Source organism: Drosophila mojavensis, unplaced genomic scaffold, assembly GCF_018153725.1.
Source record: "Drosophila mojavensis isolate 15081-1352.22 unplaced genomic scaffold, ASM1815372v1 contig_80, whole genome shotgun sequence".
NCBI lineage: Eukaryota > Metazoa > Arthropoda > Insecta > Diptera > Drosophilidae > Drosophila > Drosophila mojavensis.
Window position 1 is genome coordinate 12,193,157 of NW_025318906.1, and position 72,089 is coordinate 12,265,245.

The 72,089-nt window shown below is 38.8% G+C and overlaps 1 protein-coding gene and 1 long non-coding RNA gene across 9 annotated transcripts; one reads left to right on the forward strand and one right to left on the reverse strand.

The window, feature by feature from the left end:
- Positions 1 to 18,812: 18,812 nt before the first annotated feature.
- LOC6579629 (protein dead ringer) lies at positions 18,813 to 49,449 on the reverse strand. Of its 8 annotated transcripts, none has more exons than XM_044010570.1 (11): positions 49,307 to 49,449; positions 37,297 to 37,466; positions 37,037 to 37,187; positions 35,338 to 35,764; positions 35,174 to 35,289; positions 27,412 to 27,484; positions 22,453 to 22,636; positions 21,897 to 22,044; positions 21,323 to 21,813; positions 20,459 to 21,252; positions 18,813 to 20,396 (listed from the first exon to the last, which is right to left on the reverse strand). In XM_044010570.1, the coding sequence occupies exons 1-11, from the start codon at positions 49,367 to 49,369 to the stop codon at positions 19,948 to 19,950; spliced, it is 3,066 nt and encodes a 1,021-aa protein (XP_043866505.1). In that variant the 5' UTR covers positions 49,370 to 49,449; the 3' UTR covers positions 18,813 to 19,947. The 8 variants fall into 8 exon arrangements, with proteins under 8 accessions (XP_043866505.1, XP_043866506.1, XP_043866503.1 ...); XM_044010571.1 differs by having other exon boundaries at positions 48,913 to 49,441; XM_044010568.1 differs by having other exon boundaries at positions 48,500 to 49,441.
- LOC122757670 lies at positions 32,476 to 33,023 on the forward strand. The gene is made up of 2 exons (XR_006357786.1): positions 32,476 to 32,517; positions 32,635 to 33,023. It is a non-coding gene; the product is annotated as an uncharacterized LOC122757670 (long non-coding RNA).
- Positions 49,450 to 72,089: the final 22,640 nt, after the last annotated feature.

Here is a 72,089-nt window from a genome sequence, read left to right on the forward strand (position 1 = left end):
TGAGCATGTGTGTGTGTGTGCTGAATCTCAAAGATCGTCATAGAGTCGCGTGTAACGCAAACCAGATTGTCATGTGAATCTTTTTTATCTCTAGGCGACAACAAAAAATAAAAAAAAATATATATAAAAATTAATAAACTGAATGCGCTAGAAAACTCTTGTTGCATGTGTGTGCGTGTGTGTGTTTTTCTGCTCTCCTATTGTACACAATATAAACACAAAAAATGTATATAAGCATGTTTTGTCAGTTTGTTGTTTTGTTCTCATTAGCTGCTATTTGCATTATTGGAGCGCTTTGGGTCGTTAGCCGTTGGCCATTGCCCGTTGACCGTTAGCTGTGTTAACTGGGCAGTTAGCCTGACAGCCGACACACGTTAATGAGCTAGTTTTGCAAAACACCTTTGGCAGGTGCAGGCACTGACTGCAGCCAAATTGACGAATGAAATGCCCCACAAACGCACAGCCAGTTAGACGCAGCAATAGCTACAGCTTTTTAGCCATATATACAGATACAGATACACGGATACACAGATACAGATACATACATATGGTATATATGTAGCTGGGAGAATGTTAGACTCGCTATGAGCAACTAGCACAAGTTACTGATTGTTGTTGTTGTTGTTGTTATTGGTGTTGTTGTTGTTGTTATTGGCACACTTAGTTGTGAAGTTTATTTTGAATTTTAACACTTTTCGATACAGCGTATAAATTGTTGTTATATTTTTATTTGGCACTGTTGTTATTGTTGTTGCAGCTGCTGCTGCCGTTGCTCTTGCTGTTGTTGCTGTTGTTGTCTTGCTGTATTCTTTTGCTTTTTGGCTCGCTTTGTGGCGCCGAGCTGTTTTTTTCCACACAACACAACACACATCAGTTGCTGCAATCTTTTAGCAACGTTGTTTTTTATTTTGTGTCACACAGTTGTCGTTGTTGTTGTTGTTGGTAGTGTCATAAGCTTTAATTGCATTCGATTTTGGTTCTCAACTGGTTGGCCCTGGCTAATACGCGCGTTGCAGTCACTTGCACGAATTTTTCTAGCCAAATTTGTGCCGTCACATTAGGCCGCATTGAACGGAGCTACTGCTGCTGCAACTGTTGCTGCTGCTGTTGCTGCGATTGGCGACCAGTTGGCGATGTTATGGCCGACACGCCCGCGTTACACGCCCGCTGCATTGGCCGCAGACTCTCGAACTGAATTTGAATCTCGGCTTGAATGTAAATTTGAATTTGAACGCCTTCACCTTCTGCGTTTGCGATTTGCATAACGAGCGACCTGGGCGAAGCCAGAGGCAGTTGTTTCAAATATATTGAACGACGATTACGCTTCGTGTATTATCGTATATTTATATAGATAGAGAGGCATATATATTGATTATTATTATTATTATTATTTGTGCAGCCAATCCAATTGCGATTCACACAGAGGCAGCAGCCGCAGTCCATTGGCGAGCTCAACGTCCCGTTACAAAAGCGTTTTACAACCGACACGGCGAACCAATTCAAAGCAACTGACTCCATAAATGGCGAGCAGCTGTTGCGAATGCCAGCTCCGCCGAGGCGAATTCAGCCGGCCAAAGCAGGGGCGAGTGCGAGGGAGAGGCAGCTGCAGAGCGAACCGATAAACGGCTCTCGCTCTCAGCAGATCGGCCTGAGCGCTGAGCGCGATCAAGTTTCAGTCGAAGCGCACTCACAGTTCACCGCACGCTCTCTTGGTTTGGCTCTCCCTCTCTTCGTCGATCTCCCTCTCGCTCGCTCTGTCTCCCTCTCTCACAGCTGCTGACTAGAATTGCTACCGTCTGCCGCACCATTGATATGCGAAGCTCAAGCTCTTCAGGCGAGCCGTTAATTGGAGTCTACACAAAACAGCTGCACCTGGATATAACCGAGAGCTACACTAGCGCCAGCTGACTTGTCGCAGATCGTATTACCTCTAGCGGTGCGGCCGCCCTTAGCGCTTTTAATGAGATTCCCCTCAAATGTCAGCTGTGTGAGCTGCAGCGACAGCTGAATGCCCTACAGAGCAAGCTTTACATGTGGAGAGCGGAATATACATACATATACATAGATATTTTTGTGAAGCTTTATATTAGCTTGAGCTTATCTTGAGCTGTCAACTAGATAATCTACACATATCTAGTGAGACTATTATTATATATTATATATATAGTATGTGTATACTCGCATGCTGTTCCAATTTTAACTGAAAAGTTTACTTTCTATATCTTTCTATATCACTAAAGACAATTATGATGAGGACAGCCAGCTTTATATGTGAATTAGGTCTATGTCAGTCTGTGGAATGAGCTTAGCTTTAGCTTGCAGCTAAATTATTTATATCTAGCGAGAGTCTCGCATATATATAAAATGTATAGGACTGAATTTACCCTCATATATGGAATGAGAAACGAATCCTATTATCAACCTCAAAAGGCTGGCTAGCTACTAAAAGCCTCAAGCTCCGCTCCAGATCTAGGAGAAGACTTTAGACGCCAGCACCCTAAAGACTTTCTGGATCGGGTATTAAAATCTATCAAATATACGATACTTTTAGCCATCATAGCTACACTCTATAACTCTTTCATCTCCTATAGCTATGAAAGAGCCTTCAAGAATACATTTAATTGATTTACTTTTAACAGCAGCAACTAATCTGCAAACATTTCATCAAATATACATGCAAAAAAAAACAATTGCAATATTCATTTCTATTTTACAATCTGAAGCTCTTCTTACTAACAATTTAAAATTTAATTTGCCCTTATTCATATATTTGCTTTAATAAAATTCTCTCTACAAATTACTTCAAGTTCACTTCAGCTGCAGTAATCCTTTTTTCATAGAATATATTTCGCTTGCAATTTGAATTGATTGGAAATCTCTCTGACATATTAATATGGAGCAATTTGAAAGCCATTTTTCATTTTTTATTTTTTCATTTTGTTTTTTTTTTTATAAATTTTTTATACCCGCTTAGGGCACAAATCTGTTTTTTTGCTGTTTTGCGAGCATTTCATATGTTTGCACTGCGCACACATTGCTCAGTCTAAGCTTGGGGGGGGGCATGGGGGACGATGTGGGCTGCAGATATAGTAGATTGGTTTTCTATTATAGGAGTACTTACTGCCCGTTCCAGTGGCGCGGCGCACGACGCTGTGCGTAAAGTTGCCGAGAGCTGCCACCGTCACAATGGAGTCCTTTTTGCCAGTGCTGAGCTGCAGGCGGGGATTACAGATAGGACAGATGCAGTTCAATTGGTCAGCTCTGGGTCAGCCATGGTTGCCATACTCACCTTCTCGTAGTCGGACTCATTCTTGGTTTGCAGCGGATTTAGGAGACCCTGGTTGCACATCATGTTGTCGCCGCAGGTGGCGCTGCCCGTGCTGCCGTCGCCGTTCTGATTCTGCAGCGTGACAGCGCCGCAGCTGCAGCGACGCATTCGACTGCGCCGCAGCTTGATGCAGAACAGCAAGCTGCCATCCTTCTCATTGGCATCCAGCGGGGGCAAGGGCGCATTCCCTCCATTGCCGGCTCCTGGCCCCGCCGCCGACGACGAGTTGGGCAATGTACTCGGCGAGCAGCCCATGGCGCTGTCCTGTTTCCTGTGCTGCTGCTGCTGCTCCCGCTCCTGCTACTCCTGCTACTCCTGCTGCTGCCCTTGTTGCTATAGCTATGCTAATTTGCTGTCGGTTTCGGTTTGGTTTTGGTCGCTGTTTGGTTTGCTTCTTGAGTTTCAATGTAGCTGCCGAGTGCTGTATGCTGTTGCTGCTCCTCCTGCTGCTGCTTAAGCTGTGGCTTCTACTGCTGGAATTTGTGCTTCTATTTGGCTGCTGCTGTTGTTGTTGTTGCTGTTGTGGTTGTCTGCTTGTTGTGGGTAACATAATTGAAACATTTTTTTGGGTGTGCGCGTCAAGCGGCGATCTATTGATTGGCTGATTGGCCGTCTCTCCGCTTACATCTCAAGCAGCTCGCTAGAAGTGCCACAAAGATAAAGAAAATAAACAAAATATTAGAGAGAGTGAGACAGAGAGAGATAGTGAATATATATATATATATATATATATATAGAGCAGAGTCTCATGCATAGTCAAGTGTTTTTTTTTTTATTTATTTTTTGGCACTCGATTTTGAGTGCCCCGCCCGAGTTGTTTGGGCTGATTTGCTATACATTTCGTTGCGGCTGTTTCAAAATAGCAAATCGTTGACCTCCACATTTGCTGGCCAAGTGGTTTTTGCTCCGCTCAGCTCAGTCTGCACTGAAGCGGCTAAATAGTTGGCTAATTCTGCAATCAGCTGGCACTCGCGCTCGCTGGCCCGCTGGAGTTTAGACCCTAAAAACCAGTTTAGTGCCAAGCAGCTGGGCTCGACTAGCTCGACTAGCGAACAACAATTAAGATTAGCTAAATGATCATCATCATAAATCATCGTCAATTGACTAAAACAATTCATCAATGGAAATTCGTTCTGCCCATGTACATATGTATATATGAATACTATATATAAATGTAATATATATATGTATGTGTATATAGCTCAATAAGCACTGCTATAATTCTGAAATTTAAGTATTGCTTTCTTGCTGCGCTGATTATCTAGATTGTTCCAGTTATTCTGGTTTGCTTTAAATTACTTTTAAATAAAATATGTTTTTGTTTCTGTTTGGCAAAGTCAAAGCAACTGCAGGCTGTAAAACAATTTAATGTTCTTTTATCTCATATTAAATTTCATTCTTAATCAGGTAAAATGCATAAGCCATAAAATCTCTTAATTTCAGATTTTATGGCTTATGCATTTTGCCTGAAATTGATACAAAACTGTTTTCATAGAGAGAGAGAGAGAGAGAGAGAGACAGAGTAAAGGTGGACCTTGTGGGAGTGCAGAGCAACGGCTATCTTATTTTAGTCAGAATACTTTGTAAATATTTGTTGAATTTATGTTAATTACACGAAACTGCCAAAGAATTTCAGTGAGCGAGCAATCGCGCTAACTAGCATAAAAATCAAGATAAACGCGAGAAAAAACTAATTAACAATTTATGTTGAAGAGAAAGTCAAAGTTTTAATTTAATCCACATAAATAATAAATTGTCTAAGTGAGCAAAGGATTTAAAGATTAAGATGGAGCTAAAAAGTCCAGCTAAATATAACCAAAAAATATATTTTATATAAAAAAAATGTATTAAATTAATAAATAGATAAATATTTATTTATATATAATAATTAAATGTCAAAGTTATATACCATTTATTTAAATAAATAAAAGAAAAGAAATAAAAGAAATATAAGCATTCGAAAAAAATGATATACATATATCTGAAGAAAGGCTTTGGGATGAAATAAGTACAAGTAAAGCTTATGGCATCAGATTAATTAGATGAGCATTTAATCTCTCTAGGTCCCTCATAATATATCGAAAATGTAAACTTAAAGATTAATAAATCTATTCAATATTTTTACAGCAGCCATAATATGTGAATTAAAATGAAACGAGTTGTGATTCGATTTAGTAAGACATACTTGCTTTATTTAGTCTGTGAAACATATTGCTTGAAATGTGCCCAAAGTATTGATAGCTTATCATATCAACCGCAAATTAAATCAGAATCAAAATGCAATAAATTAACTGAAATTAAATAATAAATTAAATCTTTAGCAAGGCATTCGCTCTACAAAATATTCCCAAATAAAGTGACTCTCTATTCACGCCATTTGGCACTACAACAAAATTTGATTTAACAATTAATTAGCTAGTAAATCTGGGCCTAGTTCAACCCCAATTTACACAATTTATTCTAAATTCTCTCCGAGGTGTTTGCAGGAAATTACGCACAGCAAAATAGATTATGTCGCCCTTGTGTGGCAGCAGATACATAAATAAACATATCTAATCGATAATATCAATATATGTAGTACCAGATAGCTGCATTGTTATTAGATTAATGAGCAACTTGGCTGAGAACATTACGAATTGGCCAACTCGAACGGCAGCTGAATGGGTTGAGCGATCGGCTCTCAATGTCTTCGTGTTTTTTCTTTTCCATTTCCATTTATTATTTCAATTTGTGCTTTTTTTTTTGCCCCATTTGTTTGTTTTCTTTTTTTTTCTATTTTGATGAGCTACAACTGCCTTTATCTACGTAGACGAAATACAAGCGCTCGACTATTAACAAGTTAAAACCGAGAGCGCAGGTACAAGGTTCATTTAAATTTTGATTTTGATAGACATAGACAGGTTCGTGATTTGAGAAGAGTATATTGGTTTTTAAATTAAAGAAAGTTCAGATTTATAATGCAGAAATATACTCTATCTACTGTAGAATAAGTAATATATATATATATAATAATCGACTGATTCGATTCATTAATCCAAATTCCCAATGACTATCTAGAGGAAGTTGAACAAAATCTTTAATTTGAATACCTTTTCGGTGTTTACCACAATGGAAATTCCTTTCGAAAAATGTGTAATATAGTGGAATTCTTGGTCCAATTTTAGCTTGAGCCGTCTGTTTTAGTTTTAGCCGAAACAGCAGCGAATTTGCCTAATGTAAATAGTCCGAAATTGGTTTCAACTGTATTTAGATTATGATGTTTATTTTGCGTTGATTTAGTGTGCCCATATGGAAGGTATTAATCACTTTTTAGAAAATCTATTACACTTAAGCAGAAACTTTTCCCAACCACACCAAATCAAGAAAAATAAACAAGTTTGTAATCAACAACGATCGTCGAAGCGATTTAGTCATAGTTGGAGTAATTGAGTTAGTTAGTAGAAAGGAATCGGTTCTATATATACTTATATATATATGTACGATTTGCTAGGGGAAACTAAAAGTTCTTGAATGAATAACTTTTATTTGGAAGAATTAAAGCAAGAATTCTGTAGATTAACAACTGAATCTTGTGGATCCATTATATAAACTGATATATCATCTTGGTAATTTTTTTTTTTAATATTATTTCATATGTATAATACTATAATAATATATTTGTTTTACATATATCACACAATTTTCTATATTTGTTAGGGTATTCAGAGTTCGGCCTAGCTTAGCCTCTCCCCAATTTATGACATGTATTGTATTTAGGAAAACAAGTCAATCGAACATTGACGATATAAGATCCGTGTGTTTACTCCCGTTCGCTATAAAATCGATCAGCCCGGTGTATCGAACGGTAGACAGGCTTTATTGTCATTGGCCGAGTATTGTGATACTGATAAGTATGTATAGTGTATAGTAAGTGGCTAGAGTTTCATTGACGGGCGTTCGTAAAAAATTATGTGGCCAGCGAGACAATTAAAAAATTGCCAAAGCTGTCAACGGTTATAAATTCATAAAAGCCCAATATTGGCAATGATTATTGAAGTCAAGGCCAGGAGTGGGACTGGGAGTGGGAGTGGGAATGCCATGCGCCTTCACGGTACGTGATCGACCTGCACAAGCATATTAATACGTAATGCAGCCAGAAGAAGTCGCCACAGCCCCAGAGATATATGGGAGGCTAATGCTCGCCCAAGGGTCGCAGCTCCATAGCTTAATGTCATAACTGAAGTTTCAAGTCCGAAAAAGTTTGCACTAAACGAACGGCCGGACAGGAGTGAGAAATTTGAAAATATGAGAGACGAGTGGGGAGTGGGGAGGGGGGAGTGCGTAGGTGACCCTTTTGGAGACACGTATGGACGTGTGAGCATGAATGCGAATGGAACAGTTGATGCGGCGACTGAGGGATTCGGCATGGACAGCTTTAGTTTATGCCAACCTGTTTGTTGGCTCTTATTGTTGTTGTTGTTATTGTTGTTTATGGTTTTGTTTAATGGCTTTGTGGGTCTTTGGCTCTGTGACGTTGCCAGAGCTGGTCGGAGCGACTTTATCATTGGCGACACCGAAATAGAAATGGCATATGCCTCATCGACAGCGACAGCGGCGAAACCAATTTTAAATATTTAGATAAAACTTGAACGAAAGCGAAAGAACCAAATCAACTGATATGGGCCAAAAACACTTTAGATTAGCGAGCGGCCCCAACGTCGACCTATTTCAAATTTTTTTCGAAATATTCGGCACAGTGCCTCGTGTTGGTGTTCGCACTGAAGTTTGGAAACGTGTCGGCCTCGAGGAAATTCTCATTGGTGCTGAAGTGGGTGGGTGTGGAAAGGCTTTTGTATCTTTGAGTGGAAATGCGAGATGTTGTTGCCATGGCTGCTGCTGCTGCTGCTGCTGCTGTTGTTGCCTCATATCCTGCACTTGATTGGAAGCAGGCAATGCACGACATTGATTGACTCGCCAAAGGGATATAAACAGTCTATCTGTGCCATTTAAGGCCACTTGTTGACGTCGCCAGGCCACACTCTACCACTTCCCTCCTCCCTCTCTCTCTTTCTAGCTGTCTGTTTGTGTTTGCCAGCTCGGATTGTTGGCCAAAAACAAAGGCGTCACAACAAGACACAAACTAGACAGCCAGCATCAACAGCAGCAGCAGCAGCAGCAGCAGCAGCAGCCCCAGTCTCAGGCACGTCGAGACAATGGCCAGTCAATTCCAATGCTACCAGATCGAGCAGTCATCTATATATATACACTATACTACATATATATGCTATAAAATATGTGGATATATATGCTCTTCTCCTATAGCTGCTCTTGTCCCTGTCTATTTGTTGCTTTAAACAAATTATTTTTAGCATCGGCCAAACTATTAAAAGAAAATTAATGATTTTTGCTTTGCGCTTTCGAGCTGCATGGTGTGTGTGCTGTATCTCAGTGTGTCTGTGTGTGTGTGTGTGCCTTCAAGTGGCAACAAGGACATGCGCCTGGCGCTATGCAACTTAAAACTAATCACATCAAGCAGCAGCAGCAGCAGCTACAAATTCTATTAACGCCAAAGTCTCTGCCTCTGCCGCCGCCTTCGTCTCTGCAGTGGGCGTGGCTGGCATGGTGGCTGCTGCAATGCCAAGCGTTAGCATCTTGACAGTCACGATGCCACCAAGGTGGGCACACGGAATGCTTTTTGCACGCTATTAGTATGCAGGTGGTAGTTGGTATTTGTATAATAGCATCATCAGGTGCGAGAGTGAGTGTGCGAGTGTGTGTGTGTGTGTGTGGCATGTGCGTGCGTGTGTGTACATCATGTATGGCGAGCCAGCCGCAGCCAGGCATTGCCATGTAGAGCAACAGGGGGCCATATCCATAGCCATATTCGAGCCAACTTGGCAGCCGAGCGGCAAAGCTGACAAAGAAACAGCAAACAGCAGCAGCAACAACAACAACAACAACAACAGCAGCAACATCGAAATCAAAACGCACAAAACAAAACGCAGCCGCACAATTTTGTAGCTAATAGTTTTTGCAAACTGATGTTTTGCAGCTGCTGTTGCAGTCGTCTTGTTTACTTACACATGTATCGATCTACAGATAGCTGACTGGTGTGTGCGTGTGTGTGTGTGTGTGTGCAATTTTTGAAAAGTATCTGTGCGCGCACACAATGTAGCAAAAAAATATTTTAATCGCGCGATTTATATGCTCTCACCGAAATAGATAATTTCGATTTTAAGGTTTAGAGCTATGGCTGCGATTACGGTTACGGTTACCTCTACGGCTACGGCTATGGCTATGGCTACGGCTACGGCTGGGGCTATATGTATTTGATTTATTAATTACGGCTTTGGAAACGAGCTAAAAATACAATATATACATATATAAATATATGCATATATACATATGTATGTATATATGCCTGTCAACCAGCTTGTCTCTGGAGTTCAATGCATGTGCTTCATAAAAATTAATAAAACACAATATATATACACACATACATATATAGTGTACATAGTATATATTCAGATTATCGATATTTACATATATCTTGTGAGAAAAGTGCATTAAAACACACGATAATGAGCGTTTAATTCGATGTTTATCATTATTATTGAGCCCGGCCAATTGGATGGAATTATAATAAGCAGTCCGGCTAATCAACTTGTATTTGTAATAAATGAATTCTTGCGCTCAATAAATTTCAATTTAATACGAATAGAAAGTGAATCATAATTCGAATTCATTCTATGTGCGTGTATGTGTGTGTGTGTGTGAGTTCTTTTTATGCCGCGATAAAATATTTGATTAATCAATCTTTGGCTTATAAACAAAATGATGTTTGTTTAGTTTAAATATTTTTTATTCTTCTTGCTGTTTATGTAGACTCCAATCGGATTACATAATTATAAAGTCAATTATAAATTCAACAATTGCCAGTTTATAAATAGAAATTGTGATTCAGGCCAAAGGCTTTCAGTAACTCTATCTAAATTTAGAGCTATATAGCCCCCACTATATATAGCTCCATTTGATATTCTGTTGGCTCGGGTTAAATGTTAATTTTACATCATTTTGAAGCTTTGATATCAGCGACGTTTGTATTAGACTTCACCTGACGTGTGACAAGCAATAAAGCGGAATTCGTGCCATAAAAACAAAACATCATATGATTCCGCTGAAGTTGAGTAAAAAAAGGCAAAAAAATAATAAAACCAATGCCTAATTGCTATATATATGTCTATACATATGCTTGTATGCCTATTGGTTTATCAAATTTGCATTAATTGTAGCGTAAAGCTCTTGATTTGCCTGCTAAGAGTCTGGCAAATTGATCTTCAGATGCGTGTAATTAGAAATACTAAGGGAATTTTAATTAATGTGGTTATTTTTGGGGTAATTGCTGCGTGGGCTGTGCGGCCAGAGTGTACGACCTTCAGAGCCCATCGAGAATATCATAAATTCATCCATCCATTCATTCATTCATTCATTCATTCACTCGTTCTTCGCTCGTGCGTCACAGCAAACATATTTACATCGCCCTTGGGCTGAGACAAATGGCAGAGCCCGAAAAAACTAATCGCTGACAAGCGAAATGCTGCCCCATTTGATAATGGCTGTAAGTAGATAGATATATACATACATATATATATGCATAATTGTGTGCCATATATTGGGTGAAAGAGTTTTCGAGCGAGAGCGAGACAGCTAGAGAGAGAGCTAGTCTGGAATTTGCATTTCAACTAAACCGATCTAAACTGCTTGATAAAGGCGAAAAAGTGTCGCAAACATCTCGAAAGTGGCTTACAATACGAGCACAATAAATCGCGATTCGTGAATGCCCTGCACTTAGGCCAGGCTGTGTGCATGCCTATAATAATAAAGCTGACTTCCCCTACATTATATAGATATATATGTACATACATATATATGTCTGCTGTATATAGCAGAGACAAGTAGGTACTATGCCTATTACTATATCTAGCTCTGCTCAATGGGCGGCCTGCTTAGCATGCACGCGGCAACGCCAATGATCATCATGAACGTGATGATGATCGTGATGATGATGATGAGGGGTCGCTTGCATAACTGTGATTACGAAAATGCCCGTTCGCAATATGCAGTGCCCACTGTAACTGGCTGAAAAGCGAAATCAGTATGCAATGGCACGGCTCCGTTTTATTTGCTGTAAACAATAACTACGCCATGCCAATTTCAATTTTAATAAACAGTTAAAATTGAGAATCAATTAAGAAAAACTCTCAAAAAAAAAAAAAAAAAAAAAAAAAAAAAACAAAGAAACAAAAACAGGCAAATAAATAACACACCAAAATTAAATAAATATATATAGCGGGAACCGTTAGGTGCCTGGCGCTGATTGCGGACTGCGCGTATCGCTTAGATAGTAAAAATCAAACGAGCTGAAGGCAAAATAAGACAAAAAATTAAAAAAAAAAAAAAAAAAAACTAAAATAAAATAGACATTAGATAATCACTGAAATGGGTCAGTACGACGATATTTGTATATAGAGAGTTACGTTCAGGAATAAATTTGTATAAAATACAAAATACAAAAACTCAAGCGCAACGCAACGCAAATTGCAAGCTGATTGTGGCTTGTTTATAAGTACAGAGTCGATATTTTTGCATTGTTTATGACAAGTATGGCTATGGCTATATAGGTCTATAGATATAGACAGCTGTATGCCAGTGTGTGTGTGTGTGCGTGTGTGTATACCTATATCTATGGGTGCAAATAGCTAACTGGCTGAGAGACATGAGACAGCTTTAAGCGTCTTTTAATGGGCTGCTGCTGCTGCTGCTGCGACTCAGACCAAGCCGTTGCGGCAGTTGACAGATAAATATATATATATATATATATATATACATATACATATATACTTCTACATATAATGTTGGAAATGTGCGCGACGCCCGTCGCATGAAAATCGTCTACACCCACCGAATATGCTTTTGATTTTAATTTTAATGTTTATTTCGTTGTCATTTAAATTTTTTTTTTTTTTTAATATTTTGCATGTTGTTTTTTCTCGCTCTTTAATATTTTTTGCTTTTTTTTTGGAGGGCATTTTTCGTATATTGAGCGACAATGAGACAGCGACAAATTCAAGGCAAGTTGTATGTACTAGTTATATACATATACACACACACCCATATATGAGTGTGTGTGTGTGTGCGTGCGTGTAAATGCCACAGCATATTTATGAAGATACAAAATAAAAACAATAAACTAAAGTATAGTATGTACATATACAATAATACATTATCTGTTGACGTACCAAAAAATTAGTCGTTAAAGTTGTTGCTGCTTGCTGCCTGCGGCTCGGTAGATATTTTTATTTTTATTTATTTATTTATTTTTTTTATTATTTTAATATTTATATCAGACTCTAGATATAAATTAAACAAATACACATGAACAATGGGCACACACATAGAGAACACGGCACACATGCATGCATGCGTATGCGTAGATACAGATTTATGTATGCGTGTGTGTGAGCGTATGCGTGTGTGCGTGCGTGTGTGTGCGTGTATGTATGCATAGCTACTCGAATACTTCTTCGCGGAATATCGTCACAACAATAACAAAACATTTTGCTGCTGTTGCTGCTGTTGCTGCTGCTGCTGCCTCTTTCTTCACAAATTAGAATTTATTTTAATACACGGAGGTCACGTTCATAGCACGGAGGCAGCGGCGCCAGCAGCGCTGCTTGTTGTTTCTGTTTCTGTTTCTATTGTTGCTGTTGTTGTTGTTGTTGACGCACAAGATATTGAAATTGTGTTGTGTGTTTGTGAGTGTGTGTGTTTGTGCACAAAGCTGCATAACTAAATTAAGTGCATTAAGTATAATAACAGCATCAGGCGAAGTAGCAAATAACAACAACAACTAGAATAACAACAAATAACAACACAAATAAGAGCAGCAGCAGCAGCAGCTACTGAAGTGCAAGCACAACTTGCGCTGTGACGTCACAAACGATAACACACACACACATACACAAGCCATGTATATCTGCGGTATACAATTGGCTCACATTATGGTTGCCTAATTTAAAAACGCACGCACGCACTCACTCACACACACACACAGATTTTTAAAATACACACACACACACATAATAATAAATGCATACTCGTATTTTTGGTTACAACTGCGTAAGTTTTCTTTTATTCTCTTCTCGCATTTGAATGGAAAGAATATTTACTCTTGCGCTGCGGCGACGGCTACCGGCGAGTTGTGACTGCGAGTTGGAGATCTCGATCCACATCCACACGGACCGACGCTACGCGACAACCACGACGACGACGACGACGACAGCGACGGCGACGGCAACAGCGACGGCAACGGCAACGGCAACGACGATTGCCTGTCAAAGCAAAACGTCAAACTGATTTCGCTCAGAGCTGCAAAGCGCGGCGCACCGCGTTACGATACGAGAACAACACAAAACAATACGAAAATAATAAAAGAAAAGAAAAATACTGAAACAATCTGCGGGATACAAATGCGAGGCGAACGCACAGCACGAGAAGTACGAGTACGAGTGCGAGTGCGAGTAAGAGTAAGTATTGTATTAGTATTTGTGTGTATGACAACGAGCGCAAGCATGAGCATGAACATGAGTGTGAGTATATCGGTATATGTATATGAACTTGGCAACGCCAATCGTCAGCGCCAGCTGAGAGCGAGAGCAGCAAAGAAATCAAAGCAATGCCCAAGAAACTCATAGAACAGAGCGGGAGAGCGCACACAAAGTGGGAGAGGAGACACACAGATGTACAGACATAAATATGTATGAATGGGAGCGCAAGGTGAACTGTTGTAGCTGGCGCTGAGCGCGTGAGTAACATCTAAAGGTGATCGTGCGTGAGAGACAGATGTGATGTGACATGACCGCGCTCAGCGTTAACAAAGAGAGAGAGGCAGAGAGAGTGAGCATAGCGAGAGCAAAGCTCTAGTCAAGCACGTGACACGTGATTCGCCTTTGAGCTGTTAAGAACCGATCGCAGCGGCAGTGGCACAAGCGAAATTGAAATTGAAATCGACATGGAAATGGAAATGGAAATGGAAGTGAAATGTGTTTCGCTTAAGCTCTGGTCTTGCCTCTGCTTTGGCAGCTTAGCCGCGTCTGCCCTGTGTGTGCAGCGCTTAACGAGCTTTTGTTCTTTGGCAACTGTAATTGCGTCCGCTTTCGCTTTGGGCACGAGCTAGCGCTTTATCAGTTGGACGGACGGCCGGGCAGCCGGACTGCCGGGCAGCAGCCTTCCATAGGTATCAATTAATTAGTTAGCTAGTTATTTAGTCTGGGGCTGCATGCAAACAAATCACGGCACCGCCTCTCATCCGGCTCCAAAGGCCCACTTTCAGCCCCCGATGCACATACCTATGGCTATTGTATTTGAATTTATGGCACGCCATGCACTAAAATATGTATTATTATTACCTGCTGATGCTGTTGTTGCTGTTGCTGCTGTTGCTGTTGCTGCTGCTGCTGTCGTTGCTGTTGTTGAATTTCCACAGAACTATTGCGATTGCAATTTCGTAGCTAATTAAATGATGCACTCACTCACAGAAACTGTTGCAGCTGCAGCTGCGGCCAGTGTGCGCTGCACTTTGGTTCGTGGCGTTGAATAAATCACGAGAATTCGGCGATAAAATAAATAGAAATCAACGCGTGCTCAATTCGAATAGCCAAATGTTTTCCAATTAGATGCGAGCTAGCGATTCAGTAACTAATTCCGGGCCACGATATGGGCCAGGCCAGGCCAGAGATTCGGTCACGAAATGAGTCAAATGGACACTAGCAATAGAATTAATTTCGTTTTTACATTAGCTTTTAAATCATTTTTGTTATTTTACTTCACTTTTTTTATTTTGTGTTTGTATTTGTGTTTGTTTGTGTGTTCTAACAAAGCGTTGCGTTTCTGTATCTGTATCTACATATATATCTACAACGGACGCGTGATTGCGCTGCGCGCTCTGTGCTTCGTGTATCTATCAATTCTGCCAAAACTGAACTAAAACTCTCAAGTGTGCAAAAATCCTACATAAGTGAAGTATCGGCGGCCGTGGCACCCGAACGCGGCTATGTTGAGCAGCTGAAGCTGTAGCTGTAGCTGTAGCCGTAGCAGAGCAAATGTTGGTATTGACGACTGCGGCCACGAGTGCCGCCACGAGTGTGCTGGCACACACACAGACACACACACACACTCACTCCGATTGAGATACACATACACAAATACAAACAACAACAAGCAAACATTTGGCTTGTTGCATGCCTGCGAGCTTCACAATGTTGCGATACAAAAAGCTTTCAAGCTTCGCCAGCTAAGGGTTGGTTTAATAGCAGCGACAGCGCAGACTGAAACTGCAAGTTGAAAGCGAGTTTGTTATTTTCAGCACACACACACAACCACACACACACAGACACAGGCATACCATATGTGTGTATGTACTAGCGGTACTTGCGCCAGCTGCCTGCCATGCAGCCGCCATAAGTGTGCTACAGTTTAGACGGGCGCAAGCGCCGCACAAAATGTTGCCAAGGAAATGTTGCCGGCGCTAGCAGCAGCAACAAGTTGCCGATAATGCTGATATTACAATTAATTAGCGATTAGTTGCTATTAATGTCTATGAAATTATAATTTAAAAGCAACAATTGGTTTATTTAGTTTGGCTAAACTAATAAGAGCTACATTTAAATTTAGTTCATTTAAAAATTATGTTTTGAAATTTTGTGAGAATATCAATTTGTTTAGTTCATATGTTGCATTTGCTCAATATAATTATTTTTTAATTTTACATCACATAATTATTTTATTATTTTAATACTCATAATATTATTAATATTAAAAATAAAAATTACTATTTATTTTATCTTTAGTATATTATGTTATCTCAAAAATCTTTTAATTTATGGATATTCATTATTATTTACAATATTTATATAAATTAATCAACAATTTCTGGAGGAATATTTTATTAGAGATCATTTTCAAAACTTCAAAACGCTTTAACATAAATCCATTTCAAACGATGTTGCTAAGCGATGTTGCCAAGTGATGTTGCTAAGCACTGTTGCCATACAGGTGCGATGTGAGGAAAAAAGAGGAGCTTCTATGCTGTTGCCATTGACAACTGTTGCGTGTGGCCCGAACAGCCGAACGCTGCACGACGAACGTTGAGTGGCTCGGCAGGCCGGCAGGCTCACACACACGCACACGCACACGCACGCACACAGACGCAAGCTGACGCAGGCATCGACGGCCGAAGGCTGGCAACATAATTACGCGCTGCTCGCAGCCGCACTCGCTGTGTACTAAAAAGCCACACAATTGTTGTATTAAACACATTAAATGTGTGCGCGCTGTACACATGTTCGCAACGGTAGCTTTCACTGCACACACACACACACGCACACAGAGAGAGAGAGAGAGATAGAGAGAGAGAGCAAGGCACAGACACATTTCGACTAATATACATTGCTTTTTAAAGTTTGCCTTGTATTGGTAAATAATAGCGAACTGCTGTGGCACAAAAAGGGCAAACAGCTATTGTACTTTATGTAGGCATCACATCAAGTGTTTAAATGTAGCCAAACACACACACACACACACACCGAGACCTATGCATATGTGTGTGTGTGTATGTATCTAGCGCCAGGCACATTATATAAAATTTATAAATACTTCTAAGCGCTACCTCCAAAGGTGCTCTGCGTGTGCCACTCTCTGTGTGTGTGTGTGTGTGTGTCTGCCTGTCTGCGTGTGTGTGTGTGTATTACCATGGACTGCTGTTGGACGGCCGACTGGCGACTTTATTGCTGTATTATTGGCCTTTAATTTGACCATCAATATTTTCGCAGGCATCAGCGTGAATTTCCTGCGTTTTCCGTTTGGCTAATTTGTGTTATGTTTTCTTTTGAATTTCAATTGTTTTGTTTTCCCTGTGCGCTGTTCGCTGTTTGTTGTTGTTGGCTTTTGTTGCTGGCATTGTTATCTTTTCGTAGCTCTTATTTAACTTGACTTTACAAGCTGTGCAATTAAATTGATTTATAGCTGGCATATTTCGAGTCGTCCAGCTACCTTTGAGCGAGCATTTGCCTAAGCATAGCGCCAGCTAATACTATAAATAAACCGTTTAATGGTGAATTCTCCTAATTAATGTTCTCGTGTTCTATAAATAAATCTTGTATAGAGGGCTCAAGTCAATGTTTTATAAATAAATACAGGTAAATATTGTTGCAGTAATTCAATACAGTTATTGATAGATTCGTGAGTATTTCGTTTTGAGCGTGGAGCCTTTAATTGCCAACGGTTTTTGGTTTCACTGAGATTTAATAGCGACTCAATAGCGACAGAGTGAGCAGAGAGGAATAGGAAAACAGACACTTGATGAGCCTAATCCCAGCTTAATCCCATTTGTATATCAGTAGGATTTGTGTACTGAGCAGCCTTGAGCAGCTCCAAGAAGTATTTTTGAATATAACCATTAAATCAATTTTCCATTGCATACTTTTAGGCGCGCTCAAAATTCAGCTATGCAAATGCCGTATTAATTAGCCGCACAATAGACGTGGCCAAGTGTTGCACTCGACACTCAGCTGCAGGTGCAATTATGTGAGTGCAGCAGCAGGTGGCAGCGAATTGCCACACTCAAGGTGCATAATTCAAGCCGCCTGGAGGCATGGGGCCCCGACTCAGACCCGGACCCAAGCCCGGCGCCATGAATTGCCCGTAAAATGCTCTTTGCGCTGGCCACGCAGCGCGGCTGGAGGCAAAACTTGAGCTGTTTATAGCCAGGGTCTTGAGCGCACTTACCACTTGCCACTTGCCACTTGCCACTTACGTGGTCCCTTCAAGGGGCAATAACAAAAGGCGCCGCAAAATGTTGCGCTGCGCCTGCTCATTATGTGCGTGCAGGAGGCGGGGCAGCATCCCTCAAGTTTACCTTAATGTAGTTAGCACTTGATTTCGCCTCACCTGTTGTTGTTGTTGTTGTTCTTGTTGGCCCTGTCCCACCTCCACCTCCACCCCGCCCCCGCTGGGGCCAGGCGCCAGCGTTAGTCGACAATTTCACGCATCCATTGCTTCCAACAACATTTGTTTTTCATCACTTTTGCGGTCCGGGACGAAAGGTCCCGGAATCATAATCTACGACCACTTCTGTCTGTTTACGGCCTGCGAGCCAAAAACCAAAAAAAAAAAAAAAGGCACCCAAAAGCCAAATATTTTCGCGCAACATAACAAAAGAAAAACAATGTGCAACATCTGAGTAACAACGTGCAACAGTGTCGAAAGTTTTCTTTTTTTGTTTTTTGTTTTTTAATGCTGTTTGCTCAGCCACTTAGCGAGGGAGATAGACGGGCCCCTACTCTGCCCTCTCACATTCGCTTTCATCATGTCATCCCGTTGCGATCTGTTAATTAACAGCAGTCATTGCTGTTATTATTATTTCATTACAGAGAGCAGAAAAATCGAATTGAGCTAAAATTAAATAGATTTATTATTCAATAAATTGAACGCTTACGCTTACAACATATTTGTGGCTAATTTAGTTTAATTTAGTGTTGGCTTTGGAGTAGTAATTGTTGGTAAGGGGGTGTGCGGGTGTTAAGGGGGATGGTGCGGTACATCTTCTTATTTTGAGAGTGCCAATGCGCAAACAGTTTTGTATTTTTTATTACTTTATGTCATAAGATAATTACTTTAGATGTATATATAATTATGTGTGTGTGTGTGTGTGTCTATATGGATTTAGGCTCTCATAATTGTATTTATGTCTATATACTATGCTTTATGGTTTATATGGTCAAAATGCAAATATGTGTGTGTGTGTGTGTGTGAATGTTCACTTAGAACTATATAAAGATAGAGTATACATATACATATACATAGATATATTATGTATATATGGAGAGATATTTACTACTACATAGCAATTATTGATATGTACACAAGCTTTTGCAGCCTAACACAATTTCGAATATTTAAAAAAAATAAACATTAATAGAGCAAAGTTAAAATATATTCGATTATTATTTTGTTTGTTTGTTTTTTTTTTTTTCTTTTAGTAAAACTAAATTTGCCGGGCCGGGGGGCGGAGCACCCCTAAACAACTAAACAAAAGTATTATTAAGTTTTTATCTGCGCTTCTGTTGCTTCTGCCTCTCTATCTCTTCTACCTCTTCTTCTTCTTCTTCTTGTTATTGTTGTTGTTGTTGTAGCTGCTTATAACTAGGGCCTATAAATAAATACAATGCTCGCAAGCTTGTCTTTTATGCAAAGTGTGTGGAAAATGAACATACATACTAATCGATATATCGTGTATATAGATATATATGCATATATAACTATATATATATATATACGTGTGTGTGTGTGTGTGTTTGTGGTTTCATAATGGGCGCGTGGTTGTAACTGCTATGTGGATGCACTTTTGTCTTAGCCAGGCTAACGAGTTTGCACGCACACACACACATACATGATTCCTTCTGTATTTACATGTGTGTGCGTGCGAGCGTGTGTATGTGTGTGTCTGCTTCATTTTTTATTTTTCTGAAAAATATGACTTTGGTATTCCTATTTCTTTCGCCTTTGCCTTGACCAATCGCACTCTACGAACTGGCAACAGCATCTTTTAGCAGCGACCCCACAGCCACGCCCACGCCCATGCCCACACCCATGCCTACACCTAAACCCACGCCCATGCCCCCATTGACAATGTCTTCAGCCGGCTGCGCCTCCTCCTCCTCCTCCACGTTTGCCTCGCTCTGGCCAACCTCCTGGCCGCCACTCTCGTTGGCCTCCTCCGGCGCTGGCTCCTCGCTGGCGCCGCTGCCTTCCGCGACTGCAGCGGGCGCCGCAACTGCAGCGTTGTCTGGCTCAGGGTCGGAGTCGTCGCCGTCGCCGTCGCCGTTGTCGCCATCGCCGTTGCCAACGCCGTCGTCGTCGTTGCCGTTGTGACGCTCGCGTCCGCCTGGATTGGCCACCAGCATGCCCAAGTACTTAATGCCATTCAGCTCCAGATTGACAATCAACTGCTGCTCGCCATTTGCGCCGGTGCCTGTGCACAGAAGCGGATGAATGATTAGATTGGGAACGAACGCTCCTAATTGGATTGCTTACCATTGCGTGCCACTTGAAACTGCATGCCCGACAGCAGGCTGAGTGTCTCGAGGGGATTTAGCTTGAGGCCGCCTCCACTGCCGCCTCCGGCTTCACCCACGCCGCTGCCTGCGCCGCTGCTGCCACTGCTGCCGCCCACAGCTGTGCAGCTGTCCTTGGAACTGGACTGTGCCTTGCCGGTGGCGCTCTTCTTCTTGGTGGAGACCGGCGAACTGTGACGATGGCCGCCCGAAGCTGATGCCGTGGTGGAAGTGCTGGGTGAGTTCTCAATGGCCGAGTCATCCGACTTGTCCAGATGATTCTGATGATGATGGTGATGATGATGGTGGTGATGGTCGAGCTCATGATGACCGTTCAGCGGCTGGGGCTCGCTGTCGTCGTGCATGGACGAGGAATTGCCGGTGGTATTGTGCTCAGCATTGCCGTAGTCATCCTCTGGCTCGCCATCGGACGCGGCGTCCTGTTGCTGCTGCTGCTGGAGCAGCTGCTGCTGTTGCTGCTGATGCAGATGATGGTGGCTGTTGCTGTTCGCCTGGTGATGGAAGCCGGCGGCGGCTGCCACAGCGGCCATGTTGTGTGGATTCAAATAGAAGTTAGCGGGAAAACCGGGTGGCATCAGGCCGCTGCCCACACGTTTCGCTGGCGGCGGCTGGTGGGGTGCATCATCCTGATCCGCCGGCTCTGGCGTCGGATCGCGTTCGCGTTCTCGTTTAATGTGATTCAGATTCAGAGTTGGCGGCGAATCGGATAGGTTCAAGGCTTCGCTAAAGGTGGGCGAAATGGCAAACGAAAAGCTTTACGGTTAGTGTCTAAACTAAGCGCAAATGGTGCGTGCCTAGGCTACACACTACGTATAACACTTACCGCTGCTGTGGCGACGTGTGCGCCGAGCCATTTGGACTGCTATTGTGATACATGTGCCACAGCGCCACCTGTGCACTCAGCGCATCGCGCGTGCTCAGCTCCGGACTCTGGGAGCGCTGTCGCTGCTGCTGGTGGTGATGCAGCGACTGTTGCTGCTGCTGCTGTTGTTGCTGCTGCTGTTGCTGTTGCTGCTGCTGTTGGTGCTGCTGCTGCTGTTGGTGATTGTGTGTGGCAGCCAGCACAGGGTTAGCGTTTTGCTCCTTCTTGGCCTGTATGAGCTGCAGATACTCCATCATGCGATTCTCGATCTCCTGCGTCATCAGATTCGGCATCTGGCCAAACGCCGGCCCGCCCATCAGTCGGCGGTGCGCTGCGGCGGCTGCTGCCGCTGCCTGCGCCTGCTGATTGTTGGCCGCCGCGGCGTGTGTGACCAGAGCCAAGGGCGACATTTGTTGCATGCCACCGGGCAGTGGAGCTCGCGAAATGGGTGTCTGCAAGAGCCAAGGAGTTTAGTGAACAGAAAGAGAGAGAGAGAGAGAGAGAGAGAGAGAGAGAGAGGGAGATAGATGCTTACCAGCGGCATCTGATTGTGCATCGCCTCGTATTGGCCGTAGCTGGAGCGACGTCCTTCGCGCCGATTGCCATCGATGGCCGCCTGCAGCTCGGCCGGTGTGCTGAGGTTCTTCTTCTCGCACTCGTACGGGTACAAATACTTCATGTATCTGAAAGATGCATAAAATTATTAATAAGCGCAGCAAACATGCATCGAGTGCAAGGAAAACACATTGCAGCGCTCTGCTGTCCTGTCGCCTTCACGTTTATATTGAATTATCGTGTAAATATGAAACGTGACGAGCTCAAGAGCAAACAAAGGAGCAGCAGCCGGACAACCGGGCAGCATGCAACATGCCACATGCCACATGCAGCATGCAGCATGCAACAGGCTTTAGGCTACAGGCTTGCAACTGCAGTCGATCGATCGTCGCTTGATCGGTTTGCCGATGTTTGATTGTTTCGTTCGCTTTTTATTTGCTCGCCAAGCAGAGGCAAACTCTATTTGATCAACGCATAGTTCTCGAGCAGGTGCCATATACGAACTGCAAATACTCTACGATTTGCACTTGACTTACTGTGTGCGCAGCGTGAATGCGGCACTGGTGATGCTCGATGGCAGATGCAGCCCCTTGATGATCTCCTGCCAGAGCTTCTTGTTGATGACATCGACGAGGCCGCCGCGCGCTATCACCAGATTATATAGTTCATACAGATCCAGCACCGATTTGGCCATGATTGGCAGTCGATTGATGGGTGTGCCTGTGTTTGGAATAAAGAGATCAAATACAGATAAAATAGAGATAAAACTTCGATATACATGCAACTGGAGAAATTAGCAATGCGTTTTGTTTGCGCCATAAAGCAGCTTCCACTTGTGGCATGTAAATGTTTTCTAATGCGCTTGTTAAATGCAGCAGCAAGCAAAACACGATTAAACGATGCCATAAAACAGATTTATCGCATTGCATCCTATCTGCCCACGCCACGCCTCTCTCGCACGTTTCGTGCCCCGGGGGCAATTAACACTCGTTGCTAACAACAACTTCCAAGTGCAGACCTCTCTCTCTGTGTCCATCCGTCCGTCTGTCCGTTTGTCTGTCTGTGTGTGCACCGATAAAAACATAAATAAATCCAAATCGATATCCAAAATGTTGCCGGCATACACATGTTTGTACATGTGTCTATATGTGTTTATGGCGGCTAATCATCATCATCATCTGTGGCTCATCAGCTCAGTTCTATTTCTCATTCGAATCGTATTCGTATTCGTATTGTATTATTCGATTTTCACTTGCCACGCCTAACACCCATTTGCCTGCCTGCCTGCCTGCCCATTTCATTTTGTTTGGATGCGTCCAAAAGAGTAAAAAATCAAATAGCAGCAGCAGCAGCAGCAGCGACTGCAGGCCTAGACGAAGCTCAAATACCCTGCACTCTTGACTGGGTTTATGAGAATTGCATTGAAAGGTGATGTATGGAACAGAGCATAGAAGTCAATTTCACATTTTAGCCGAGGCATACTCGTAAGTATAACAGTTTCAATAGTACAGTTGCAACCCATAATATCTATAATTGATATTCATATGACATCTCAATCAAGTTTAGCATCTATTACAATCGAATTTTGCACAATAGAGCAGAGCATAGAAGTCAATTTCAGACTTTACCTAGGCGTATTCCTGTATAACAGTTTAAATAGTACAGTAAAAATTTATAACATTTATATTTGATCTCCATATAATTAGATGAGGTCTCTATCAAGTTTAGGATCTATTCCTACAGCTTTAAAAGTTGATGAGAAGCGCATAGAAGAGCGGTACTTGAAGTTGAAGATCGAAGCTATACCAAAACTTTGCCCTAGTATAACAGTTTATATAAACCTTCAATAGTTCAGCTAATAACTATCATTTATAATTAATATAATAGTAATTATGTTTATTTTTTTTTATTAATTTTAGTTTCTATTAAATCTTCTGCTCTTCACATTCTATTCTCTTTCTCTCTCTCTTTCTTCATAGCGATGTACCCCTTTCGTGTAGCGCAGTGGCGCATATAAAAATCAAATCAACTTGCATAATTGCTGTACGTGAGTAACTTGATTTTGTACACTGATTCAGTGCGAGAGTGAGCAGCTCTCCCCCTCTCGCTGCCCCTCCCACTGCCCTGCCCTTGCCCCGCTTTCATCTCAAACGATACAAATACAATTTTGTTGAATATCATTTAATGCTGCACGGCCGGTGCTGCTGCTGCTGCTGCTGCTGATGCCAATGTGGCCTCTCGAGTTTTTATGAGCCCGAAGGAATCAATCAAACTCGTTGATGGACGTGTTGATTGAATGAAAATACGTTTTTGTTTTTTATGCATATAAACAAATGTGAGGCGGGGCGCGGTGCGGCGCAAGCGGGCAACGATGATTGCATATCAGAAAAAAATAAAAAAGCATAGGGAATAAAAACGAGTAAATCGAACAATTTATTTTGTGGTCCGTGGCTAAGGACAAGGCCAGCGGAGCTGGGGGTGTTTTCGATTGCGATGATGCGATCATTTGGATCACTGCACGAGCCACAAAAACCAAACAACAACAACAACAGCAAGAGAGAAAAATATTCACAATCAATGCAAGCAATTTAATGATTAACTTTGCTCCAGTCTCTCAGCGATCATTAAACCCGAACAGAAATGTTCAAACAAATCGCCAACTTCGCCTCTGGCTGCCAAACTTGCAGCTTGTTGTCGATCGAATTGGCCAACTCCTCGGAGTGGCAGCAACACGCACATGTTGCACATGATGCTAACAAATTTTGGATTTTTTTTTTTTTTTTTTTTTAATAATCATTATTATTGTGCAACTAGTAAACTTTATATATCGTATAAACCCTATTTTGATTGAATGAAAACTATGCTCTTATACTGAGGATCATTAACTGGAATTGTGTATTCCCTAGCAAGCTTTTGCGTCCATCCTATTTACTTTTGACATTTATAGAATATAGATTTATTATATTTTTATATTACTAACTATAAATATGAATTATTATATTTTTATATTACTAACTATAAATATGAAACGCTCTTTCCTAGTTAAGATCTTCTGTGTTTTGCCTAAAAATCATCAAACAATTTTGTTATTTTATATTCACATGATCCCAAGTTGTCCTACAAGGCCTCTCTAGCTTATCTCCCACCGTACAGTGGATTTACCTCCAGTATTTCCTCATTTTTTGACATCAGACAACTTTGACTTTGATATCATCCTGAACAACATTCAGAATATACACAATAATATCCTATATGCAGAACAGAAATATGCCATGGTGAAACATATTTCTCATTAACTTGAACTGTAATAACTTGAGCTGATGTGATCCTGAATAACACTTAGAATACAATACAATAATTTCCTATAATCAGAACTGAAATATGCCATATTTTTGATTAGCTTGAGTCAGCATACCTCGAGCTGATATGATCCTGAATAACATTCCGGTTCAGTAGATCCAAAATCTCAAAGCTCTAAGGGTTGCAACTTTAAAATCCTTTTTCTTAAATTCCATATTATAGTATATAAGATATATTATAAAGACATAAATTCCAATTACTTTGCAATTGGTAAATTCCTACAGTCAAATGCCCAGACAATTGTAAACAAGTTAAAAGCAATTTAGTGAGTTGAACGAATTTGTAGTTGGGCAACGGCTGATGACAAGCGACGATCGCTATAAACGGTATTTATTTATTTTTATGCATTGTTTTCCTAGATGTCATGGCATTTTAATGGAATCTAGAGAAATTTGATAGAGTCTGAAATCATAACGCACCTACTACAGACAGTCCCTCACCCCGCCAGCCTGACAGCTGATTTAGTTTGGGTTGGCTGTTTGAATTTGAATTTGTATTAGTTGTTGTTGTTGTTGTTTTTTGTGATTTTTTGGTTGGCGCTCGCGTTCGGACTGGATCTCGGTGGGAAGGGTCTGTCAGGCGAGCACTGAGAAATATCTACAGAAATAGCGCGCCCGGTTGATAAGTGATTGACGTCTTTTAATTAAGAATTGCGCCGCTCTTCGCTGCACAAACACAAACATACGGGCCACAGACAGAGACAGAGATAGAGACAGAGATAGAGATAGAGTCAGAGCAGCAGTCATAGGGAAACATATTTAGTTTTATATATTTTTCAGCATAATTTCCGTTATACGTTATACGTTATAGTTGTATAATTGTACAATATCGGAGAGCAGATATAAATATAGTTATAGATACAGATACAGCTGTGTGTGTGTGTGTGTGTGTGTGTGTGTGTGCACCGCATTTTCGGGCGACACTTTAGACAGTCAGTCACAGACAGAGTCACAGTGACTGTCACAGTCGCAGTCACAGTGAGCGCGCTGCCTGCACATGCATACATACATGTACACACATGTCAAAACTTGAACGCATGTGACAGATTAAAATCCATTAAGTTGTCAAGCATTGAGAGATATGTGTAGCTAAGCATATATATCTATATATATATGAATGCAGTATATATGTATATATGTGTGTGTCTGTGTGTGAATTAGATAAAATAAATAAAAGAAAACGAAATACGAATGCAAATTTCATTGCTCTGTGGCCGCATGTTGCAAGTCGAGCTTAGGCATTAGCATGTTTATAAGGCAATACATGCACACACACACACACACACACCAAAAGCTCATGTGTATATTTAGTGCTTGTAATTTAGCTCTTTGGCTTTTTCTTTGCACAATCTTTTTGCTTCGCATGTCGCAAATGCAAATATCAACAAATTTAATGCACTGCGGCAATGCGCAAATACTTCAACGTGGCTATCGCGACTCTGTGACTGGCCAACAGCAGTGAGGACCTATACATGTGTGTGTGTGTGTGTGCGTGTGCGTTTGTGTTTGTGCCACAGGAAGTGGCATTTGTTGTGGGCCAAAAAGCTCACGGCCGTTGCATGCCACATGCTCAAGCCCATTCAACTGGGCAATTGTTAATTTCATTAATGACGAAACTTAAAAATAGTCGCAATTTGTTCAGTGTAGCATTTTTAAGTACTCATGTGCATGGAGAGAGAGGGAGAGGGAGAGAGTGCGAGAGCCCCCCACGCCTCCCCTCCCCCCTTCAACCATGCGTTGCAACGTTTGCTTGACTGTAATTTGGAGTGACAAAACGACAAAAGTGCGGCATCATTTTGATGATTTCTCTGGCGTTCGGTGGAAATTTCTGCATATTTTAATGCGCTCGCACAGTGGAGCCGACAAATCAAACGGCAAAGTGCCGAGAAATTTATTCAATTAACATAATTTGAGTCCGTCCGAAACGCAAACACTTCAAACTTGCCTAGCTGAGTCAGCAGATGCACATGCAAATGCAAATGCAACAACAGCCGATCAACAGAGAGCGTCAAGTGTTGTTCAAGTATGCCTGCCCCACTGTACCCACTGTCCCCACTGTACCCACTGTACCCATGTCCCATGCCCCACTCTGCCCATGCCACATGCCCATATAGAGCTGCTGGTAGATGCACTTACCGCGCTTTTGCATAAACGAAAACAAATCATCGAGAAACTCCTTGCGCTTGGGATCATCATTGATTTCATAGAGCTGCGAAATAGAACACGTAAAATTCATTATTATAACTGTTATAGTTATTATTATTATTGAGTGTATATATTAACATTGGTATGAGCATATTTTCATTAAAATGATTATCATTTATTAACATTCCAATAATCATATTCTAGATATTTATTTTATTTATTTATTCATTGTCAATTTGATTATCACGATTTTATTAAATTTAATTTTAAGATCTTTGTCATTGACATTATTAATGTCATTGTCATTACTACGATTATCTCTAATAATAATTATTTTTTAAATTGAATATAATAATCATAATCATGCTCATTGCCATTACTCATTACTCATTATCAATTTAAAAAAAATTATTTTAATTACAAAATTGAATATAATAATAATAATAGTAATCATCATCATCATAATTATAATCATTATCATTGTCATTATTAATTTAAATATATTAATAAAATATTGATAATAAATAAATAAAATATTTTTAATATATTACTAAAAAAAAAAAAATCCTATACAAATCATAATTATTTTCCATTTCGGAATCTTAAATAAAATCAGCACTGGCATTATCATAGCCATGAGCATGCTCATTATCATGATCATTTACATAGCCACAATCATGTAATTATCATTATTTAATATTTGTATATATGTATAGTCCTAATCATAATCCCTAGCTTCAATCATAATCATCATCATTGGCATACTAATTATCATTATTAGTATTATAATTATTACGCAAATTATTTATATTATTGTTCGTCAGAGTGTAATACATTCCATTATTATGATTATTTTCCATATATAAATATACATATATACAAACATACATATATTCATATATTATTGCGCTAACAATCAATGAACAATAATAGGGGCTCAAATACTTGACTTGTGGGCCAATGGATTGGCACAAAATGGTTGCCACACGCTATTCTATTGTGTTGTGCAGTGTTGTTTACTCGTGTTTCTCTTCTGTTTTTTGTTGTTCGCTTCGGTGTTGGTTAACAGACAATAGACGCCGTGACATGGCTCGACCCTAGGTCTGGCGACAACAGGGGCGCGTGTTTCTCTAAATGCTACTCTCTATCTCTCTCACTCCCTGTCTCTCTCTCTTTCTCGTTCTTCACTCAGTCGCTCACTCACTGGGGGTTGCCAGCGCTTACGCATACCAACGCAAAACGTGTGAAACACCCCAATGAGCATTAAAAAGGGCAAGGCTTGAGGCTTGAGTTGAGCGTGTGAGCGAGTGGCCTGGCACAATTCATAATTAGGTGATAAAGATGAGAATCTTTGTATGTAGTAGTTATGTATTTAGGTCTCTATGTACAGCAAAATATGCAGAATGAGAAGGGGCAAGAGAAATGCGATAAACTCTTTGTATAAAGAGAAGAGCAATAAATTCATTTCAGATCAATTCCGAACATTGGATATAAAGAGAACAAAGGCAAATATGTTTGTTTATAAATCAGCTAAATATATTAGAATAATTTTTAAATTTAGCTAAAGATATGTTAAATAATTATTAAAGTGTGAAAATGCTTTTTTTTAATTTCACAAATTTTACTTTACCCTACTATCAATTCCAATATCATAAATTCCAGCTGCTCCTACTTCTATTTTCATGAAAAATACTACTACTACTACTACTATTTTTATGAACCTTACAGCTACTACGATTTTCATTTATCTTTGGTCCTCGACTAGCCAAATATTTATATTATTAAATTATTTAAATTTGGCTAACTGAAGGAATTCGAATAGTAGAAATTGAAGCTAGTGCAGCTGCTACTATTTTTATGATCTGCTGCTACTTCTACTACTATTTTCATTTGTTGTTGCTACTAATACTACTAATTGCTTGAGCTACTACTATTACTACTACTATTTTCTTGAGCTACTACCATTACTACTACTTTTTGCTTGAGCTACTACTATTACTACTACTATTTTCATGATAATTATTACTGCTCCAACTACTACCACTACTACAACTACTACTACATATCCATGAACCCAACTGCATACCTTCTACACCTTTCTCTGCACTAATCAGGCTTCGAGTTTACAAAAAAGATTCTCAATCTTATGGCATTCCAGCAATCTATATTCATGTAGTATTCTAAGTATTCACTAGTTGTTGTACATATTCGTGATTATTCATTTCTCTTTTATTTCGTATTTTTTCTCTCCCTTTCTCTCTACTTCATGACTCCTCAGGCGCACACTCTGACCTTTAACCCATTTGCCAGCGAAGTTCCTTTGGCCATATGTGTTTTGTTTCTTAGTTAAATTATAGGAGCCTAGCTAAAACCTTCTGCTATACGTACACACACACACACACACACTCATATCCATGAACCCAACTGCATACCTTCTACACCTTTCTCTGCACTAATCAGGCTTCGAGTTTACAAAAAAAATTCTCAATCTTATGGCATTCCAGCAATCTATATTCATGTAGTATTCTAAGTATTCACTAGTTGTTGTACATATTCGTGATTATTCATTTCTCTTTTATTTTGTATTTTTTCTCTCCCTCTCTCTCTCTACTTCATGACTCCTCAGGCGCACACTCTGACCTTTAACCCATTTGCCAGCGAAGTTCCTTTGGCCTTATGTGTTTTGTTTCTTAGTTAAATTATAGGAGCCTAGCTAAAACCTTCTGCTATACGTACACACACACACACACACACTCATATGTGTGTGCGTCTCTCTGTGTATAAAATTAATGACAACATCTGAGTGAACTCATCAAATTTGGAATTCATCATACTTTCCGCCTACTAAGCTAAGGCACAGGCAAAGGCCCAGGCACAAGCCCAAGTCTTGGCTCTGGCTTGGAGTTGCTGTTGCCCTGTGTTGCCTCTGTCTTCGGCTTTGGGTGCACATTCTAAGTCAATGCGAATGATGATGAACTGCCTCGCATCCCCACTCGCATAAATGATTTAAAACGCGACTGTAGCCCAGCAACACAACGTGCAGATGCTGCTGCTGCTTCAGCTGACTCTCCGTCTGAGCTGGACTGAGGCTGAGGCTGAGTCTCTGACTCAGAGCCCGCGCCGATTCATTGCCATTGCCCCCAACTTGAGAGTTGGAACTACGAATTCAGCGAATGCAACTGCAACACACAACTCGCCGCAACTTCGACTGGCTGGCTCGGCTCTCTGGCTGCTTGTTTTTTATGATGCACGACGCCCACAAGAGTTATAGTGTGTGTAGAAATACACATATATATCAACATTACTTATATATATCTGTCTATATGTGTATATGTTTGCATATGTTTGCTTGTATGTGTATCAGCATATGCGTATTTCATATATTCCGCTTTATGCCGGCTGCAGAAATTGATTGAAGCTCAACTTGAAGCGCTTTTACGTTTAATGCTTTTTCACGGACTTTTGGCCAAAAACCAAAAAGAAATAAATTTGTTATTTATTTATTTTTGCTTTGCATTTTTTTTTTTTTTTTTTGGCATTTTTAATTAAACTTTTGAGTTGAGTTTGAATGCCTATGAATTGGCAATATTTATGATCATATTTGTTGCAGTTGTTGTTGTTGCTTTTGAGTACCTCCTGTATTTGATCCTCGGAGATGAGCATGTTGGCAATTGATTGATTAAGACACACACACACACTCAAACACTTTTCACTTTTCACTTTGTTTTTTATTTTCTTTTTTATTTTCTGTTTAATTGCAAACTTGTTGCACTGCTCAACGGTTTTTCGATTCTCCTTTTCCTTTTTCTGTTGGTTTTTTGATCAACTTGAATATCTTTCACGCAGGTTGCAGCCACATCGATTGATCAACGCGACGATGCAACGCCATCAAAGGTCGTTTATCAACTAAAAATATGTGAATGTGCCGTCGAGTGCAGCAATCGACGCTGACGTCGCTGTACAAATCAAATATGTGTAAGTGTGCGTGTGTGCGTATGTGTGTGTGTGCGTATCTATGTGCGCCTTGGGCTGCACGTTTGCCTGCCTCAGCTGTCTGTGTGTGTGTGCATTAATAATATGTACCTAATAAAAATGAAGTTCGCTTTGGGTTAGCCTGCCCAGGCAACCCTTGTCCAAATCCGTATGGCCCGAGTCCTGGAAATCGGTTGCGGACTTGCATCACAGCAGCAGGAGCAGCGGCAGGAGCAGCGGCAGCCGCAAGCGCAGGTCAAGTTCACAAATCCGCCTAGTCTTTGGCAATAAAACAATAAAATACCCTAACAGAAGTTCTAGACCAATCATAATCGTTTTTATAACTACACACACATGAGGACACATGGCAGACACACACACATATACATATATAGATACACACTCGGGGTTCGGTTATAAAAATAATCTCACTTATTTGTCGCTAGCATTGCGGACTAGTACCTAAAAATGTGTGCTTGAAATTTGAATCCTTGATTCTGGGAATTGTCAAATGCGTTTTGCCAGATCAAAGTGTGTGTTAATGTGTGCCAGTGTGTGTGTGTGTGTGTGTGTGTGTGCCTGCGTGTGTGTGTATAATTTATAACTATCAGCATGGAAAGTGCAAGGTTTCCAAATGGAAATGCTACTAAAAATTATATGACAAGATCCCGTTGCATGTTTCTCTCCGAGTTCGCCTCGTTCGATCGCCTCATAATTTGTCCAGTCTCATTTACACATGCTCATTACACACACACACACACACACACATACAGAGGCACACATGTAGTATGTGTGTATCTTGTGCACATATTTATTTAAGAATTTCACACTCGTTATTGAAAATCTGTTGACCAGATTTTTGTTTTGTTCACTTTAATTAACTGAAATTCGTTGAGGTTTCGTCGTTGCCTTCTTTATTTTTCTTCTTCTTTCATTTTTGTTGTACTTTATTGCCTTTGTTGATTTAAGCACTTCTTTAAGTACAGTGCTTACTGATTAAAAACAGCTCAAAGGCGAAAAATATAAATGACACACAAATCAAATCCATCTCGATTGCAGCAGCAATTTATTGAATAAATAAGCATTTTGAGAGAATTTCATAAGATTTGCACAGAATGGAATGAGGTAAAAATGTCGGATCTCAGTGACTCCAAAATATCCGTTCAATGTATAATAATTGTTAAAAATAAAAATCTACGGTAATTTCGAATTTTTTTGGTTTTAATATTTTGCAATATACAGGTTTACCGGATGGATATATCTACTACATACTGTTGATGCTTGCTGGTTGGCTAATATGGGTATATCATTTAATATCATTTTTAACATATATACTAGATCTAGTATATCCCAAATTGAGTTAAAAGAAGAAAGTCTGAACGATCTTGAAATGAGAATACCAAAGAGCATCTACTTAAAATTTCAAAGCTCTATTTAATTCTTTTCTCTTATAGTATATAAAGTATGGCCTTTGCCACGCCTTTAACGAATATACAGGGGGCTAACGATGGTTTCAATATCTAATCTGTCCTCATCAAGAGCGTGCCACACCCATAGCCAAGGGACTATGCAAAACCAATATACTCTCTTCATATTCTCACTTTCTGACATTACATAAAAAAAAAAAAATCCCAAAAGCCAATTTCACTACAATAAAAGTACTAAAAACTTAAAGTGAAAACTTTTGCCGTATTGCCAAAAAGTCCGAAATGAAAACGAATTATATTTACGTATGGGCTGGGTCTGGTCTTGAGCGGGCCGAAATAAATCGATTTTCGAAATGGACCAATAAAATGTAAGTTATAAAACAAAAGTGAACTAATTTTAAGAGTTGCCAACGGCGATAATTAATATTAATTTTTTTTTTTTTTTGTATTTGTGTTAATTATTTGAGAACGTTCGCTGCCCATAATTAAAATGGAAATTCATTGCCTTTTCGTACAAATCGGCAATAGAATAAATAATTATTAACACGAAATAATGGGCAACAGTGCGCCAACAGTTTCATAATCCAGAAAGTGCAATTGAGCACAAGAATATTAATATATACATATATATACGATATATATGTATATATGTATATACAAAGGAAATGTTCGTATGATAAAATAAAATAAAATAATATTGGAAAATGCTTTGGGGTCTGTCTATAATTAAACATAATTATTCAGTATGTACAGATAATTGACATTGATTAATGAGAGCAAGCCAACTACATATATATATATGTGAATATATATGCATATATATATAAAGCAAAACTAAATCATATAGAAACGAGGAAAAAAATACCAAAATAATATTTCGTCTTCGTCTGAAGAGATGAAGAGCTGAATAGATGGATGGATGGATGGATGGATAGATGGATAGATGGATGGATAGTTGCTTTGGATGTCTGATGATGATGACGATGAAGGCGAGTGGCGGTTGGGGCGGCAGTCGCAGTCGCAGTCGCAGTTGCCCCACACCCGTGTAGAATGATTTTCTTTTTTGGCATCTCACGAGGCGGCGGCAGACAAATTCAAAATGGCTTTTCATACGCGGCAGCTACTCACTCAATTAACATAATTATCGTTTTGAGCAGCGCTGGCCACATTTTCGCAAATTAATGAAAGCCGCCATTTTGTGGCGCAGCAGCGGCATCAAACTGTAGCTTCTTGAAAGGGATTAGGCAACCAAGAAAGGGGTCCAACGGAACCTACCAGAAGCCAGAGAGCAACCGAGCAGAGCAGAGCAGAGCAGAGCAGAGCCAAGCTGAGCTGAGCTGTGCAGAGAGGCTCGCAGCTGGTTGGTAGGCGTTGGCTGGTTCACTAAGCCGGTTTGCAGCCTCGGAAGGTGTTATAAGCGTGAAGCGCAGCTATACAGATACATTTGTATCTCTCTTTATGTGTAAGGGTCAAAGTTTTTATAGTGCATAGAGAATGCGGGCTGTTTGATGAATTGCCAAAGAGACTCGGACAGTGGGAGAGAGTCGGTGTGCCGGAGAGTCAAAGAGTCGAAGGGGGTGTACGCGATGCGCCGGGCCATTCGGGCCGAGCGAACGTTAATCGAAGTTTAGTTTTTATGGCCAGCGGCAAAAGCTGTTGCGGTTCACACGGCGCAACAATTTGGCAACGAACGAAGCCCTAGAGTAGACCCAAACTATTTTAATTACTCGAGATTGTGCACTTCTGCTACAAATTTCACGCTGGCTCTGCAGCCATGCGTGTAGAAATTCAGGCCTAAACAGCCCAACACTTCTGGGCACTTGTGGACCGCCCAGCATCTCTCGTAAGCAGAGCCAAAAAGATGAATAAACCGGCTATTTTCTCACCAAATTAGAGCGAGAGTGTGAGCATGTGTGTGTGCATGTGTGTGTGCTCAAGATGTGAGCATTAATTGCTCAATTGCAGCAAACCGGAACTCTTTATTGCATGTGAACAGCTTCGGGCCGAAGCGTCAAAACGAGATCAAAACTTGGCGCATCCCCCGGCTGCACTCGTAACTGAGACAAAGAGTGAGAGAGGGAGGGAGGTAGGGAGTTAGGCAGAGATAGACAGAGACACAAGCTCGACTCATCTTAACGGAAAGGCAACTGGTTCAAGATCTTGGCTATTAGCCGTTAATTGATAGTTTGCCTAAACGGCTGGACCCGACCAGCCTCTGCTCCGCATCGCCGCATCGCCGCATCACCGCATCTCCCCTAGAGAGTCTTTAGTTGTTGTTGTTGTTGCTGTTGCTGTTGGCTTGGCTTGGCCTGACTTGCCTTGTTTGCAAAGAGATTAAATTGACTAACACTAACCTGTCTGACTTGTTTGTACTGCTCTTCAAAGCTCCAGCCATTATTCTGCTGCGATGAATTGGATGCCTCGCTGGACGTCGATGAATTTGATGCGGAATTAGCTGCAAAATGACGCGCTGAGTTCAACAGTTTAAGCACCGGCTAATCCCCAGCCCCATACCAACCTTCTTTGGCGCTTGGCGCTGTCGGCGATGCAAACGAAAAGGGATGCCCATTGCCGGCATTGTTGTTGTTGTTGTTGTTGTTATTGTTACTGCTGCTGTTGTTGTTGTTACTGTTGTTATTGCTATTGTTGCCAGTTGCATTGGTCGTGCCGCCACCGCCACCGCCACCGCTGTTGCCTCCACCTGGGCCACCTGCATTATTGTTGCCAGCTGCCACAGCTCCTCCTGCTCCACTTGCAGCAGCAGCGGCGCCCCCATTGTAGCTGGCGCCATTGCCGGCCGCCGCATTGGCCGCATGGCCAAAGGATGCAGCTGCCGCGGCGGCTGCCACCGAATTGTGGGCCAGCGGAAAGGCCGAGCTGATCGTCGTGGGCAGCATATTGGCCCCGAACGCAGCTGCATGCGCTGCCGCCGCATAGTCCTGTTCCTGCAAGCCAAACGAATGGGAGTTGAGGCCGATTGGTAAAACAGAATTAAACATTTTTACCTCCATACGGAATTCGATGCGAACTTTTTTTTATCAGAATAAATATTATTTACGAATTCTACGATTTAAATTCCAAATCACACAATTTGATATAAAAAGTTGTATTTAATTGAAAATCATTTTATATAAAATTCAATGACAATTTTTTATATTGTATATCAAAAAATTGTTCTAAGGTGTTTTTGTTCCTCAATTTTGATATAAATATATTATTAATATTATTTATTATTTTTCCACATAAAAATTAAATGTGAATTTCAATTAAAAAACATCTGATGTGCTTGTTGTGGAATTTTAATTAACAATTGTTATTGTTACAGTATTTATATAAACATCTCTATAAATTCTTGAGTGATGCATTAAATATTTTATTCAGTATAGATTGTGCTCGCCTAAGTTGCACTACTATTTTCTTGAATATTTTACTCATTTAAATAGTAGTGCAAAATAAACACTTTTTTGAAGATTAGTTATATATTTATTGATTTAATAAATAGTTTTCATTATTAAAAATATTTATTTTACTATTTTTTCTATATTTTTGAACTTTATAAATTTGTTTATTTAGAAACATTTTTATTTATTTGTTTATTTTATTTTTTATTTTATTTTATTTATTTATTTATTTTATTTTTTTTGTTAACTATAGTTTGATTTTTGCTTAATTATTTTTTATGATTTTTTTCTTATTTTACTTTTATATATTTTGTTTTATTTATTATTGATTGTTTTTATTTATTTATATATTTTTTTTATCTTTTTACATATTAATTTTTTTTTTAATGAAAAATGTATTCCTGTTTTATTTTATATCTATATATTTTATTTTATTTACTCCTCTTTATTTGATTTTTTTGATATATGTATATATTTTTATTTATTTTCTTAATTTTTTCTAATTTATTATATTATAATTTTTATTATTTTTTTTTTTTTTTATATTTTTATTTAATTTAAAAAAATATTTATTGCAAATATATATATATATTTTTTGTTAGCTAACAGTTTTATTAGAAACAGCAACTACTCTCATATGAAATTGTTGGACTTTTACCTTCAGTTACAAGATGCACTCCAAACTCTCTCCAACTTTTGTCTAACCTTTAAGTTTCCTATATCCCCCTTCGGCCCCTCTCTCTTGCACATTTAGCTTTCCCCGCACCCTTTGCGATCCACAAATACTAGATCAGTTCTAATTGCTTTGACACTCACCATGAGGCCCACTTTCATGTCGCGCACTTGCATCTTGAGCTTCTCGAGCACGTCGCTGTGCTGGAGATTTGGAATGCTGTGTAGTCCGCCGATGCCCATGAAGCTGCCCAGAGCGTTGAGCGGATGATTCGGCGGCAGTTGATGATGATGGCTGTCACAAGCAGAAGAATGACAATTGAAATAGATGGATAATGTAGCTGATCAAGCTAATATGTATGTGTGTGTGTGTGTATGTATGTGTATAGCTAAGGCAAACTCACCTGAGTGGCAGATCTGTTTGCTGCTCTGGACTGGCAAAGTTGAGGCCAGCGCCGCCGGCGACTGTGTGACTGAGTCGAGCTGCGATTGCCGCCTTGGCGCTCAGCTGATGATGTTCACCGTCTACCGAGTCGCAGTCGCGCATCTCGTCATCCGTTCGATCGCCGTGGGACTGCAACAGAGAAAGGGAGAGCGAGAGAGAGAGAGAGAGAAGAGAATTAGTGCATCAGACATTGGAATTGATAGTGGCGCTTATGTCAAAACATGCCGCATCGATTGCGCTCAATGAATCTTGGCCAGGTCCATTGAACGCCACGATCAATGCGATTAGACGCCCGCTGTGCTGGCCAAATGTTGAATACTTTGTCAACTTGCGGCGGCTTTGCAGCGTGCAGCGTGCGGCGTGCGGCGTGCAACGTGTTGCGGCTGCGTGGGCAGCACTTAGCAAATGATCATTGTTCTGGCCAAGTCCATGGCAGGACAACATTAACACATAAACAAAGAGTGGCAGAGAGAGAGAGGGGGAAAGAGAGCTCCAGCAATTTCAATTGTATTGCCAGCGAGGCGACAACAAAGGTAACCACTTAATAAATTAACAATGGCAAGCCGGTAATGGCAATCAAGCAGAGCCACAACCAGACTCAGACCCAGAGTCAGTGTCAGAGTCAGAGCCAGACTTAGAGCCGCAGTCAGAGCCACAAGAGCCGCAGGTCCGTTCAGGCCATTAAAGGCGAGTGTAGCCGCTTTGGCCGCCAGGTCGTTGCAAGTTACAGCCATGGCGTATCCGTGGCCACAGACGTTTCAAGCGTACTATTGCCAGCCGTGACTCTGGCTAGAAGTCCGCTACGCTTGGCCGGCTCTTGTTGCTGCTGCTGCTGAGGCTGGTGTTGCTGCTGATGCTGCTGCTGCTGCTGCATGTCCGCGGTCCGGTCTTTGCTTTTTATGCATTTGGAGAGGTGCAAATTAAGCGCATCTGTGACTGTGTGCAAATCGGGAATTTTCAATTTAAACACATTCAAGCGGCAGCCAACCGATAGCAGCACAAACACAATGTAACCTGCCCCGCACAATGTAAGCCAAGCTGAGGCAGGCACAGGTTAGACTGAGGCTAGCTAGTCCATCATCATCATCATCATCATCATCATCATCATCATCAGCAGTTTGCAACTCTTTTCATATGTGTATACAACATTTATCGCCGGTATCGTTATTGTTGCTGTTGTCGTCTTGGTTGTCGCATTGCTGTAATCATAAATGCAACCAAAACCAAAGCACACATAGACATAGACTGAGCTCTATGCGCTGTATGAGCTCTATGGCATTCGCAGCAGCAGCAGAGCTCTAAAGTTCCAGGAACTCTTTGAAGTTTGGCGCAAAATACAAAAGCTTTGAGTAGTACGCATAGCTCTACACTGTGACAAATTGTTGTGCATACTCTAGTGATATGGCAGATATTAATTAGTTGATAAATCAGAGCTGAACTAGGGGAAATACGGCTTGAATTGAAGGTCTTCCAGGTCTAAAAATCAAGCTTGAAAGGCCTAAGATCTTAATGGAGTAATGAATGAGCTCAGAATTTGTTTAAACCAATAAAATGGCATATGAAACTTCAGCTAGCTCTTTGATAAAGTCCATTTAATATGAAAGCCAATCAATGTTGATAAGAGTATATCCATTATACTGATACACTTGATTAAAGGACATATTGACTTAACACTCTGTCAATTATCGAACATATTGAAACGACTCTGTGAATTTTACCTACAAATTTTTACTTATGCAAACTTTGAACTGCTTATTAGCTGAAACAATTTGAGGACTTGAGTTTATAAACATGCACATTGAAGCCTTTAAATTAGCCAACAAAATATTATTAATAAATTGTTTTGATATACATACATACATATATAAAACTTTTAATAGATAGCTAAGAAAAATACATAAACTATATCTTAACTGTACAGCAAAAAATAGATAATATTCATAAAAATTATATATATTTTTATCAAATCCAAATATTATTCATATATTCTTCTCTTGCACAAATGATCATATAAATAGTTCGTAACTCATATCAAATGGATTTCAATGCAGATAATCAATCAACATTCGGGAATTGTACATCTCTTTTTGATTAATCAAAATTCCATTTTAATTCATTTCAACAAATAGGCTTTGCTTTAGCATTTCTCTCAGTGTATTAGCCGATTGCGTATGTGGCAAAAAGTATTGGCAACACCATTTGGTTAACCCCAAGCAAACTGTTATTCCAAACTGGCTCGCTCAACGATGCAAACGCGAACGCGGACGCGCATAATGAAATGGTAACGTCTCGCTCTTGCCGCTGTTTAGTGGCAACAGCCTCCGCCACCTCCGCCACCTGCGCCCCACCCCCCCAACAGATTCCCGCTCTCGCTCTAAGAGTCTCCCTCTCTCTGTCTGGCTCTCATCTTGTGTGTGGCTTATATTGGCGCATATTGATCGCCGCTCGCATTGGATGCTTTGCGCTGCATTGGGTTGGTTAGTTAGTTGGCAATTCGCGGTTACCACATGCATCCAGCCATATTTGCATACACACATGCATAACAATGCAGACACATGTGTGTGTATGTGTGTTTGTGTGTGTGTACATCAAATTAATGTAAGTTATCGAATCCATGCGAAATATGTGCACTCAGAGGCCGATGGACGCTTCGCTGGCAACATTTTAGTTGCGGTTAGCCGTTGCCTTATTCGCCTCTCATTTTGTTGCCATTGCTGTTGACCAGGCCCAAACAATAATTGTGGTATTGGGCCTGGTCTGTGGCTGCCCCAGCCACTGCCAAAGGCGTGCAGTTTACGCCGTGTTGCACCTATAAAATGTCTAATTAATGCACAACGAATTTGCGCCGCTTTAATGTTGTTTGTACCTCTCTCAGTTGCGTGTTGCACACAACAATAACAACAACAACAACAACAAGAACACCAACAACAGCAACAAAATGAAGTACATTTTCTTACTTTGCTTGATGCACTTCATTAGCCAATCGATAACCAGGCGAGCTCAAGATATGAAATCTATATGAATATTGGATTCATATACAGAAAATTATTTAAGAAAATTTCATTGAAATTGAAAATTAATATATAAAATATTTTAAATTGAAGTTTAAGAAAATTCATAAGAATATTTGATCGTAGAAGATCAAAACTGGATAAAAATATTTAAATGGAGTTAATTATAATTAATTATAATTAAATATCTGAGCTCTGAAGTTCCATAAAACTAGTTAAATATATTAAATGATATTATAATTATATAATATTTCATATATGCATATGTCTCTAATATAAATCTCCATAAAAGAGGCTTAATGTATTAAATGATATATTTTAACTATATAATATTGATTGTCTCCCATTTATTTTTCTACATAAAAAATGACTCAAAGCAAGTAAGAAAAATTACAATCGGTGTCTATAAACTTTGTAATATAATGAAAAAAAAAAATAATAATAATAATAATAATAATAAGATGTCAAAGACATGGTCGACATGGATATGAAATATTTATTCTTAGCCTTAGCAGGATTCTAGAGGTATTTTCGGTATGTAAAGACATACGAATAGACAGTCTGACAGACAAAGCCAATATGCCCAATCAGTTCATAAATTAGTATAACCGAAGCTGACGAACAATTCGAAATTGCATTCCTATTCGATTTGCATGGAGACTAATGCAGTTTCTCAATTACCGCCCAGCTACAGCCATTGTCATTGCATATCTGTCTGGAGGTCTTTTATGTGCGACGATAATTTAATATCTCTATGCAATTATGTGTAAGTGTCGCATAAATCATGAAATGACGATAAGCTGTGCCAGTTTTCAACTATTTGAAGCAAAAGCCGCTAATGATCTTATTATATATACGAAGTTGGAACAAAAAAGAAAAATATATGTCGCCAGCTCAGATAGATTTCCATTGAGTTATTTGTCTAGTTGTAGATAGTATTTAGTAGCACAAGCGAGTTCCATTAATTTGGACTCAGCCTGCATTGATAGAGTCGTTCGGTATTATCGCGTTTCTTTTCCTCGTCTCTTTTGTAACTTTCATAGGAAAAGGCCGAAAAGACATTAAATCGCAATTAGACCTGCTGCAGAAGTCCCCGCGAAAACCCAATGAGTGCACCCACAATACCAAGATACGAGCAGCTACATGTGTAGTACTCACATTAGAGATACGACAATTGCGGGCAGGTATGACCGGCACAGGGTCCGGGTTCGGGTCTGGGTCTGGGTATGGGTATGAGTATGGGTTTTGGGTCCCGTTCATTGCAATTTACTTTAATAGCTTTCAATGCACCGCAAATGACGACGACGACGACGACGACGGCGACATTTGTGACAATATGGGGGCACAAAGAGCCGACTGGGGCAAATGTGGATACTATCTAACGGCGAATTGCATTCGTATGGGTAGAATATTCAATTTATTTGCCGTTGACAGTTTTTATCACTAATTAGTTTACATTAATTTCGATAGAAGCGCTTGAAAATAATTTATCTTAATTTATTATCATTGCATTTGACCACAAATGCATTTTAGTTAATTTCTGTCTGCTGTTGATGTTCTTGTTGTTGTTGATATGAGCAACAATTTGCTATTGTTGCACTGACAAATTGTCGGAAGCACTCAGGGTCGTCAGAGAAGTGACGTTGCTGCCGGTGCTGCTGCCGTCGGCATTGACATCCAGCTTCGCTCATCATGCGGATTGCGGCCTGCACGGCGGGCAGCGCGGACAGAGCGGACAGCCGGACAGCGCTGCGCCGCATGTGCAACATGCCGTGCTAATTTAAAACAAAAGGACGACAAATCCATAATGCGTCGAGTGCCGCAGTGCCAAGCTGTGAAGGGCGCAGCATGCAAACAGGATCAGCTAGCTACCAGAGGCGGAGGCAGGCAACCGTTTATTGTGTGAAGGATTAAGATTATATTGCAGGCATATGTCTAACTATAGTCTATCTCTCTCTCTCTCTTTTTCTCTCAGCTACCTCTCTCTCCCTTTCATTCAAATCTTGCTATGCATGTGTGCGTGTTTTTTAGACCGAACTGTAAACTAGATGTCCTAATGCTCCTGCGATTCAAGTGCTCTGCTCTTTGGGCGTGCTGGCGTCTTAAGTTTATTAACGATTTCTTTTCATAGTCAAATTTTGTAGAATTATCTATTATATTCATTATGTTCTGCTGTATTCCTGGAAAGCAGCTTAGTAATATTATTTTGAATTAACAAAGAATACTATTTTTGATAGACTGCGGGAAAACTGAGACGTTTGAGAATTTTTCGTTTTTTTTTTTTTTTTTTTTTTTTGCATAACTTTTCAAGGATAACAATTTTATTATATTTTTAGAAATTAAAAAGAGAAAAAAAGAGAAACCAGCATCGTATGTGTAATAATAATTTGAAATTAAAAAAAATATTTAGATTTTGATCAGTTTGAATGAAGTTAAAGAAATTGAAATTGAACTGAAATGCTACATTTTTAAATCAAATAGATTTTCTATATATGGTATATGTATAAATAATACATTATTAATCAAATTAACATTACAATTTAATTGAATTTGTTTTAATATAAAATGTATAATTTCATATTTTCCTTTTTAATTGTATATATAATAAATATTATTTTACAAATTAAATATTATATACAAAATTATATTATAATTAAAGCGCAATCTTCATTCAATTTTAGCTTGAGCTATACTTTAAAACTGTAAGATATTTCTGATATATGTAAAATAATATGTTTTTATGCACACCCACATGTGTAGGCACTTAAGAATAGTACATACATACATCTGCACATGTGTATGTATGCACATGCATATGTAATAAATGGCGGCTTTTTCTTATATGTGAATATCTGAATAAAAATGCGAACAAACACACATAAATAAAAATTGCTCATTTACGCATCTACCCCGTGGCGAATTATTTCAACGCGCTGCGACGATGACGACGACGACGACAACAACAACAAGCTGAAAGAGCTGGCGGCTAAAAAAGTACACAAGAAATACATGTACATACATAAATTCATATACTCATACATATACACACACATATATATATATATTAAGGGCAGGACCAAAACATGTGCAACGTGGTCGATACGGAAACGCCGCTGCAGGCCGAAGAGCATGAAAATAAAATTAAAATGCAAAACGTATCTCTGAGATACATGCCCACATACGCACACACACAGCCAAACATATGTACAGATGAATGTAATATGAGCATGAGTGCGAGTGCAAGAGCAAATGTCTGTGTGTGTGAGCGCGCGTAAATGTGTCTGTGTGCGTCGCGCATTTCATTCGCTCGCAACGCGACGAAGCGGAAAAAATAAAGCGAATAAAATATAAAAATGGAAACAACAAAACAGAAACTGAAACCGAAACGGGCAACAAAAAACATAATGGCGCATTCGCTGTGCCGGTTGCCCGCTGGCTGGACGATCCAACAGAGCGAACCAGCGAACGAGCCCACTGACCGACCCCCACACCCCACACACGCGATTAACAACAACAACAACAACCACATACCCACTATTATATGGGCGCTACACGCACGCCCATGTTGGGTGAGCACTTGCGTGTGTGCCGATGTGTGTGCCTGTCTGTGTGTGAAGATGAAAATTTCGCGTAAACAATAAAATATTGTAAAAAAAAAAGCAACAACAAAATGAAACCGGTTAAAAAAGCTATGAATAAAAGGGCCCAAAAGACTTTTTCTGCTGGTGGTAACTCTTTGCCTTGCCTTCTTCTAGTTTGCAGGCGGCAAAAATGAAGAAGAACCGCATTGTTTTTAGTGTAGACGGCGAAAATATACAAAGCTTGCCTTGCTGCGCTTGCCGGTCTGTAGATCGCGGCGAAAGCTTTTTGGTCGCTTCTTTTTATGCACTTGCAGAGAATATTCGACATTTGACATTTAAGTTGTCTCATATCAAACACACAAATCCTAACTGTATTTTAGTCTTCAGTCTCAATCAATGTACAAATCATTAATTCATAAATCTCACTCTATAGCTCTGCAAGAAAATCATACCTAATTTTGCACTTTATTTAAATCAAAATTTGGTATTTTTTAGCCCATTTCACTGTGTGAAAGAGCATTGCATTTTCGTTGTCGTAAATTCGCCTGTTCTTTTGCCAATTCTCATTTGTTTGTTCGTTCATTTAATTTCGCCGCATTTACACGGGCCAGCGAGAGCTTTCGGTCAGGCGTCCGTTTTTGCGCGAGCGCTTGCAAAGTCAATGAAAAAAAAAAAAAAAACAAGAACAACAAATAACTAAAGCCACGCCCTTTCGTAAGGCGTCGCGAGGCGAGACGTTGTATTTATTAGTGCTTTGATAATAAGCTTTTATATGTGCCAGTGCATGTGTGCGTTGTGTATTCGCACTATATATGCATGTATATGTGTATGTGCGTATGTTTCGTTTATTACACTTTATCGCAGCTCGTAAGCAGCTGCAGCTGCTGAGCGGCCGCCAGTGCTGGAAAAATCCAATTAACAATTTTATTAGCTATGGTTGAAAAATAATTCATAAATTCATTCTAAACAAAACTGTAATAATCATAATTTTTATGAGTTTTTTTTTCGCTTTGCAATTGGTTGTGTGACTGTGTGTGTGCGTGTGAGAGAGGCTTTGGCATTTGTCGCCATTGCTGTTTATTGCTATTTCTTCTATTGCTTTGACATTTGCGTTCTTTTTATTTGTTGTAATTTTAATTAAATTAAATATACGTGAATACAAAACGATGACGCGACCTGAATGCAACAAATGCATTTTCAAAATGGCGCCAACTCCCTCCCCCTGCCAATTCCAATCCCCAATAAATTTCATCTGCCATTGATTTTGAAAGCTTGCCCCAAAGGCGACATTTCGCTCGCTCGACTCGAAGACTCTTGCATACTTAATCAAATATCTTTACACACACAGGCACTCCTTCTCTCCCTCTCTCTCATGTATGCTATCGCTATGCAACAACAACAACAACAAGTGCCTCGAGAGCCCAACAAAGAATTTAATACAAATCGTTGCCTGTCAGCGTACAAGAAGCCAAACAAATTATAACAGGTGCCGTTGCCGTTGCCGTTGCCGTCGCTGAGTGCATTAAGAGTCGCACACACACACACACACTTACAGATACACAAATGCCCCCAGTTATGGAATTGAGTCCGGCATGGGAGATATATTGTTTGATTTTTGGTGGGGGACTTTGGGGTAGCCCAAAACGTCAGCTAATTTTCCATCGTATAAGAGGCAATCGCAGGCAAGTGCTAAACTGGGAATCTGTAAACCAAAACAGCAGTTAACGTCACTGAGATTCACACACACACACACACACACACTCCACTCCACACACAGCCAACAGCTCCCACAGTCAATGATTTAATGTGGGAACAGCAAATGGCGCTGATGTTGAACACGTGCGCGTTGCCGGACAGCTGCCACCCACTCTCGCCCACTCTCACTCCCCCTCTCTCGCTCTCTCTCACTCTCACTCTCTTTCTCCTTTTGAAGTGTCACACACAAACAGAGAGAGTGCTACATTGCTTGATTTAATTTAAAAACGATTCAAAAATCAAGCCAACTTCAATGAATTTTAAACTGTGCGTTTAACCCAAGTAATTAAAGCCGTGCCTCAAATGACGACCGCAGAGATGATGTTGAAGCTGCAACAGCGCTGGGGCACGACTTCAACTTCAACTTCAACGTCAACTCCGACTCCGATTCGTACTCGGACTCAGGCTCGCTTCATTTGAGAATTTATGACTTTTTGACAGCCCACATTATTCGTTAATCGTGACTTTTGGTCCAAAATCTCTGCGTCTCGTTTCAGTTTAACAGTTTTTCAATATGCCCTAGGATTTGATATTAAAAATCGGACGCGCGAATGACACCAGCATTATGCGTGTGTGTATGTATATGTGTGTGTGTGTGTCGTCCGACATCCGATTGAGCCTGTTTCAAGTTAATTTAATTGACACACACTCACCCACATATATCAGTGGCGACCCTCGCTATGATCGAAGTGTTCAATTAACTGTTGAGTTTTATACAATATTTTATGCAAAGAGCACGAAGAAGAGGAAGAAGTGCGAGAAGAAGCAGAGCTGGATGACTGGGAACAATGTTTGCACAAGGCTATCAAAAGGGGCAATTCGGAGGAGCCCAAAAAAAAAACAACAACAAATTCCGAAGCTATTAAAAATTATGTAAATAGCCAAGTATCTGACTCAGTATGTATGTATGTATGTATGTCTGCATGTGTATGTATGTATATATTCATGTATAAAGTCTGGCTCATTGTTGATCAACGCGGCACACTGTCTATCAACAATGAAATAAAAATGAAAGAAAAACAAAAGAGGCCTAACAAGAGTTTTATTGAAGAAGAGAGCATACCTGTGCCTATGCACACACACACACACACACACACACACACACACACACACACACACATACAGATACTCACTTACTCTCACACACAGCGGCAATAAAACCCATTTAATATTCATTTAAGGTACTAACAAATAATGCAAATATTTAAACATTTTATTTACATATGAACGCCATCAAAGAGTTGAATTGAAAGAGATCTTTCAATTGATGAAAGGTGAACGAGATATACCCACTGGAGGGCCCCAGCCATACACCTACCTCTCTAGGTCTAGGCAACAGCCACTATCCACTATCCACTAGGCACTGGGCACTGGGCACTTGCAGGCCTGGTCCAAAGCAGAAACAGATGAATCTATTTGTATTTATGAGCCTGTGTGTGTATGCACTTAGTGTGTGTGTATGTGTCTCCCTCTCTCTGTGTGTGTGTGTGTGTATAATAAATGCGTTGTATGACCATTTAGCATGTCACCTTTTAACGGCTTCATAGCAAACAAAACGAACGGGTTAAAAAAGAAAGAGACAGAGAAGGCACAAAAATTGAAGACTCCGCTGCTGCGTCTTCGCTGCTTAATTTTGAATCAACAATTTAACATTATAATTACGTTTCGAATCATCTGCAAACAGACGCGCGACTCGAAGAATTGCATCAATACAAAGCTTTTAGTCATTCGTACAGAGCTTTAACAGAATATACGAGAGGCAGGGAGAGTGAGCGAGTGAGAGCGAGAGAGAGTAGAGCTGTAGTAATGCCGACGGCAAAGCAGCAAGGAAATTTATAATAAATCATGTCAACTCTAAATATTAAATATTAAATATATATAAATATTATATATTTATATATTATGTATATATTTATAATATATATGATATCTGTATATATTTATAAAACCCCCTACAGTTGACTCACGAATTCTTAGAAACTATTTAGTTACACTTACATACACTTAGTCCACTCAAATAAACAACTTTATCTATTCTACCTAAATACAAAGACTAATTGGTATTACCTCGACTTTTGACGTGCCCCAAGTTTTTTCAATTTTCCAGCTATTTGTCAAGCGTAAAAATGCATTTGTCAACACTAAAATAATCAAAGCTTTTTATACACATTACATTATAATTTTAAATTGAAGTTTTAGAAAATATTTGCGATTTAATTAATTTAATTAAAATAAAATTGAGAGAAACCCTTATCAAAGCTCTATGGCCTATGCTTAGTTGTAATATTATAGTAAACATATAACTAAGCTCAACATTTGATAAAGCTTTTCTACGCTTTAAGCTGCCTGATTCGATTTGAATAAACACAAATTATATAATTTTAATTTTAATTTTAGACAACAAATTATAAATTCTGTTAAAAAATTATAACTTAGGAAAAAAAAATAATAGAGTTCAAATTTAAAAATTATTTAAAGCTAATAAACTTTTATTATTTTAGAAAAATATTAAATTATATTAAAAAAAAAGAAAACAAATTAAATATATATGCATTTTTGCATAGTTTCAACTCGATTTTAATTGCTATTAGCCCAATATCACGAACTCTGTTCTACACTCAAGCTGTTATACAATACAAATAGGAAATTGACTTCATATCGTTTAATTTAGATAAAACTATTTGCTACGGCAATAAAATAACTGTTTAAACTACATACACACGTACACACATACATATGGCATATGCCATTCTACTTATATTTGTTTCGTCATTTGTCTCATTCTCCGTCTTTTGTTTTCATTCTTTTTGCTTACCAAATCGTCACCCAAATCGGAATCGCGTTCAATAGTGTTATTTGAACGGCCGCTGCAATCCATAGTCGGATGCACTCGGAGTTGCATTAGTGCGAAGTTTTTTATTTAGTGCGGGCTTCGGGTGAAATTTGATTTCGATTTCGAATTGGATATGGAATTTTTATAATTATAATTGCAAAGCGCAGATGGCAAATTGTTTCGATTTATAGCGGAATCAATGCGCGAGCTTTCAACTTTCTACGTAATTTTCACAGCACACTTTGTTATTATTATTATTAATATTATTGTTTCTTTTGCTCTTGCTTGCTTGCTTGCTCTCTCTCTATCTCTCTCGTTCACACTCTTTTTCGCTTCGCTGTTTGTTTGCCTGTTTTACATTTGCTTTTGCTCCTGCGTTTATATCATCGATTTACCGTTATCAAATATTCGAATTGTCACCTCGCTGTGCGCTCTTCGTATTGTTGTTGTTGTTGTTGCTGCTGCTGCTGCTGTTGATTTCGGTTGATTCCGCTGAAGTTGTGCCAAAAGGGAATAGCTCGAGAAGCACCGTTAATCGAACTCGCGTTATTTTTGTGGTTTCGCTTGTTTTTAATCTTTTCTTTTCAATTTCAGCACAAGCCCAGATTAGTTTGAATTGCGATTGAATTCTATTAAAATTAACACTAATTTAAATATTTAAAATGTTATCGTTCTCCTTGTTGTCAGCTCCTTTTCGAACGCTCACAATAAACACACACACACGCAACACCAAAACACATTTAGGTTACATTGGAATAGTCGGCGAAACGTTGCTGTTGTTGCTGTTACCTGATGGTGCCTGATCGGTATGATGATCGGCTCCTGTTGCTTATTAATTAACAATTTGTTCATTTATTTCACGTTTGATATCGCGCACTGTCCGCCGCTTTCGCCCGACGCACACGGAACTCCAATTGGGAATAAAAATAATTCTCTCAGCACATCAAAAACGACGCGACGAAAAGACAACGAGCGGCACAACTGCCTCTCTGTCGCTCGTTCTCTCTCCTGGCAATGCCATTCACTCTCTTGTGCTGTCGTTCGCATTGGAACGGCTGACATGTGGAACGTGTGTGCGCGGTGGCTGCGCTTGTGTGTTTGTGCCATTCCCATTTGTTTTCATTTGTGATGCCGCTCGGTCTCTCTCTCACTCTCGCCAGCTGGTCTGGCTGGCTGGCCAATCGGATTGCCGTTTCAGCTGTGCTCAGGTGGCATTCAATTAAATTTGTAATCGTAATCTATTCAATACGAAACTCGTGTATGTGTACAATGCGCTCGCCGCTCATTCGCTCGTTGCACACACACACACCCGACTCATTTGTAGATAGCTGAGTGTGTGTATGTGTGTATTTGTGTATAAGCTCTTAGTGGGGCTACACTATTGAGCATGTTTTTGGTGCTTGAGTCGAGTGTTGTTTGTCTACTTCGTAATGGACCCATTTTGCATAACGCAAATCAATGCAAACATGCTGAACAGTGCTTTCGTGTGAGTGCGCAAGTGTGAGTGTATGTGCTTGTGTGTCCATTTGTACAGTTTGTGTATCTTTCAATCATAAATATGCCGCTTTTTTATACGCGATTTAATTTAAAATACGCCCTTTTCATACGGAGAGCCGTAGTTTCGTGGGGCGTCAACATTTGTGTGGCTTGCCTATGCAAGCAAATGCCGTTTGATATAGAGGGAAAACAGGCGAGCAAATTACACACTTTCCACCAGCGTCGGGAAAATACCAAATACAAGCACACGAACTTGATTAATGATTTGCGAGATAAATTACACTTGTAATGGCCCACAAACAAAAGAAAAACAACAAAAAAGAGTAGGTAGGTCGCTTTGGTAGTTAGGTAGGTAAGTGGGTATAGGTGGGAATGAATGTTTGGCTATATAGATAATATGGAATACCATTTACCGTTACATTTGCCAGCAGCCCACGCAAATAATTGCAGTTGCTCTTCGATTTTCACTAATTTGAGATTGATGAAAGCAGCGCTGCAGCAGCGCGGCAGCAGAGAGTATATCAATATTCTCTCAACGGCCTGTCTGAGGAAACTTAGTATATATGGAGTGTATGTGTGTATATATGTATATGTGTATTTGCACGCATTGGCATTTTGTAGGGAGCGCAGGCGCTCATCAAACACCACCAGGAAAGGCACAGAGCCAGCCCCAGTCTTAGCCGCAGCCGCAGCCACAGTACAAGATAGAGGGGCGAGGGGTGTCTGTGGCAGTGGGGTGTTTGCCACCCCCCAAGCGCCAATGACGAGGCGGCAGCGACCCACAGACTTGACTGATGATGAAGTGAGAAAGTAATTAAATACAATTTTAAATGTGACTAATGAGACGACGTCAAATTCGTGGCGCAAATGAGTTGAGCCGCGGGGGCAGGGCGGTAGGTAGGTGTGGGGGGCTAGTTGTGGGGCGGTTGGAGGCGCTTGCTCTAACCATCGTCTGTGAGCGCGGCGCATTTATCAATATTCAATAAATAGAACGGCATTTTCGCACGCACACAACGACAGATCCGCAGATCCGCTGTGCGTGTGAAACAAAATGTATCCATAAGATACACACAGCATAAGTGCGCACACACAAGCCAATCTGTGTGTATGTGTGTGTGTGTGAGTGTGTGCCTTGGCAAGTATAACAATTACCGTTTGTTGTTGCCGTTGTTAACTTTCATTTGGGGCCAAAGCTATTTGATTTTCAAAGTACGTCCCGTCCGCATTTCAAATGCTAAAAAAATCAACGACACGAAAAAAAAACCGAAAAAAACTAAAAAGCACAGGTGAAATTTGTTGTGAGCTGTTTTTGTGTTTAATTCATAGATACATATATTGGTAAATAGATGTACGAGTATGAACATCGTTTATTTGTCAACACGTCCATTTCCTGCATTTTGTGTTTTAGCCGAAAAATGAGAAATGTGCCCGAAACAATTCGAAAATAAATAAATACGAATAGAGAAACGACAACAGATACAAATACCTATATATATATAAATATGTATATAGTATGCATATATATTTGTATCTATTTACATGTATTTCATGCTTTTTGTCGGCTTTTAGAGGCCTCATTAGTTGATGACTCTTACGAGTTTCAGATTTGGAAATTACACTTATCCATTGGCGTCTCTTTTCCCGTTTTCTGTTTTGGTGTGACTTCATAGGAAATTGAACATAAGAGTTCTTTAGGAATTTGATATTCCATACACGATTGGGGAAATTCTCTGTTCGCTGTTGACGCAAATTTACATTATTTCACCCTTAAAGAGAACAAAAGCTGAATTACCTTTTGGAAGAGCCAGAAGCCCCGAAAACTCATTTATCATTTTTAACGAAATTTGTGGACAATCAAAGATTTCAGCTAAGGTATCTCGATTATAATAAATAAATAAATGCTAGAAAAATATTATAGAAAATATAATATACATATGTATATGAAAAAAAAAATAAGAAATATACTTTATAGAGTATATTTATTATATTTTTAATTATACATTTATTAATATAATAATATTTACTTTAAAAAAATTCTATTTGTATATACTAAATATATTTGAAATATTTTTTTTATTATTTCTATTCTTTATATTTATATTTTTTAAATATACTTTTAAGTTAGTTGACATATTACGAATTGTATGTTAATAAATTTATACAAATATAATAATAATAATAAATAAAATATATTCACTTGGATGTGAGCTATGAATAGGAAAAGAGATTAAAACAGATGCGAGGAAAAAATTGTTAAATTGCTAAAATTCTTTTTTAAATGATTTTTAAATAAATGTTAGATATTTTCTAATACTAAGCCTAAATTTAATTGAATTTTTTTTGCATATCTGTTTCTTTTACGAATAAAAAATTTATTTTTCAATCATATTTCTTTGTTTTCCCTATTTTCCAACACGAATTAATTTCCTTATACAAAACACACGCCCCTCTGCAATTATCATAAACAAAAATCCTCAGCTATGAACTTGAGATTAAAAGGTCATTAAAGTGCCCGCCCTTCATGCAATCATCCTTTACCACCTTTATGGCAGATAACAAACGTGTAAATGGATTATAGATTGATATGGAATTGTTGTTGGCTTGTCCGATAAAAAATGCGAATTTAATTACATATAATTGAATAGACATTTCGAATTTCAACGCGCAGAGGGTCCAGAGGGTCAATTAATTAAACACCATTTAAGCAATCATTAATAAATGAAATGCAATTTGTCAATCCACTGTGAGCGGGACAGCCTATCAAAGAGTTGTGTGGCGAACGTGTGAGAAAGCGATTTAGTTTTTAGAGTCTAAGAACTCGAATAGCATCGCAGTCGTTCTCGATCGGCCAGAGAGCTAACCAGCCTTAACCAGCCTGCCTGACTGCCTGACTGCCTGCCCTGGGCCAGAGCCAAATTGATTGACCAGATCAACGTCGTGAACGTCGTCGTATGAATGAACCCGAAAGCCACATCGATAATTGATGATATTTAACCAACTCATGTCTACGTCTATCTGTATCCAGCCACATGCAAATGGCCAGCGGATCATTTCCAGATCGAAATCGTTTCACACACTCACCCAAAAAACATAAAATAAAAAAAATAAAAAAAAAATAAAACAAAAACAACGGAATTGGCTTGCGGCCCCAAAACAGCATCGGAAAAAGCATGAAAAAATAAGCTTCAGTCGAGCATTTCATTAATAATTTCCGAATAGCTCTAGCTTTAGACATACATATAACAAGCTTTTCAATACATCTCCCAATTAGTAGTAAGAAAGACAGTTAGAAGCAATCGACGATTTCATTCACAAAAACAAAGCAATAAAAAAAAGTGAGAAATTTCTAGCATAGTTTAAGCGACTGTAGCGATACCCGCTCGAGGTACGCGCTTATGTAAATCTTACAAGTTATTCATGTATTCCCATGTGGAGAGACATATATATAGCTCGACTTTGGAGACAATCCTTGTAATTCGGGTTCTAGAACTATAGAAGTTATAGTTCCCTGATTTGGCTACACCATATCTAGGCTATTTCGATTGAATCTATATTATATATATATATCTATATTATATATATATCTATATCTATGAGAGTGGGTGAATATTAACCTACTCATAACATTTGCTGGCTGTAGCTTTTAGATGTGGAAGATGTAGGTTATGTCATCTCAGATCTATTCAAAAAGAAAGCAAATAGCATACAGCTTTTCAGAAGATCCATTCTTTTTAGTTTGTCACGCTCCATAAGAGTCAAATGGTTCTAATATTCCCATTCACCTCGCTCCTCGTCGATATACTTAGGTATACAAACTTACTATCTTTATATGAATACTGGTATATGAGTATACATTGTATATGCTCGAAGTATATCATGTACAAATTTTTTAACCACATAATATCTGTGAAAGAGATCCACATCTATTTCTAGATCTCGCTGCAGAACTTTCGGCAATCCCAAATATAGTAAATATCCAACACTTAGGATCTTTATCAGTCACCTTAGTCATCATTATAAATCATAGATTATAATGAAAACATATATAGAAATTGTCTACTTGAGTTATACGTCCAAGCTTTAACTTTTAATAAGTCTAGGCTACAGTCGAGTCTGAAATTCATGCAGCGCTGACTTGGTTAGACTTTATAAGAATTGAAGGGACAGCTGGAGGGATGAAGGAATTAGGTATGTATGGGTTGATAGATGAATGCAGTAATTACACAAAACTAATATACTCCTTTGTCAAAACGAACGGGCTTATAAAAAGAATTTGCAGATAGTCCAGTTAGGCATCTATATCTGCGATCATTAGCATTCAAGCATTCATTCACAACAACTTATTCTCGCCCTTTCGCTCCCTCGCCCTCTCTCTCTCTCTCTCTCTCTATCTCTCTCTCTTTGTCTTTCACCGTCCGTCTAGTTTATTAAAATATAAATTTAGTTTTTTGTTTTTGGACATATTTTTAATGAAGTCGAGCAAACGCTGCCAAAAATAGAATATCAATTTGGGCAAAAAGCATAACGGATGCGCCTGTCAATATTTTGACAGTTTGGCTGCTCTCATCAAGAGGCCCACAAAACTGTGGCAAGAGACTGGAGAATCTGGAGACTGGCTGACGTCGCTGCTGGCATATGGAGTCAGTCTGCCTCCATCTCCAGCTCCCTCTGCATCTCCATCCCCATCTCCATCCCCATCTCCGTCTCTATCTTCATGTAATGCACACAGAACTCATTCCGGGAATGTTACACAGCGCACAAGCCTTTAATTGAATTTCTCAACTGGCAACTGGATGTGGAACTGGAACTGGAGTTGGAATTTATTTGGAATCAACTAAATAAATGGATTCTCTCGTATAAAACATCAGAAATGATTAATATGCGCTAATGTTTTATAACTTTGCCCTTAATATGCGCGCCTATCAAGCTCGCTCCAAGTCCTGCTCGTAGCCGTGCCGAGCTGCCGCAGTCAAAACAATAAAACTGACTCCAGACCCGGGCACTGTGAGGCCCAGTCACAAGCCGCAGCATTAAAATGCCAAAAGCGATAAAAGAATGAACTGTATCGCCTTTGTCTGGCCAAACAGTATAAATATGATATATATATATAGATGTATATACCTCACCCTCTCACTCTCCCTCTCTCTCTGTCGTACATCAACTGTTTGACTGATCTCGATCTTAACTGCTAATGACTTTAATCGTTAATCTCTGACATAAAAGTTCTCCGATTGAAGCGCAATCTGAGCACAAATGCAATAAATTACAAATGCGAATCGAGCTACCTCTTCTGCTTCTTCTTGCTGTTCCTTGAAGTTCTCATTTTGTGTATGGGTGGTATATGCACAGCTGAGGTAACTTTTTGATCGTTTTGCATTAATTCCTGGTATCGATTAGTCTAATCGAATCACTTTTGACAGCACCAAAGTTGTGAACGTACGAAAAGTTCGAAAATGGTATACATAAAATATATATTAAATTATTATAATGTATTAGCATTATAAATATAAAAGTATTATTAAAATTATATAAATAAATGCTGAAAAATAGTTAGCTATAATTTAAAATTATTTAGCACAATGTAATTATATTTTTATTTTTATTTTTGCCTGATTAATAAATACTCAATAATATTTGTAAATATTTTTATTGAATCTTTAACAATAAACAATTTAATGACAGTGATGTCTGTAATGAGCAATTGTTAATAATAAATAGTGTGATATATGAGCTAAAATATAGTTAGCTTTTTATACTATAAATATCTATCCAAATATTTTCATATTAAGCAATAATTATTAACAAATTTACATGTATATATATTTTATATATTTTTATGATTCTCATAAAAAAGACAATAAATTTTTGTAAAATATTCATATTCAAATTATTCAAAATGAATAATTCTGATGCAGAATGCATTTTTTGTGTTGAGTTCTTAATAAAGATAGGCCAACAGCCTCCTTTTCATTACTCATTATTCATTGTTGCAAATGTCATTATTCATACATTAATAAACGATCAAGTATAAAAATATATATAGCTATTGTCATATTTGGAATATCTATATATTCCATTCATTCTTTGTATTCCAAGTACAACAATTGACCCATTTATATATATTTGTACATATATTGTATAAAATGTTTTTCCGTTAGTTTATGTGCAGTTTATAATACCGTATAATGTCAGCAGTGAAATGTGTGCACTAAATTGTGATAATTTCATTATGTTCACATTGACAAATGCCCACAACAACAACAACAACAAATACATATACATATACACACCTAGCACACTCTGTGGATGGCGATTATAAAACCATAAAAATACAAATACAATGCGAATGACATCAATAATGACATTGAATTGGTAGCATTGTTGTTGTTGTTGCAAGTTGTTGTTGCTGTTATTCATGTGTTGTTTGACACAGCCTTGAAGAGGGTATTGTGATTTGTAGACAGGTTTTGTAACAGCCTTTGAGGGTTGATAGCTGCAAAGTGAATAGATGCCAAATGAATTAGAGTTGAATGAGTGGGATTATAGATTATAGATGTATGTATGAATGAAATCATATACTTAAAAAATCATTTTTAAATAATTGCTATATTTTAAGAATTAATGAAATATATATTAATAATATTAATATAATAATATTTTTCTGCTTTATTTTAATTTAATTTTATTTGTATATATATATGTAAATATATATATATTTAAAAAAAATCTATTTTGATATATTTTAACAAAAATGTATAAATTTTAAATAAATGTATACATTTGGTAAATTTGTACTCGTATATATTTTAATTTGTATATATTAAAATATTATATATTATAGATTTATTCAAGTTAAACTCAAAACTCAGTTTCGAAGCTATCGATAAATTCGATAAAAAGACAAAATATACAACAAGTCAAGGAATAATACAAAGCACAAGATATGTTGTCAAACGCTCTCTTTATATTTTATTTTAATATTTTAGATTTTAGAATATTGCTGCCCTTCAAATTGAATTCTCTTCCGTTTCTTCTCATTCTAGTGTTGCTATCGTTATCGATAAGATTTTATTTAAATATCGATAGTTAGCCATACCCTCTAATTGCTATTGGCCTACTACATAATGAATTTATGTTCTGCCAAAGAGAATTTCTTATTTCTAAATTTTCGCCCTCATTTAAAATATTTTTTAAAGAGCATTTAGCATTCATCTAATAAAATATTTCCTTCTACACACTTTTGTTGTTGCTGCTATTGGTTTAGTGTGTGTGCGTGTGTGTGTTGTTGTGGCACCCTCTTTAGTTGGGCATTTTGTTTTATACCCGCTGCTTTATTTATTGTGTGTTTATATGCGCCGCAATTGAGGCAAAGACATGGGCAATATAATATAATATATATATATATAATTATAATACCTGCTTGTATGCACAAGAGCTACTGGGCTGGAATTGGGATTGGGATTGGGCGTGCGCTTGTCTGGCTTCGATAGGCCGTTACGTATACGCCATGGGGCCGCGGTAATGGGGCAGGCAATGCCGACATATCAGTTCATATATCGTTGAGGCAGGGGCAAAGCCAGAGGCAGAGTGACGCGTTTGCCCACACGTAAGCAGAACAGAATGTCATGTGAAATGGCGAGCAAGTCAACAAACTATTTCGATAAAGAAATTATATTAAATTGAATGAACAGCAGCAACACCAGCAGCAGCAGCAGAGGCAAACATGTCCAGCTGTTGACGTCCATTGCCCAACGCAGCAACAACAACAAACAATACGAAAATAAATAAAAAAAATAAATTAGCAGCCAGCAGCAGCAGCCCGATTCGAGCTGAATTCAAATTTGAAATCTCTCTCGGCCAGGCCGCAATAAGATTGACGACGGCGACACGTTGATTAATTAATCTGATGCCCGACTGACATTTGGGGCGTCCTAATGTCGGGCCCGGTTTGCAAATATCTTACGTATTCGTATGGCTACAACTAAACCCAAAACTAAATGCGTTTGCCCAACTCAGACAGACAGGAAGTGTTGCGTTTTTAGCCGCACGCCCACGCCCACGCATCTCGCTCCAGCCCTCCAATTGTCATATCAAATCGTAGATGTGTGTGTTTGCGTGTGTGTGTGTGTGTGTGTGTGTGTGAAATCAAATCCCATATAGCATGACATCAAAAACAATTCCACAGTTGCTGCTGTCCATTCGCAGCAACACATTTAATTTGGGTGACTTTTATAAATCGCTACATATCGCACAATGTTTGAAAATTAAAAAACCAAAATGAAAATTTATAAAAAATCAAGTAAGATTGCTATGCTTGCGAGTGACTGACTAGCAGATACCCTAAGCTCAGCGCAGAGCTGATGTATACAGTATATATACATATATATGTACGCAATACATACACACATACACACACACACACTGGCCTAGTCATAGGATATTTCTTTACTTTACTTTACGAACTTTGTTGTTGAATAACTTTTCATCTAGATGAAGTTTTATAATGAAATAATGACAGCTAATAAATAAATGTATTTTTTTGTAGTATTTTAAATATGTTTTTTTTTGTTAATTGAGGCGGAGGGAATGGGAGGTGGCATTCATAATTTAATATAAGTACAATATGTATGTATATATGTATATTTAAAACAAAATACTTATGTATTCTTTATAGAAACCGTCACAATAAATTTGTAGCTCTCATTATTTTGGAGCTACTCAGACGAATCTGACTAAATCGTCTTAGTTCCTCATTCTGATCAAGAGTTTATCTAAATCTTATCAAAGCTCTGTCACGCCTCCGTCTGCCTGTTGCATATATCTTGTCAACAAACCAATATACCCGATCCCATTGATTTGATGCGAAGAAATTTGGCTCAGCGAGTTTTCTATTTATCAGAATGCGTCTTGTTTTTGATATGAAACAGCGTAGGCAAAGCAGCAACAAAAATAAACAGCAAACAATTTATTTTTGTAAATCTCAATTCATTATCTCATATCTCAGTCTCCTCTCTCTCTTTCTCTCACTCTCTGTGTGCCTGTGTGTGTGCCACGTTTTTGCGTAAAGGCAGCGATTAGCCTTAATGCCCTCAAATCCATTTTGTATAGACAGAGAATACAGGTATAAATGTAGAGATAGATATCTATATATACATATTTTAATATGTATGTATGTATATATGTATATATTAATATATATATTTATGTAAGCAGGTATATTTCTAGCTATACACAAATTAACTTGTCTAACGCTTATTAGCGGCCTTTGACCTTTTTGTGTCATCGCCAGTCACTTAATTAATGTGCCAAGCAATTAATTGCAAAAAAAAAACAACAACAACAACAACAGCAGCAACAACAACATTGGCCAAACTATCATCTATCTCTTTAGATCCATTGATATGGGCACTCGCATTGGGTTGTTTATGGCCAACGGGGCGTATTAAATTTACGACCGTGCATTAAAATGTTGCAACAAAATGGCCGCCAGCCGGGTCTAGATGGCAGCTAGCCGCTAGCCGACACCGCCGGGGCCAAATAAAAAACAAAAGGTTCAACACTCGAATTATAATAAACGTCGTCTTCTCAACGGCAATAAATAATAGACAGCAACGAAATAGGTATAAGTTTTTACATCGAACTCGTTGATATGCCCGGTCAGCAGATAGAGATAGCAACATGTATGGAGATGGAGGGAGAGAGAGAGAGAGCGAGCCAACAACTGGCAGCAAGAATAAGTAAGATATGAGCAAAGATAGACAGAGATAGACAATTACAATAAGGCACAGAGCCGTTGCGAATAAGCCAAGCACTAAATTACGTGCACAGTGGTTTGAGTACAAAAGAAACTTGTTCAATTTGTTAATTAAAATGGGGCAGGGAAAATTAACAACAAAGTGAGCAAAGTATATAGATTTTTATAAAATTAAATCAGAGTATTTCTTTATAAAATAAGTTTTTATATTAATTTTAAGAAAAGATAAAATATATTCATCATTATATTTTAATTTTATTTGTTGATATTAATAAAATAAATGATTTATTTTTTATATTAACCTTAAAAATATATAAAATATATATGTATATATTTGATTTATTATTATATTTTAATTTTATTTATTATTTGTTTTTATTAATAAAATAAATAATTCATTATTTATATTAATCTGAAAAATATAAAATATATTCATTTTATTTATTATTATATTTCAATTTTATTTATTATTTGTTTTAATTTCTATATAATTTTTTGTAGATATTAGTAATTGATAAAGTTAATGTATGAAAAATTATAGAAAATTGCAGAGGAAAGAAATTTATTTACAGCAATAATATCATCATCATATAACATAATATTAATAACATGAAAAACAATTTCTATATATTTATAATTATATAAAAGTATTTAATACATACAAGGAAAATAACATAAATTAAATTTTAATAAAACAAGTTTATAAGACGTAGGCAAGAGCTGAGATGAGATGAGTTATTCTGATCTCCAGGTTTACTGAAATGAAAAGAAAACCAAAGTATATATTGGCTTTTCTGATTATAAAATTTGGTATATTAGTTTTGTTAATATATTTTGTCAATTGACTTCAAAATTTAAAGTTATTCTTAGGTGATATACTATATCGAGGCATTTTTAGCAAATGTTTAGCACTTGCATACCACTGTGCCTCTCTGCGAGCCGCGACCGCAGTTGCTGCACTTTTGTCATATGGAAAATCATATTATGCTATGTATATGGATGATGTATTTGCCTTTTTTTTAATGTTTTTATGCTTAAAAATGCAGTCAGCTAAAGAGCAACACTTCCACATTCACACACACACACACACACACACACATACACAGTTACAATGTAATACCTGACACTGGCAACGAAAGACAACAAGAACAACAAAAGCAACACCTCGTGAATAAAGCCCAAGAGAAAGAAAGACAGACAGAGAGTGAGAGGGAGAGGGAGAGAGAGAGAGAGAGGGACAGACTGTGGGTCAGGTGGACGGACAGGCAGGCGGGCAGGTAGACAAACTGTGAAACTGGCTGGTGTTGGTGAGAGTTGTGGCCGATGCCAACAGCAAATGGCTCATAGCTTTTCCTTAACGCTGATCGATTGCAAATAGGTCTAGGGATCTAAACGCCCCTTTGGCCTCAGTTGAGCCGGAGCCAAAGCTCGGCTCAGTCACAGAGGCAGCCATTGGCCCTCTTCAACATCATTATGGCAATGGCGATCGTCATTACAGCCATATATACATATATATATATGTATATATATATACAGTTCGTGATCATCAGGTCGATAATTGATTGCCACATAATTTATGTCATTTCATGTGCGTGCCGTTTGCGAAATATGAAATGCAGCGATGCGCAACGAATCTGCACTTGCAGTCACATTCCCAGATGCAGTTGCAGCAGTTGCAGTTGCAGCGGTTGCAGCGGTTGCAGTTGCTGTTGCTGTCGAGTCGTCGCGACGTTCAACAGTAAAAATAAAAATCGTTGCTGTTAATAGGTTTCGTACTATTGTTATAATGCGTAGGCTCCACCTCCCCATGACGCAGCTACGGCCATAGCTCAGCAGCTCCACAGTCTCACAATGTTTGTTATGTTAATGAACTCTGAGACCCTGGCGAGTGAGCACAGGCGAATCCCACTACACACACACACATCCTCCTCGTCTCTCTCTCTCACTCTCACCCTCTCTCGCTCTATGCCAAGTCAGCCAAACTTTCATCATTAAAGAAAATTATAGCCAAGTTGCTGTAATGCAGACGGACGACAGTGACGTTGACGACTCTGCCGGCAGTCGGCAGCTGGCAGCGGCGGGGGGCGACGGGGTGTACAGTCCTAGCAGGCAAGGCGGGCGACGCTGATGTGGACGACGCAACGCAACGTGAACCGTTCCACACAAAAAGTGTTTATGGCCAGAAATCCGTCAACATATTAACACTAAATATTAAAACGTACAAGCGTGTTTATGCATACACATATCTACTCACACACACACACACACACACACATGAGTGAGAGATGTATGTATGACCCGTTGGCCACCGAATGCGGACAACGCGAGCCTCAAGCCAGGTCTTCGGGCAGCCTGCTTGATATTCACAGCAAATGTTTTTGCTCATTTCTCGTCACATTCCCAAAAGGCTGCAATGAGAAGAGGCTGAACATTAAATTAACTGATTTGCTGTGGCCTGAAAGAGATGGACGACGCGTGAGATCAGGTTGATTATAAAGAAACTTAAGCTAATAGATTTTAATACAATTTAAAATTAAAGTAAAAATAAATTAAAGACAGAAATTAAAAGATTTTAATATAATTGAAAATTAATGTTTAACATATAGATGTTAGCAGTTAATAAAAGTTAGTTGGCTTATTTTAAATTTAAAAATGACGAACTTAATTTATTATAAGTCAAGAACGGATTGAAAATGACTAAATTTACTTTAATTTGAAAATAAAATACTAAATAGGTAATGTGAAAATATTTAAAAGCACAGACACAGAACAAGAGAGAGATAGAGATAGAGGTAGAGAGAGAGAGAGAGAGAGAGAGAGAGAGAGAGAGAGAGAGAAAGAAAGAATGATAAAGAGAGATAGAGAAAAAGAGAAAGAGAGATATATGTAGATAGAGAGGGACGTAGATATGGACAAGGAAATGAATTAACGAACTATTATTGAAATATATGGAATCGAGTTCTATACAAAACGTCTGGCAAATATGAAAACTATGCAAAAGTTTGTAAACTTTTAAGTCATTCACCAGTAATACAGCTAATATATAAAGTAAATAGAACATATTCTTAGTATAGGTCCTTTGGAACCTTACTCACTTACTCACTTATAATCTTTTCTTTAAGAAAGCCGACTAATAAGTAATTCAATTTTATATTAAACCCATCCATATATTTCACACAGGCAAGCAAACAATGTATCAATCATTCATTAGTTAAGGAAAATGTATTTCCAAGTGCTTCTCCCTTAGCCCAAGTGCTATTAATTTTAACATATTTATAAATTCATTAGAGAGTCGACTCGCCAGTCAATTAATAACTGCATTAATGACATCTGATTAACACCGACTCTCTCCCTCCTTCTCTCTCTCTCTCTCTCTCTCTCTCTTGCCATCATCTTGGTGCAACAAGCTAATCCATGTTGCATCGATCTGTTGACACCCGCACAGCTTGCGGCAGCTCTAGATCGAAGGGGATGAAGAGGAGGGCGACGGTGGTCAGGGCGGAGGGAGCGCGATTTTGGTGCGGCAATGAAATGATTACTGAAAACATTGTTGTGGGCCCCACTCGCTTGAGGGTCGCCTTTGGGGGCTGGGAATGGGGCGGGGCTGGACCAACTGGCTGGATAGTTAGATGGCTGCATTTTTATTTTGCTTCCGCTGTGGCAGCGATGAAAGATGCCGAAATACTTAAACGATTTTTAATAATTTTATGCGTTTTCCGCGAAGATGTACGCATAAAATACAACAAATGAAGAGCAAAAGCAACGTTATACGCCCTCCATGATTTACTGAGACTGAGCAGCGAGCGAGTGGCCGGCGACGAGGAGGAAGCGGATGGGGCTGAGGCTGAGGTTGAGTTTCAGGTTGAGGACGAGGACGAGCAGGAGAGCGAGCAAGCGGATGAGCATGAGGACCGGGACCGGCACCGGGACTGGGGACTGTGACTGAAATTGGGCCTGATCGGGTCGTTTGCTCTGTAGACTCAATGACAGTGCACATTGGTTAAGGGTTGAGTAAACATTGCAGAGAAAAATGGGTTAATCAATTAAAGCTTTATTAAGTATTAATATCATACATTTTGAAAGGCAAGTTGAAAATGTGGAAATTTAATTCAGTTAAATTAAATGAAATATATTTAAGACCATTTTAATAAAATCATTAAAATGTTAAATATAAAATATATAACAATGTGTGTCATATATGTTTTATATAATAATTAAAATATTAAATATACATTAAAAATAAGTTATAAAAAGTAATAGTAACAAAAAAAAAAAAAAAAATAAATAAATAAATAAAAAAAAAAAAAAAATAAAAAAAATAAAAAAAATTTGTACATAAACAGTAAATATAAATGAAAAACGTTTTACTTTTTCCTTCTAATATTAAATAATTTATTTATTTCTTAAAAGGTGGATTAAAATCAGTTAATTTATTGATATAAACAATATTAAATATAATTACACATATAACAAAAATATTTAATTAAAAAAGAAATAAATAAATTATAATTTTCTTTCTGCTAAACAAAAATAAATAATTTTTAATAATTTCTTTCTGCTTTCATTAAGTTACCAAATGTTTATTTTAAATATAGAAATCGATTTTCAATATTCTTTATCTTATATATTCTAAACTCTTTTATTATTGAAAAAAGTCTAAATTAATTAATTTTTGTTGTTATATTTCTATATAACTTAACAAGATTTCTGCTACCATAATATCTATCATAATATCTATCTTTCCACATATTCCACTCCACTGTGCAATGTCTTCAAACTGAAATGTTTTCATTTTGATCTCTTTACGCTGCGTTGGTGTTCGGGCTCTTTGTTGGATGGCATGGTTCTGGTTCTGGTTCTGCTGCTGCTGCTGCTGGTGGTGATGTTGCTCTCTGCTTACATTTATATTTATGCATACATGCGCGTATGTATGTGTCTGCGCATTCGTGTGTGGAGTAGCGTCGCATTGAGTTTTTTCATCTTTTGCAACAAGTTTACAGCTTGTTGCGCATCGGCTGTGATTTGCAGCGTTTAATAGGCGCACTTCAAATGCTTCGCTTCTCTGTGGCTCTGTTGCTCTGCGGCTGCCACTGCAAATGATTTCTCTGAATTACTTTATTATAAGTGCCACACGTGGGCGCGCACAGCCAGTGAGCCACACCTACCGCCTACCGCCTACCGCCTGCCGCCTCCCTCCCAGCCCAGACTGTCCAGTCTCTGAATTCTGATTCTCAGTCAGCCCCCGGGCTTTAATAAATTTTATAGTCACACGCGGCTGGAAATCTGTGCATCGTAGACCTGGGCTGGGGCAGCCACGGATGATGCTTGGGGCGCTTATCAACAATGCCTTGTTTATTACTAATTGAATTTGCTGCCCAATTCAAAGGTGAAATCAATTGACTAGCTCGACGGGCAGGTGTGAAATATGCTGAAAACCTGTAAAAACTGAAGCGACAAGTTCCGAGCGACGCGGGAAGCGATTTCCGCTTTAGTGCGGCTTTCCCACGCTGCATTTTGGACGCCGCCGAATGTTGAGCAATTAATTAGCACTGCGTGAAATTATTGGATGACAGCAAAAGAGTATGAGTGTGTGTGTGAGGTGTATGCATAGCAATTACCCCGACCCACAGCTCAGTTTAGTATTGCTCGGCCTGGGAAAAGAAAAGCCCAAGTTCGCCCACATTGAAGGCCTGAGCGAAGCTATGGTTGCAGCTTGAAGTCGTTGTGAATGTGGTGCAGCCCCAAACACATTAAACTGTGCACAGTTTTCAGTGCTGCCCAATCACAATAAAATGCCACCCAACAATTAGACCTCGCTCATTTTTATGCCCGCCAAAGCTGTGCGAATTCCCACAGTGCCGGAGTCGCCCCCTCGGCGCACAGCAGGGATGACCACATTTAATTAGCTAACTCAATTAAAAGAGCGTAAAAATGCAATTGTGTCTTGCGTCGGGGCGAAATGCATCAGGTGTTTCGGCTATTAAGCAATACGAGTAAACGCTGAATGTTTCTATGTTTAAGTGAAATTGTTGCTAGATCTATTGAACACACCTCGCTGGTGTTATTATTTTTGGGTGTGGCACGTGGATATTATTCTCAATTACAATACGAATTTCGTTTTGATACGAAAACGCCAATAGCTCACCTGGCAATGAAACGGCAATGTGATTGGCTGGCGAGTAGCAGATAAAATAATCGAAGAGAGAGAGCGAGAGCGAGCAGCAAGAGCAACAACATCAGCGCATAGCCGTGTGCAGAAGCAAGAGCGAGAGACACTGGTTAATGGATGCGCCGGCAGAGGCAGCGAGCGGAGAGAGTGGCCTCTGGCACGCGCGAGCGAGAGCGTGCGCATAAAAATTGAATATGGAATTGGAATTGAAATTGGAATTGCTGGAAACGAAACGAGCGCCAAGGCGACAAAGCATTGACAGGGACGAGAGTTTATAACACACATACACACACACACAGATAATATATATATATATATATGTGTGTGTGTGTGCGCTTATGTACATGCTAAGTTCATTTATGTGGCGACTAGCTCGTAATACGAGTAGCTCAGCTCGAAAGCTTCGCGAGATGTTCGCGAGCATTAGGTAAATTGCATAGCCCGATGTCAGCGCGCCAATCAGAAGCTTGCAAAGCGAAAAGCTTGCAACTGGCCGAACGTGCCATCAGACTAATCAGATTGATCTAATCTGAAACAGTTACAAAACTTTAATAGCATGCCCCACCCAAAAAGCAAAACGAAATCCAATTGGAATTGAAGTGTAAATTGTTGCAACAACAATGCCAACAACATGTCAACACTTCTTTCAGCTTTGTTAAAATCCACTCTGCCTCGTCTCCTCCTGCTGCCCGCCCTGTCTCAGCAACTTCCCTAGTTAAGCCTATTAAATGCTCCAATCGCTTTGTTGTACCGGTCTTCATGGCACTTGTTATTTGCCCGCCTGCCTTAGTCTGTTTATTTGTTTGTCTTTTGTGTTTGTCTCTTTATTTGTAATAAATATGTTTGGTCAGAGGTGGCAGAGGCACAGGCACAGGCAGAGGCAGGGGCAGTGGCTGGGGTAGGGGTGGACTGGGCGTCGAGTACAAGTTATTAATTTCACAACATTCTCCGTCTGCGACTTATCAGGTTACATAATTGTCCTGTTATAATGTCCGTATGCAGGCCCGTCTCCGGCTCCCCCAATTGATGGGGTGTAATTATCGCGCACATCGCATTGCTTTGTAGGGTTTCCCTCTTTAGCTATTATACGTTACAGAATTATCAATAAGCATTAAGGGTGACAGCGTGACACGGCACTGAATAGATGGCACGAGAGTGAAGAGCGAGAGCGTATGCGATAGCCTACGATACATAATACATATATTTTTGATGTTAACAGGATTTTGTTTATAGCTAATACTTTGATTGAATTGATCAGGCGATTTATTTATTCTGAATGTTTAGCTGAAATATTGGCTAAAAAGTTGAATTGATGGAAGTTAAATTTTCTTATAGATAAAATTGATATCCTATAGTTTTATGTAAACCATATAAAATTATTATATAATTTTCGAAAGATTTATTCAAGTGTAGGTAAATTATTTGCCTGATATTTTGTAATTTAATTTAAGTAAATTATCAAATTATTTGTATATATTTATTATTTGAATTTATTGAAAATTTATTAATTTACTTGTGTTAACATTTAATGATGTTTATTAGATTATTTGTATGCAGTAATTGATTAAACATAAAGTGTCCCATATAAAATAAAAAAGGAAAAAAAAAATTGGATTTTTAACTTTTTTTTTTCAAATTTATATACTTCTAAGATGTCTTCTCTTATTCAGTTGTTGTTTATTCATTTAACATTTTCAGCATATTTAATTTTATTTTAATATTAATTTTAAAAAATTTTTAAAATGAAGATTTAATGATTTTATTTTACTAAAATTTATAACAAACACAAATTTATATTTAAACAAAATCCGATATCAAAAATTAAGATATGCACAACTTTACAATTTTCTACCAAAATCTTTACAGATATTCCAAATTTTTATAAATAACTCTAAAAAATGCAGAAAATAATAATCTAATAATAAATTGAGGTTCGATTGCTAAATAATCAATCTCGCACATGCCCAATCTCAGTAATCTCTCTCCACTTCGAGCTCGTGTCACGCGCTCCGCCCTGGCAAGGACATTCACGTCGTTGTAAAAGGCGAAACGGCGAGTGTAAGGCACTAAAAGTAATTCCAGGACGGCCCAGTGTTAAGCCAGTGGTCAATGGGGTTTATATTTTGGTATCAACGTACGTTTCGTTTTAGTTTTCGTTTTCTTATTCTTCTTCTTTCTTTTTCATGTTCGCATTTGTTTTGGTTTCCATTTGCTGTTCTTACGCCCGCTGTAATTGAGTAATTTCCACTTGAATTTCCCCTTTCAATGTGCGTTTTCCTTTGTGACTTTGTTCGGATTTCAAGAGATTGCGAAACGCGCTAGTTGCCCGTGGCTCGTCTGCTCGCCTGCTCCTCTGCTGTGGTCAGCTTAGAGGATTTGTGGTGGCATTACATTTAATACAAGCTGCCAACTCGGGGACAACCAATATGCTAACAAGCCGAGCTAAGCCACCCAAAACCACCCAACTGCAGTTGGCAGCGTGACGCGTGTGAATTTCAATTTCAATTTCAATTTGAATTTTCAACAATGATGCGGCCCTTTTTTCCAACCAAGCAGCAAATGTCATAGGAGCAGCAGCAGCAGCAGCAGCGGCAGCAGCGAAAACAAACTGACAAATAACTGAGGGTAATAATGATGATGCTGCAGTCAATGCGGATGGATACGTGCCTCCAGCTACAGCTACAGCTACAGCTACAGTTCCAGCTTGTCTGCGTACCTTTATAGAATATCAATTTGGTCTGCAGGCGAGAGAGCGCGCAATAAAAAATCTATTAAATTTCCACATAATCACAAAAGCAATTAATCATTGACACTATTTAGGCGCTTTTTACACACAGTAAGAGGAAAGGGGTGAGAGGGGGATGGGAAAGGGGGGCAGAGATCGTACTGAGACACTGAGCCAAGCTTACAGCAATTTGTTCTTTGTTATGCTGATGCCATTGTTGAGATACAGATACAAATACTGAAGCAGATACAGATACAGATGACAGAGTCGTAATTACAATTCTTTTGGCATGCTCAAAAGAGAAATAACAACAACAACAACAGCAGCAACAGCAACAACAGCAACAACAAAACTGCGGTCATCTCTACAAAGATCAACGGCCATCAACTACAGCCCATATGCATATAAAAAGATATTGTATCTGTATCTGTATCTGAGCCCAGCTCTGAGCCAGCGTCTGAGCTGTTCGTGCGCTGGCTGCGCGACATTGAATTATCACATCGCATCAACGCCATGCGAGGCTTTGCTCTTTAAGTTGACAAAGTACAAAATAATAATAATAATGCGGCATTCATGACGCAAATGTGAATGAGAGAGGGAGACAGAGAGGGAGCGAGAGAGAGAGAGAGATGGCTGTAGCTCGCTCATTGTCAAACAGCGACAAGATATTTACACAATTACTCGTCTCTCGCTCCACTTACCTGAGCGAGATGCCTCTCCTCTCTGCCGCCGCCCCTCCCCCACTCCCTCTACCTCTACCTCTCCCTCTATATATTTTCACGTACAGATTTTCTTTTCGAATTTACGTACAAAGCTAATTTATCATTTGCCAGCACAAAACCCAAAGTTAAACTGTAAAAAAACTTTTTGTTATTTGTATATTTTTTTTTTATTGTTTTAATTTTTTACATTTGTTTCCCCCCCTTTTTTTTTTGAATGGCGCACAATATTTTCTGTAAATACAATAAAAAAGGCGCGTATAAGTATAATAACCGCAAAATAAATAACAAATATAACAAACGACTCAGCCGTAGCCGTCGCCGTAGCCGTCGCCGTCGCCGTAGCCAGTCCCAAATCGATCCAGGCTTGGAGCTGAGGCGACGATTTAAGCTGTCAACGAATATATATATATATAACTATATCTATATATATGTCTGTATGCATAAGCACATACACATATACATATACGCACAATAAAAACCTTTTGTGTGTTAACGGCGTGAGAGAGTTTTGAGCCCAGTTTCCAGTGCCATTGCAGATGCCCAATAATGTGGCCATGTCAATTTGTATAGCTCCACCTCCTGCTTCTCCTGCTCTTGGCATTGTTTAACTTTTCTCGCTGTGCGCAAACAATAAATGTGTTTTGTAGTGATTAAAAAGTAGTGTGAAATCGATTACATACATTAAGCAGACAAAGCGAATGGCCTGGCGGCGGTCAGTTGTGAAGACCGGATATACCCGTCGGCACTGTCGGCCCTGTCGGCTCGGCCGTCATTCGTGTCAATATTGAAGCGACTTTAGCGAGACATGCGGCACATGTTAATTCCAGCTAATCGTGTTCTCATGCTGCGGACTGCTAAATGCTCAACGTTTTTGATCTCTTCTCTTGGATATCCCCGCCAGCTAACTCTTTCCAATCAGTTTGTTTCGTTCGTTATTCAAGTTTGCAATTCGAAGCAGGAAAGCAGCACGCAGTTATATAGCTGTCAGCTGTGAAGTGGTTAAGCTCTTGTAGCAGCATTGGTTGTTGTAGCAGCCAGCTCCGTGGCATATGAAGAAAAGCTTTTGTGCTGTGAAACTCAGCTAAGTCGAATTGGCGTAAATTTGTTTTGTTCAATTGCTATTGCTATAGGATTGAAGTTTTCTTTAATTGTTTACATTGCAATAAATAATAATTGTTAATAATGAAAGATTTATTTTATTTAAATTCATGTTTATAGAAATAGCTAATTGAATTATTTACATTGACAGAACTTGTTTTTAATTGGTTTCTAATTGCTATTTAAAAGCTTATTGCATTGAAGACTTTTCAAACTAATTACAGCTACCGAAAATTAAAAAAAAAATTGTATATTTATTGAATGGCTTCAGTGAATTTTATATACTATATAGATACTTGCATTTAATAAATAAATATACCTACAGGAAATGTATATCAATAAAATATATTGGAACGTCTAATATATACATATAAATATATATGGATGTGCATAAAGATAGCAGAAAGAGTTGGAGTTATTGAACAGCCTTTGCTATCAGACTCAGCACATTTTTATTGCAGCGCAAAAGTATGCTGCAATTAATTTGTATTGTCTCATAGGCGGGAATATCCATAAGCATTAAAATGCAAATACGAATGTGTAATTCCTATAGAAAATACAAGTAGGAATAGCAAAATATGTGCTTATATTTTATTATAATTTTACGCTCATTAAGTACATCAATAATTGAAAAATAAAAATAACATCGTCAGCTGACACCAAAAAGGCAAATTTATTTGCGCACATAAGTATGCAACAATCTCTGTTGCTTTCTTCATTCAGACAAGTTTTTTGCAGTAATTCCTTGAAATTTTTTGTTTTAACTGGCTCACACCTTAACTTACATTTTTTTATAACACTATAAAAGAGACCATAAACCAAAGCCACTGGCTCAAGCAAGAATTTCAATAAAAGCGGTAGATGAATCAGAATGATTTTATAGTCCCCTTTATGACATGTAATATAAAACCTAGATTAATTGAAGGCAATCAGTCAATCAGTTGAAGATGGCTAAGCGATATCGATTTGTTGTTATTGTTGTCTTAGATTTGCCTCTATCAGCGTTAGCCAAGAGCACTTGAGACACTTTGCTTTTATCTGCAGATCCCAATCAATTAATACCGTATCATGGCCGAGTACTCAAAGCAGGACTATTTTTAGTATCGCAGTGAACTGAATTGAACTGATTAGCGAGCATTGGTGGATTAATGTTTATCGCATTAAACGATGCCAATACTGAATATATATATAAAAGTGTGTTCCAAATATTTATTTTATATAAAATAATAAAAGTAACAAATGTCTATTTCATTTGCATTCTGCTTTCAGTGCTGGCCTTATCGCACGCCCCATTTATTGCTGTGTATACAACGTAGTTGATGTCAATATATCTAAGCATTTTTTATGGCTTTATGACGAACCGCCACCAGTATCGATGCCCTAAAAGAAACGAATAAAACAAACGATATTACTATCGAGAAATAATATATATATCAGAATTCATATGATGCGTATTTAATACAATGAGAGAAATTCATCTCCAGCGAGAAAGAGTCAAGTTCAACTAAAGCATCAATTGGAACTGTAAACAAACGAAAAAATACCCAAAAGCCATTGAAACCTTTGACCCAAACGCCCATTTCTCTCACATTCATATCACATCGTGT

What these genes read in the sequence shown, in the direction of transcription:
- LOC6579629 (XM_044010568.1), bottom strand. Translation starts at nt 48,586, where the DNA reads ATGCAACTCCGAGTGCATCCGACTATGGATTGCAGCGGCCGTTCAAAT. An exon ending in AGTACAAACAAGTCAGACAG is followed by an intron (nt 27,485 to 35,173) that starts GTTAGTGTTAGT and finishes TCTATTTCGCAG; the next exon opens with CTCTATGAAATCAATGATGA. An exon ending in CACACGTCGCCACAGCAGCG is followed by an intron (nt 21,253 to 21,322) that starts GTAAGTGTTATA and finishes CTAACCGTAAAG; the next exon opens with CTTTTCGTTTGCCATTTCGC.